Raw genomic sequence first — 72,089 nt, forward strand, 5'->3', positions numbered from 1 at the left:
TTCTTGATTTCTACCTCCGCAACCTTTAGCATTGCGAAGAGCTCGGGAATCGTCTTATCCATCCCTTGCATGTTATAGTTCATCACGAAGCTCTTGTAGCTTGGTGGCAGTGATTGAAGAATTATGTCAATAACACTATCATCCGGAAGATTAACTCCCAGTTGAATTAAGTGATTGTTATACCCAGACATTCTGAGTATATGCTCACTAATAGAACTGTTCTTCTCCATCTTGCAACTGTAGAACTTATTGGAGACTTCATATCTCTCAATCCAGGCATTTGCTTGAAATATTAACTTCAACTCCTGGAACATCTCATATGCTCCATGATGTTCAAAACATCGTTGAAGTCCCGGTTCTAAGCCGTAAAGCATGGCACACTGAACTATCGAGTAGTCATCAGCTTTGCTCTGCGAGACGTTCATAACATCTGGTGTTGCTCCTGCAGCAGGTTTGGCACCTAGCAGTGCTTCCAGGACGTAATTCTTCTGTGCGGCAATGAGGATAATCCTCAAGTTACGAACCCAGTCCATGTAATTGCTACCATCATCTTTCAACTTTGCTTTCTCAAGGAATGCATTAAAATTCAACGGAACAATAGCACGGGCTATCTATCTACAACAACATAGACAAGCAAAATACTATCACGTACTAAGTTCATGATAAATTTAAGTTCAGTTAATCATGTTACTTAAGAACTCCCACTTAAATAGACATCCCTCTAATCATCTAAGTGATCACGTGATCTAAATCAACTAAACCATAACCGATCATCATGTGAAATGGAGTAGTTTTCAATGGTGAACATCACTATGTTGATCATATCTACTATATGATTCACGCTCGACCTTTCGGTCTCAGTGTTCCGAGGCCATATCTGCATATGCTAGGCTCGTCAAGTTTAATCCGAGTATTCTGCGTGTGCAAAACTGGCTTGCACCCGTTGTAGATGAACGTTGAGCTTATCACACCCGATCATCGACACGACGAACTTTGGCAACAGTGCATACTCAGGGAGAACACTTTTACCTTGAAATTTAGTGAGAGATCATCTTATAATGCTACCGTCAATCAAAGCAAAAAAAGATGCATAAAGGATAAACATCACATGCAATCGATATAAGTGATATGATATGGCCATCATCATCTTGTGCTTGTGATCTCCATCTCCGAAGCACCGTCATGATCACCATCGTCACCGGCGCGACACCTTGATCTCCATCGTAGCATCGTTGTCGTCTCGCCAACTATTACTTCTACGACTATCGCTACCGCTTAGTGATAAAGTAAATCAATTACAGGGCGATTGCATTGCATACAATAAAGCGACAACCGTTCATGCCAGTTGCCGATAACTCGGTTACAAAACATGATTATCTCATACAATAAAATTTAGCATCATGTCTTGACCATATCACATCACAACATGCCCTACAAAAACAAGTTAGACGTCCTCTACTTTGTTTGTTGCAAGTTTTACGTGGCTGCTACGGGCTGAGTAAGAACCGTTCTTACCTACGCATCAAAAACACAACGATAGTTTGTCAAGTTAGTGCTGTTTTAACCTTCTCAAGGACCGGGCGTAGCCACACTTGATTCAACTAAAGTTGGAGAAACTGACACCCGCTAGTCACCTGTGTGCAAAGCACGGCGGTAAAACCAGTCTCGCGTAAGCGTACGCGTAATGTCGGTCCGGGCCGCTTCATCCAACAATACCTCTGAACGAAAGTGTGACATGCTGGTAAGCAGTATGACTTGTATCGCCCACAACTCACTTGTGTTCTGCTCGTGCATATAACATCTACGCATAAAACCTGGCTCGGATGCCAATGTTGGGGAACGTAGTAATTTCAAAATTTTCCTACGTACACACAGGATCATGGTGATGCATAGCAACGAGAGGGGAGAGTGTGTTCACGTACCCTCGTAGACCGAAAGCGGAAGCATTAGCACAACGTGGTTGATGTAGTCGTACGTCTTCACGATCCGACCGATCCAAGTACCGAACGCACGACACCTCCGAGTCCAGCACACGTTCAACTCGATGACGTCCCGCGAGCTTAGATCCAGCAGAGCTTCGCCGGAGAGTTTCGTCAGCATGACGGTGTGATGACGGTGATGATGATGCTACCGACGCAGGGCTTCGCCTAAGCACCGCTACGATATTATCGAGGTGGATTACGGTGGAGGGGGGCACTGCACACGGCTAAGAGATCAATGATCAATTGTTGTGTCTCCAAGGGGTTCCCCCTCCCCGTATATAAAGGAGTGGAGGAGGGGGAGGAGGCCGGCCTCCCTAGGCGCGCCCCCTGAGGAGTGATACGTCTCCAACGTATCTATAATTTTTGATTGCTCCATACTATATTATCTACTGTTTTGGACCATATTGGGCTTTATTTTCCACTTTTATATTATTTTTGGGACTAACCTATTAACCGGAGGCCCAACCCAGAATTGTTGTTTTTTGCCTATTTCAGAGTTTCGAAGAAACGAAATATCAAACGGAGTCCAAACGGAATGAAACCTTCGGGAACGTGATTTTCTCACCGAATATGACCCAGGAGACTTGGACCCTACGCCAAGGAAGCTTCGAGGTGGGCACGAGGTAGGGGGGCGCGCCCTCCCCCCTAAGCGCGCCCCACCCTCATGGGGCCCCCGAAGCTCCACCGACATACTTCTTCCTCCTATATATACCTACATACCCCCAAACGATCAGATACGGAGCCAAAAACCTAATTCCACCGCCGCAACCTTCTGTACCCACGGGATCCCATCTTGGGGCCTGTTCCGGAGCTCCGCCGGAGAGGGCATTCACCACGGAGGGCTTCTACATCATCATAGCCCCTCCGATGAAGTGTGAGTAGTTTACCTCAGACCTTCGGGTCCATAGTTAGTAGCTAGATGGCTTCTTCTCTCTTTTTGGATCTCAATACAATGTTCTCCCCCTCTCTCGTGGAGATCTATTCGATGTAATCTTCTTTTTGCGGTGTGTTTGTTGAGACCGATGAATTGTGGTTTATGATCAAGATTATCTATGAACAATATTTGAATCTTCTCTGAATTCTTTGATGTATGATTGGTTATCTTTGCAAGTCTCTTCGAATTATCAGTTTGGTTTGGCCTACTAGATTGGTTTTTCTTGCAATGGGAGAAGTGCTTAGCTTTGGGTTCAATCTTGCGGTGTCCTTTCCCAGTGACAGTAGGGGCAGCAAGACACGTATTGTATTATTGCCATTGAGGATAACAAGATGAGGTTTTTATCATATTGCATGAATTTATCCCTCTACATCATGTCATCTTCCTTAAGGCGTTACTCTGTTTTTAACTTAATACTCTAGATGCATGCTGGATAGCGGTCGATGAGTGGAGTAATAGTAGTAGATGCAGGCAGGAGTCGGTCTACTTGTCTCGGACGTGATGCCTATATACATGATCATACCTAGATATTCTCATAACTATGCTCCATTCTGTCAATTGCTCAACAGTAATTCGTTCACCCACCGTAAAATACTTATGCTCTTGAGAGAAGCCACTAGTGAAATCTATGGCCCCAGGGTCTATCTTCATCATATTAATCTTCCATCACTTTATTATTGCCTTTGCTTTTTTACTTTGCTTTTATTTTACTTTGCATCTTTATCCTAAAAATACAAAAAATATTATCTATCATCTCTATCAGATCTCACTCTCGTAAGTGACCGTGAAGGGATTGACAACCCCTTATCGCGTTGGTTGCGAGGAGTTATTTGCTTTGTGCAGGTACGAGGGACTCACGCGTAGCCTCCTACTGGATTGATATCTTGGTTCTCAAAAACTGAGGGAAATACTTATGCTACTTTGCCGCATCATCCTTTCCTCTTCAAGGAAATCCAACACAGTGTTCAAGAGGTAGCAAGGAGTCCTACTCCCACTGGGAGTAGGCCTCCCTTCCAAGTAGGAGTAGGAGAAGGGAAGGAAGAGAGAGGGGAAGAGAAGGAAAAAGGGGGGCGCCCCCCTCCTTGTCCAATTCGGACTAGAGGGGGAGGGGGCGCACGGCTGCCCTGGCCACCCCTCCTCTTCTCCCACTAGGGCCCATGAGGCCCAATTAACTCCCGGGGGGTTCCGGTAACCCCCCGGTACTCCGGTATATGCCCGAAACCTCTCGGAAACCTTCCGGTGTCCAAACATAGTCGTCCAATATATCGATTTTTACGTCTCGACCATTTCGAGACTCCTCGTTATGTCCGTGATCATATCTGGGACTCCGAACTACCTTCGGTACATCAAAACACTAAAACTCACAATACCGATCGTCACCGAACTTTAAGCGTGCGGACCCTACAGGTTCGAGAACAATGTAGACATGACCGAGACATGTCTCCGGTCAATAACCAATAGCGGAACCTGGATGCTCATATTGGCTCCTACATATTCTACGAAGATCTTTATCGGTCAAACCGCATAACAACATACGTTGTTCCCTTTGTCATCGGTATGTTACTTGCCCGAGATTCGATCGTCGGTATCTCAATACCTAGTTCAATCTCGTTACCGGCAAGTCTCTTTACTCGTTCCGTAATACATCATTCTACAACTAACTCATTAGTTACAATACTTGCAAGGCTTATAGTGATGTGTATTACCGAGTGGGCCCAGAGATACCTCTCCAATAATCAGAGTGACAAATCCTAATCTCGAAATACGCCAACCCAACAAGTACCTTCGGAGACACCTGTAGAACACCTTTATAATCACCTAGTTACGTTGTGACATTTGGTAGCACACAAAGTGTTCCTCCGGTAAACGGGAGTTGCATAATCTCATAGTCATAGGAACATGTATAAGTCATGAAGAAAGCAATAGCAACATACTAAACGATCAAGTGCTAAGCTAACCGAATGGGTCAAGTCAATCACATCATTCTCCTAATGATGTGATCCCGTTAATCAAATGACAACTCATGTCTATGGTTAGAAAACATAACCATCTTTAATTAACGAGCTAGTCAAGTAGAGGCATACTAGTGACACTCTGTTTGTCTATGTATTCACACATGTTTATGTTTCCGGTTAATACAATTCTAGCATGAATAATAAACATTTATCATGATATAAGGAAATAAATATTAACTTTATTATTGCCTCTAGGGCATATTTCCTTCACGCATCATATAGTCACGAACCGTAATGTCGCATCTCTCCGACATCGATGGGTAGCATTCAAGGGGAAGTGAACAAGTATGTCGGTTACTACTCACAAGTGACCGGACACCCTCAAAATGTGATGGGAGTGACAGCTCACATAAGCTACTTCATCTTGTCATCATTTGCGTATGCTTGTTTTTTTTCTGCATTCTCATGCTCATACATATTTCGTTTGCTAGACGGCGGTGGCAGCCACTATGTATCACAAAACAAAGAAGAAGTCATTTGCGTTTAGCTATTGTTGAATCATATTGAATGGCCGACTAAAATGGACACAACTTATGGGCGATCTCAAGGCCGACAAGAAGAGGAATGATGGCTCAAGCTCCCAGCAATCAAATGGGTTGGACGAACAAGAGGAATATATTTTCGTGGAGAATGGAAGAGCCACCGTGCCAAAGGATAACCAGCAAGTCATGGGGAACAATTGGGAGAAGGCAAGGGCCTCCCGTGACGCCGCGACTACAAAAATGTCGTCCATATGAATATGCATTTTTGCGGTGAGGGAGAACAACAAGAAGGAGAGGTACAAGCTCATGTTGAATACACAAAAGAAGTGGAAGGATGGGGATCGAGAGAGGACGGAGAAGAAGCTGAAAAGTGAGAGGGAGAAGATCCAGTTGGAGAAGCAAGAGACGGCAATCAAATGGGAGCTCAAGAAGGCCAAGACATTTGGATAGATTGAGCTCGAGAAAGAGAGGTTGCAAATCGCACGGGACGCGGAGGATGCGAATATTATATTGATGGGCGAAAGCCTCTTGGATAAGCATGCCAAGAAGTGGCTTGAGAAGAAGAAGAAAAAGATCAACGAGTATAGGGACTACGAGACGGCGAGGGCGACTATGGCAGCAACGGGGCATGCAACAAGGATGCAGGCGAAGAAAAGGATGCAGGCGCACCCGCGGCCGTATATTTGGCCTGATTTTCCAGATCTGTGAATGCTCTGACCATTCAATCACATATTAATTTACATAACCGTATCATTTTCCTATGAGCCTTTTCCTACCAGCCCTTATTTATCTTGTGGGTGCGACTGTATATGCCACTAGCAGAAGACCAAAAAGACAACAAAGAAAAGTTCATTAAACCTTTTTAGAAAGTAGCGTGAATACAAAATTTTAGGAAGAAAAATGGACAAAAGAAAAGGAAGCCAAGACAAAGCAAACATGGAAACCGTGCGCGGCATGGAAAAATGAGTTGGAGCTCCAACAGTATACAGCTGCCAATCCACATCACATCCCAAAGACAAATATACTCCTACTAAAAAATTGGAAGGAAAGAACGCATCGTTAGAAAATTTCCAGTCCTGCCCCTCCCCGGCGCCGGCGACGACCGCCGCAGCCGCCACCTCCCCCAGGAGCGCCGGCGTTGCCCGTCCGCACCCGGCGGCGGCGGAGGCAGCGATGGCGAGGCAGGAGGCGGCGGGGGCGGCCACGGGGGTGGACTTCCACCTGCCTGACGAGATCCTGGCCGTGATCCCCACCGACCCGTACGAGCAGCTGGACGTCGCGCGCAAGATCACCTCCATGGCCATCGCGTCCCGCGTCTCCCGCCTCGAGGCCGACGTCGCGCGCCTCCGCAGGGACCTCGCCGACCGCGACCGCGGCGAGGCCGACCTCCGCGCCCGCCTCGCCGACTCCGACGCCCGCCTCCTCGCCGCGCTCGACGAGAACGTGCGCTCCTGTCGCCGGACACGTTTGTCCCCCGTGAAATTCAGATTTGTGCTTAGCCTGTCGTGCTTGATTGCAGGCGAAGCTGGTGAAGGAGAGGGACACGCTCGCCCTGACGGCCAAGAAGCTGTCGAGGAACTTGGCAAAGGTGCGATTTCCCATTTTTTGTATATATCTTTTAGCTCCGATCTTGGTGGGATTTCTCTGATTTCTCACTAGGATTTTTCATTCTTAGAGTGTATTTGTTTGTGGAACCTGTTAATTTTGATTAGAAGCGTGGATTTTAGACTTGTAGTGTCTATTTAGTACAAACCTAGACTAAAGACGTGTCATGTTAGTTTAATTTGCCTGTTTATGGTTTGATGTGGCTTCCAATGCCCATGATTGTTGGCCATTGGCGAAGGTGGAGTCTGAACACTCAGCATCTCATGAAATTGGATGGAATTTGTCTTTCCACTGCTGACTGCACTTTCACAAATTTCTGTAAGTTTTAGTGTCACTCTGATGGAAGTTAAAGCTTTTGTTTGACTTATTATCAAGGTTGCATAATGGAAATTTCACAGCTTCAATCAGCTTAGGCTGGACTACGAAATCCTGATTGCAAGTCCTGTTAGTTTTGTCAATTTCAGTGTTGCAAACGATTCGGTACAGTTTTACTTGTATTGGGGCTTCAACTAAAAACAGGCCATTAAGCGATAAGGTGATGTGGCTGGCAGACTAACTTGACTTCGTTGTGCTCATAGTGAACCCTGTGATGGATAGATAATTTTGAAACAAAGAAATTTAGAAGACCGAGATACTAAACCAGATTTGTGGTGATTGGTTTGAAAGAAAGAAAACAAGATCCGTGACTGATGAATGCTTTACTGTCGGTTACACAAATCTGTAACTATTGTCTCCATTCATCTCAATGCTTGGTATGAGCTTACAAGGGAATGCTAATTACCGTTAACTTGATCATAACTCTAATTATCCAAATCAACATCAACATGAATTTTTTTTGCTTGCTAGTTGACGAATTACTGAAGAACTTTTGTTCTTCGCAGTTAGAGGCATTTAAGAAGCAGTTGATGAAATCTCTGAGTGAAGATAATTTACTGGTGAGTATTATCAACCAATATGGTCTTTCCCACTTACTCAGATATTTCTAGTTTCGGTTGTGCTGGTCTTGATTGGTGACAAGTAATGTTACCTGCAAAACTTCACAGCAATTGTCAGAAACAGGTGAAGATCGTGATGTAGATGCAGAAAATAGTGGGACCGCTCGGAGTCCTTCCTGGAAAGGTGCTGCTCAACCTCAAAAGTTCGAAAACTTCTGTTTAGACAAAGTTTGTGTCTTTCCCTTGATTTCATATTGAATATTTGAATGGACAGATGAAGTTTCAAGCAGTCACACCTCTTCAAATACTTCCAGCAGATCTACAATCACCGAATCAGCCCAAGGTGTCATTAGTTAACTCTTACTGTTGAACAACTAAATCATAACAAATATTACATTTTTTTTCCGACTGTCAGTTGCTTACTATGGAAGTATTTACAGGATACCAGTTCTCAATCACACCATATGTAGCCCCCCAAATAACTCCTGGTTCAACACCAATTATTTCATCCTCTAGTGGTTCCCCACTAGCATATTCAACTGGTCCATCCACTCCGAAGTTCTATTCTGGTCCAACATCGCCTACAAGATCACGTTCTGAAGACCAATCGGCATTTTCATCATGGAATGGATCAAGTCATCAGTATTCAGCCCCTGTCTCTCCTCAACGCCGCTCATTTACAGGTCTTACACAGTGGATTATCAATGGGGGTCTGCTATATTCATTTAGGATAGTTCCTTAACATGTTTGTTCTTTTATATTTCCAGGGCGACCTCGTATAGATGGAAAGGAATTCTTCCGACAAGCACGGTTGGTCACTATGCTGTCTACTCTCTTTAGTTTGTTCATACTATAACACTTGTGGGTACAAATACCAGGACACGACTATCTTATGAGCAATTTGGAGCATTCTTGGCAAATATTAAGGAATTTAATGCACAGAAACAATCGCGAGAGGTAGCACGGTTCACCAGTATTTATAACCTCTCAGTTCATTAGTATATCCACAAAAAACATGTAATGTGATGATTTCTACTTGATCAATTTCTACAGGACACCTTGTCAAAAGCAGAGGAGATTTTTGGAACAGAGCACAAAGACTTATACATTTCTTTCCAGAATATGCTTAACCGCAACCAATCGTGAACCTGTCATAGGCTGCCGTATTTCTTCTTTTGAACAAGCTGGTTTAGTTCATCGGCATGTCTCTTCCGTCTAAACGACGGTACCATTCTGCTGGGGTAATAATTCCTATGCCAGGTCATCTGTTTCCAAGAGAGCGTGTATCGTTGGAGTTCTCGATGATCACAAGATCATATTCTTAGAAATCTGTGCATAGGCCATTGTAGTTTTGGTGCGGCCATCCTCAATAACATGATGTAAATGGGTATGGTCATGCATGCATTTCAACAAGGAAAAGTTTCTTTTCTTTTTGCGAACAAGTGGAAGTTGAGACTTGTCAGATATATTGGTCTGTGTAATTGACTTGTGAATTGAAGCTCGTTTTCAGCACCTCCTGTCTTTCCTACTGCACACTCAGCCTGCAGATTCGTTAAGGCGTGCACATCATCATGACATTATAAAAGCCTAATACTATGTTAATCATGGATCCAAAGTTGAAAAGGTTCCTCCAGGTTGTGTTGCATTGCACGTCGAAAAAGTCGAAAGGTTTCCTCTGTACATTATGCAATCCGCATATTATTACGATGAATAGACCTTGTGGTTGGTCTATAAAGAGGACGAATAGACCTTGTTCTTCTCTCTTCATTCTCTGGTAGTTCGGCCATTTTGTATTTGTTAACTGATGCAGTCTTTTGCTTCTCAACTCTTGTTCTTCTCTCTTCATTCTCTGGTAGTTCGGCCATTTTGTATTTGTTACGTAGATTCCAGTAGTTCTCTTAGGTTGTTGACATGCAGCAAGTACCTTGGGAGTATCAGCTGGCCGTGGCCGATTACTGGAATGGGGGTCCGGCGGCCATGGAGCCAGCAGCTACTGCATGGGTTCCTGGCCTCCCTCTGGAGATGACAGTCGCTGCTCCTGCTGCTAGCCACGGTGATCTGGCCGTCAGCTCCAGCGGACGGCAGCACCAGCACCAGCTGGTCATGGTGGAGAGCACCACTGACAATCACCATGGCCGGTACGAATGGAGCGGTCCGGTGGAGGCGTTCGAGGAAGCAGCGCGGGCGTTCGAGGACAAGCTCGGCATGGCGGAGACGAAGATCCACCTGTTCCCGGCGAGCATGGTGGACCTCGCCGAGCGCTACGCCGCGCCCAGGACCGTCTCCATCGGCCCCTACCACCACGGCCTGAGCCCCGCCGTCCTGCAGATGGAGAGCACCAAGCACGTGGCCTCCTGGCACTTCGTCAGGGCCTCGGGCCGCTCCGTCGAGGAGGTGTACGCCGCGGTCTGCGCCGTCGCCGACGAGGCCCGCGGCTGCTACGACGAGGGCAGGGTGCGGGGTCTCGCTGACGACGACTTCAAGCCCATGATGTTCTTCGACGGCTGCTTCCTGCTGCAGTACCTGCTGTTCGCGTGCACGGACGGCGACGACGACGACGACGAGGAGGGGATGGCAGTAGACCCGGCGCTGAGGAGCGCCTTCAGCTCCGACTCCGACCGCATCTTCTCCGACGTCGTGCTGCTCGAGAACCAGCTCCCGTGGGTGGTGGTCGAGACGCTCATGAGCTTCGTGACCGCGCCCGGCCTGGACCTGCCGAAGCTCGTCGGACGCGTGAAAGGCTCCCTGCAGGCCCGGCAGGCCCTCGGCGAGAAACCTCCCGCGTGGGACAGCAGCTACACGCCGCCGCACCTCCTCGGCCTCCTGCGGCACTACATCGTCGGAACCGGCACCAAGCTCTCGTCCGACTCCTCCTCCCGCGGCCTATCCGAGAAGGCCGAGAAGGTGTCCATCTCCGTGAGCGCCGTGGAGCTCGCGGAGATGGGCATCCAGCTGACGGCCACCAAGACGGGGGCGGAGCTGAAGGAGATGGGCGTCAAGAAGGGGTTGCTCTCCGGCGAGCTCTTCCTGGCGCCGCTGTCCCTGGACGACGCGAACGCGGGGTTCCTCGTCAACATGGCGGCGCTGGAGCTGTGCACGACTCCGGACTTCTACGAGGCCGACGAGGAGCGGTCCACCGTGTGCTCGTACCTCTGCCTGCTGGGCATGGTGACGGACCGCGTGGAGGACGTGCAGGAGCTGCGCACGAATCACATCTTGCAGGGGGGAGCGGGGCTGACCAACGAGGACGCTCTCCGCCTCTTCATCAGCCTGGAGAAGCACCTGCGGCCCGGGAGATGCTACGTCCGCACCATGCTGGCCATCGAGAACTACAGGGTCCATAGGCCGGTGCGCACCATAGTGTACAGGTTTGGCTACAAGAACATGAAGACTATCGTCACCGTGCTGACCATCGTTGGCGCACTTGTCGGTTTACTCCAGGCAGTCAAGCCTAAAAGTAACTAAAGTAGTGATCTAAACGCTTTTATAAAAGTTTACAGAGGAAGTATTAAGTTGTAAGGGCATCACGGCCTAATTAAGTGATCATTAAATCAGACGCGCCTAAAATCTATCTGTTTGTGGAAATGCATGAGAATTCCAGCGCGCCCTGTGACGGAGGGAGTACTAGTTGTATGGTAGTTGTTGGTAAAATTTACCACACAATTAAGACGTTGTTTAAATAAATTACATAAATTGAGTAGTTTTAATCAAAACTTTTGTAAAACAGAACAGAATGTGCCAGCATTATGAGATGAAAGGAGTACATGGCTTAGGGCCCGTTCGGAAGCTCTCTCGCTTCCCGCTTCTTCGGAAGCTGGCCGAACGCTTCGGCTCCGCGGAGCCAGCTTCAAGAAGCGGAGGCGGCCTCCAGTGCAAATTTGAGAAGCTGCCCAAGCCCAGCTCCCAGCTTCCAGCAGAGGAGAAGTTCAGCTTAATTACTAGGAATGCCACCGCCAAGTCAAGAAAACGATTCGTTTTGCTGCCGCATGTGGAGAGCCAGCGAACCAGTGCCCTCGCAGGGTGGGGTCCCCTCCTCTCTGGTCCACGTTGACGGAAAAGAGAGTTGCCGCTGCTGCCGAACACTCATTTCTCTCCCGTGAGAAGCTGGCTGACCGAGAAGACCGAGAAGCTGGCCACTGGCGGAAGCGAGAGAGCTTCCGAACGGGCCCTTAGTCGTAGGTGTTCGTCATGAGTGGGAGCTAGCACTACAGCGGGGAGTGTGACAAGCAACCAAGGGGCGGCCGGTGTCAAACTAAAAGTGAAACATGTATGAAAACATATGCGACTCGCAACATAAATTGTCAATTCCACCAACCCTAAGCACCAGGAGCTGGTTGTTCTTGTTAAAAAAAAAGTACGAGTTTGTGATTGAAATCGGCATAGGTGTTGTTCGTCGCAACTTGTCGGATTAGAAGAACCGCAACGACAAAAAAGTAGCTAGTTCGCCTTCACTATTTTTTGCACGGCACTGGCATTGGCATGGGAGTGGGCCAAGAGGGAGTCGCTGGATGGCCCGTGCTGATGAAAGCTGACACCGATCTGGATTTGGGTGTAGCCGGAGGGAGATGGTAGGTGAGCAGGGCACGGTTCCTCCGGTGATGTTGCCGCCCCTTGCTTGCTTCCGCCATGTGGGGTGCGTGAGAGGAGGTCCGGTCTGTAGGGCGTGGAGGATTGGGGGTGCGGCCGTGTGAATATGGCACCTTCGAGGAGGCCGCGGTGGAGGTGAGCTTGCTGAGGTGGCTCCGCCATTGAGCACTACCAACAACCATGTGCTTATGTGCCAAAGCATATACATGAGGTCCTAAACTAACCGAGCAATGTTATGCTTGATGATGACCACAACTCATTGCATTTGAAAAAAAAATTAAACTAGACCGACGAGCAACGTGATCCACAACTTTGTTAATTAATTCCTCGATCATGGTGTGCTTTTAGTATTCGATCGAGCAGCAATGGATATATATACCTCGTATCCCTTTTTCAAACTTTCCAACAAAGCTGAACCTCCAGTGTGGCCTTAGACCCTTAGATATGTATCAAGATAAAAGCACCACCTTTATGCTCGACCGTGCCTTCTCTTTTCGATGTAAGTTGCGCGTGAAGGAATCTCTTTTCGTTAGTAATTGTGAACTCATAATGCAATCACACCCATTGCCCACTCCATCTCACGTTTGGACATGCATGTTGTCACGTTAATTGGGACAATCAGTCACTATCCCACACAATGTGCATCAAATTGACAATCTACTGGTAGTTGGATGTTTAGGAGTGTGGTTGCACTCGTAGCTCATCAATAATTAATCAAACCCTAGGTTTGCATCACACGCTGAACTGAACCGGTTGCTTAGTTGCGATGCTTACAAGAATGAAGTCCATAAGGTAAATGATGAGCTGAATGAATTGTTATACAAAAAAGAAATGCTATGCCTGCAGATGTCACGTATTACTTGGCTTCGTGAGGGTGATCACGATACGAAGTTCTTTCACAAAAAAGCTATGTAGTGGGCTAAGAAAAATAAAATCACCAAGCTCAAGGATGACAATGGTACGTGGGTTACATCTTCGACGGAACTAAAAGCCAGGGCAACCGGGCATTTTTAGGACCTTTTCACTTGTGATCCTATAGTCTCAACCCGGAAAAGATAGTGCAACTATCCGAGAAAAAAGTGACACTCAAGATGAATGAGGAATTATGTCGGGAGTTCTCTGAGAAGGAGATATCCGATGCTTTGTTTCAGATAGGGCTGCTCAAGGCACCAGGCACCGATGGTTTTCCGGCCAAATTTTATCAACGCAAGTGGGGATTATTGAAGGAGAAAGTGGTGCCCGTGGTGCATAATTTTTTTGCTACTGGTTGTATGCCGGCTAATGTTAATCACACTGCCATTGTCTTAATCCCCAATGTGGATCAACCGGCCACTCTCAAGGAATTCCTCCATATCAGTCTATGTATGTAGCTATATAAGGTGATTGCAAAATGCCTCGCAAACAGATTGAGGCCAATTCTGTGTGACATCATTTCAGTGAACCAAAGTGCATTTGTGTCTGGTAGCTTAATCACGGATAATGCACTTGTAGCATTTGAGTGCTTTCACTTTATTGAGCAGAATAATAATCCTGGGAAGAACTTTTGTGCTTATAAGATTGATTTGTCAAAGGCTTATGATCGCGTCGATTGGGGCATCTTGGATAAGGTGATGAAAGGCTTAGGTTTCACTCACTGGTGGATGGGTTGGATCATGTCGTGTGTATCCTCGGTGAGTTACTCAGTCAAATTAAATGGAACCTTGCTAGATTCGTTCACCTCGACGCGAGGGTTGCGTCAAGGCGACCCACTCTGTTCATTCATGTTCCTGTTTGTTGCTGATGGGCTCTCGACACTATTGCAAAAGGAAATAACCAACAATAATATCACCCCCCCTTAAGGTGTGTCGCGGAGCTCCGGGTATATCACACATGCTCTTCGCCGATGATACCCTACTTTTCTTCAAAGCAAACACAGTACAGGCTTCCCGGATGCAGCAGGTCATCAACACATATGCACAAGGTACGGGTAAGTTGATAAACTTTGACAAATGCTCACTCAAATCTTGCCCCATTGAGACCCATTATGAGGTAAAGGCTGTTTTGCAAGTCTCACAAGTTGAGTTTGAGCCCGAATATATACCTTGGACTCCCAACACCGAAGGGGAGAATGCACCGAGGCAAGTTCCAAGATGTGCAAGCAAAGATGCTCAAAAGACTTGTGCAATGGGGGGTGGGGGATTGCTCATCGGGAGGTAAGGAGGTGCTTGTGAAAGCGGTGGCCCAGGCTCTCCCAACTTATCTTATGGGTGCATTCAAGCTACCCGACGGCCTATGCGAGGACCTCAGGAAGATGATACGGGATTTCCTACTGGGTGCGAACCAAGGGCTTCAACATACACATTGGGTGGCCTGGGATATCATGCTGCAACCTAAATCTCATGGTGGTCTGGGGTTCAGAGACATGAAACTGTTTAACCAAGCTTTACTTTCTAAGCAGGCCTAGAGATTGATCGAGAATCCTCAGAGTCTATGCGCCCAGGTTCTTAAAGCGAAATATTTCCCTAATGGGTTCTGGGTGGACACGTTTTTTTTACAGGGAACGCCTCCTTGACATGGCAAGTAATTAAGTATGGATTGGAGTTGCTCAATAAAGGTGTTATTTGTCATATTGGCGATGTCTCGAAGGTGCGTATATGGAGGGATCCATGGATCCCACGGGATTAGTCGCACTCCTAATAACGCCAAAACGTCATTGCCGACTCAAGTGGGTCTCGGAGTACAAAAAAATTGCTGGAGCACAAAGAAGTACCTTTGAGATGCTTAGATTTCAAGGATATTTGAAGATAACTAATTTGAAAAAGATCTCGCTAAAAAGAGCAGGACCTTCTTCCGTTGTTTGGAATTCTTCTCCAAAAGAGTATAGAAAATATTGATATAGACCGATAAACAATTTAAATCGGTAACATAAAAACATTGTGAGAGTATTGTGTGTGTGTGACATACCTCAAAAAACTACACAACATCAGAATTGTAGTATCAAAAGGAACAAACATACCCCACCACCAACATTTAGCACAACTATTCACCGCACCACTACCCTGAACATTTGTAAAAATTTCTAATAATATTAATAATAAACACCAGTCTATCCCCATTGCCCTCATTTTCTTTTTTTTCTTCCTCATGGAGCTATGTGCCCTTTCCTTCTTACTATGACACATGCATGACAAATTAGAAGGGAAAAGGCTACACTAAATCTGCAAATTGAGAGCTCTTTGACACCATGATATGTGTCGAGGATGCGGAGATGTCATAGAAGCAACATGAACTCGACAGGAGGATGCGGAGATGTCACATACAAAAAGTTTTTATGCTAATTTGAATTACGATCGAATCTATGAAATCTAAACTTGTTAAATATCCAAGATTGGTCTTTTCCAAAGGTCCTATCGCTAGGAATTCAAATACATAAAAATATAAAAAAATGAAGTTTGATTAAAGAGGTAACAATCATCTAAACGCATGCCTTTTATATGGGTTTAACCACCCTGCACCGGTTCTTTTCCCTTTTGGGGACAACATTCGTCAATCTTTTTTTGGTGCTTTTCCATTTTAGAAACTTCTGGAAATCCATGTGTGACTTTCAGAAAATCATGACCCAACCCTTGGGATTTAAAATTTCAGAAAATTCAACAGAAAATTTGAGGATTTCAAACTTCCAAAAAATCCAGTACTTACTTTCAGGATTCAATCCTTAAGAATGTACTTTCGAAATTAAAAAACTGAAGTTCAATTTAAACTTTCAGAAAAAAAATGAAAACTCAAGTTTCAATTTTTCAAAAATAGAAAATAAACATTAAAAAAATTCAAGAACTTAGGGAAATTTTGAACTTCCATTTTTTGGGGAAACATCATGTAGAAAAATGCCACATAGGTGGGCTCTACACTACGTGTGTGTGTGAGAGAGAGAGCTTATGCCCCCCCCCCCCCCCCCCCCCCCCCCCAATGCTCCACGATAATGGCCCGCGCTCCTAGCATGCTCTCACACGTGGCCCGTCCTTGACGATGCTCGTGATTCGACGATAAGGAGTTAATAAGCTCTCTCACTGTAGCCAACACATGCTAACAAAAATGCACTCTATTCATGGGAGGCATTAATATTTGTATTTGCACTTGATATATATGAGAATGTACTGGAAAATGCCCATATTCATCACCTATCACAAAGGGTGCATGGAGAGCGTATTCCACTCGGTAGGTAGGGGAGTCATTAGAAAATCCTGGTTTGAACTGCCTTGCTACAATTTCATTTTATGATTAATTCCTACACAAATATCTTGTAAATAATGTGATAGATACATATTTTAAGTATTCGGTAGTTTCAGGTATTCATTTGCATCCAACTAAGTTTACATACTACAAAATTGATTCTTCCAATATATTGACCCCGTAAAATATTCACGAACAGCATCAAAAACCAATGAAAGCAAATCAAGTTTTTCCTCAAAAAAAAAAAAGCAAATCAAGTTCGTGCTCACCTTGCAAACGTCGAAACCACTTTTTATTCACCCCTTTTCCTTGAAATGCCCACTGTGAGAGAGCATATACAAGACATTAATTTTGAGCCAGTTTATGTTATTCCTTGATAATAGTTAATCCAATGATCCTAAAGAGTGTTAATGCTTGGGCAGGCACATGTGATGAAGCATTTGATACAAGCAGGTTGCCATCCTCAGAAGACAAGGGGTGGACTGACACCTCTTGAGAACGATGGTATTTATCTAAAAAAGCCACAGACGACTGGGGCTTTTGGCGAAGCAATTGTTCTTAATTGTAGGTTTTTTTTGAAAAGGAGGATAACCCCAGCATCCGCATCAATGCATACAACAATTTTTATTGTTATTCAACAGAGTCTAGCAACATGAATATATGAATCAACCCGAAGCCACCTATTTGGCAAACAAAGTCGCAACACCTACAATCTTAATAATGTGCCCGAACCGTATGAAAACACACTATCTAGTCCGATGGCCTCACTTAATTGCTCCGCGTCGGGCCGAGAGCACCACCCGGTCTGGCAGTCCTACAGAGTGCACCGCATGCGCACACTCTGGATCTACCGCCGCCATCTTCCACCGTCTCATCTTCAGGAGTGATCAACGCATTGACCTTGTCAGGCCCAACTGCCGTCGGCATCACCACGCCGTTAGACAGTGCCACCAGCCGGCGTGTGTCCATCAACCCGCATCCAACGTTGAGACTCCACCGCGCCACCTTGTCAAGACCCGCCGTCTTCGATGCGAGAGATACAACACGCTCCACCTATTGGCCCCTTCAGTCAGTTTCCTGCTCCAAAACAATGCCCCCAAGAGGGAGGTGGAATGACAGAATAATAGTTATGTCAATTGGTGCTCTAACAACGAACTATTGGAAGTCATGGCTAAAGAACACAGGTACCCGGAGAGGAAGATGGGTGAAGCCTGCTGAGGGATGCGTCAAGCTCAATGTTGACGCAACAATTTTGCTCAGAAGATCTTCAATGTGCCGTCACTGCAATTCTTGAGGATGACAAGGGTAGTTTTATTGCTGCTTCAAATGACTACATCGAGCATGTAGTGAATGCGACAATGGCAGATGCATATGCGCCCAGGAATGGACTTCTTCTAGCCCAACAGCTTGGGATCAGGAACCTGATTGTCAAATCAGATTGTATGGAGGTGATCAATACGATGCATGGGTGGGGGGGGGGGGGGGGGGGTTCTTCAACATGAGTTGCTGCTATCTATGCTAATTGCAATGTTTTATCGATACACTATACTTCAGTTTCTTTTGTCCACTGCCCAAGGGAGATGAATGTTGTCTCTCATGAACTAGCTAGGCTAGCGAGCTCTACACCACCGTCTACGTGGTTTGATGACCCGCCGACATCAATTGGAAGGTGGTCGGTGAATGATGTAACTGTGTTTTGATTTAATAAAGTTCCCAAAGTTTCAAAAATAATATCTTGAAGCCTTGAATAATAACAAATTGTGTATGCTCTCGCTGACACAAGATTGACAGAACACACCATTATATATATTGACTGATTGACTGCCTTAAAAAAATTTGGTATTGCATGGTAGAAATAGTTGTTTTTCAGATAATGTCCCAGATATACATTGATTCTCGTTAAAACCCGAGAGATGATTTGTGGTACGCAAGTGCGGGGGCACACATGTCCCTGGTCCCGCTTTTTATTTTGGCTTTAGATTTTCACAGTTATATCTTTTAAACGAAAATTCCAAATTAAATTCTGCTTTCATTATCGTGTTCCTCATGACCAGCGGTTTCAAATAAGATCCATTTTAAATATATTTTGATGACTTTAAAAAAATGTTAAGTTTCAATGTTGAAACTTAGTTCGAGCGACCGATAAAAATCAACTATTTTGTGTCTAAGACCGATAGAAAAAATGCTTGAAATTATATCTCTGAAATTGGTTAAACTTGGCAGTTTAAGATGCAAAAGCCGAAGTTTCATTGTTGAAACTTAAAACTTTTTGAGTGATATTCTTTTTCATTGTGCTCTCGTGCGGGATTAGACTATTGCGTGAATCACGAGACAAAACGAGCGGGCGGCAGGACTTGGCAGGAGTCTCGTGCCCCTAAGCATTTCCAGTTAAAACCTACTATACCAGTTCTTGTAGTGGCGAAAAAATCACTTCAACCCTTTCTTCTGCGGGCGATGCTTTTACTGAACAGTAGAGCAGTATCTGCGATTGACCGATTTGAAAAGGCCGGCGTTGCAACTTGCACTGCTGACTGCTTTTCGATTCACCAATAGTAAGTTGAAGGACCATAATTTGTGCTGGCTCAGTTCATGCACTTTACAACATGATGAGGAATGCACTCAGAGTACCTCTGTTCTTGTCTTGCGTCGTATGGGGTTTCCTGTGAGGCGCCATTGTTCTGTACAGTGTTGATGGATGGAATCCTGCTTGTCGAGTCGGGTTTGGACGCCGGGCGTCCATTGGTGAACTTACAAACCGAATCTGAGTCGGAGATATAGTATATGATAGTAGTTTTTTTTAAAGAAGATATATATGGTAGGTTGACTCGGGCAGGGACACGATCGAGACCTGGCAGATATATATGGTAGGTAGTCTGGCTTCTACTGCGACTTCTGCTTGCCACTCTCGTAACCGACGGAGACATACGATATGTCGACAACCGACGGAAGCGCCCAATCGTGGTCGTCGCCGCAGTGGTCCGACCTCCCGGACGACCTCCTCGGCATGGTCCGCCTCAGGCTTGCCTCCCCGCACGACCGCGTGCGCCTCGCCGCCGTCTGCAAGGTGTGGCGCGCCGCCATGTCGCGGCTCCCAGCGCCACCGCCCGTCCCGCTGCTGCTCCTGTCGCCGTGCAAGGCCCGGACGGGAACGCAACTCGTAGGGACGAAGCACCTGTGCGGCCCCGACGACAGCTGGGTCGTGCGCGTTCCAGGCAAGGCAGACGGCAAGTTGTTCGTCGGCTCACACGAAGGCGGCTGGGTCGCTGCGGTCGACTGGAGAACGCTCGTCATCGTGAATCTCTTCTCTGATGCGGAGGTGGTGGAGGCCTCCCCAATACGCTCGCCTAAACTAGAACACATCGCGCCAAACTGTCATCGAAAAATCATCTTCTCCGAAGACCCCACCTCTAGCAGCTGCATCCTTGCTGCCATCCCTCACTGGTTGTCCTACGTTGCAGTGTGCAAAGTTGGTGGCGATACGAGCGGATGGACCGTAGAAAAAATGGGGGAGAGGACGATTATGGACACCGCATTCTGCAACGGAGAGCTCTATGGTCTTATGTATCCCAATGAGGAGCTGGTTAAATTTGAAATTGACATCAAGGTAGACGGCACGCCGATCATCACATCCAACCACACGCTGGCCGTTGAAAGGCGCAACCGTTACCAGTCGTTCCCGGGCTACCTCATCGAGCTACACGGCAAGCCATCTATGGCGATACGACATTGTTGGTTGCCAACCGAGAGCCTTTCTTTAAGGTCTTCACACTTGTCGACACCGGAAACGATGAGGGCTACATGTACAAGTGGGCAGAAGTGATGAGTTTTGGTGACCACGCCTTGTTCTTCGGGCTGAATTCGTCTAAAGCGGTGCACGTGACAGACAAACATCATGGTGTGAAGAGAAATCATATCTACTACTCCACAAAAAAAGAATGTTGGCCAAAAAATGAGTTGCCTGATGATATATTGTACTCTGTAATAACAAACGACGACGAGCACATGTATTGCAGGGAAGATGAAAGCATTGGCGATGGTGTGGAGAGAACAGGATATTACATGGTGGGTTATAAGAATTCTCTCATGTGGCTTTACCCTCCATGCTTGTAGCGTATATATACATGTAAGACTGTTAGGTTATGTTGTCGTTTAATCTTTATGTGTAATTTATATCATAAAGGAGGTGATGGTACACGTACTATTGTCTGCCACAAATCTTCTCAAGCCATTGGATACCGTTAACATCATTTGGCTATCTATCAAGATGATTATATGTGTTAGAAGAGAGGGAGAGATTTGGTGGAATAGTTATTTTATTATATTGCTTGAACCTCGTGGGCATATATATAGGAGTACATGATCATCTTAGAGTACAAGGCAAGGTAGAATAATATCTTGCGCTATCCTAGCTTTCCTAATAATCATGATACTCAACATCCCCCCGCAGTCGACGGTGAGACTGGAGAAGAATCGAAGGCATGCCGACGGACCCCCCCCCCACCCCCACAATCGTAACGGTCGATGCATCGCGGAGGTCGTGGCTGGAGTGGAACCCGGCGAGGTTACTCATGCACGACGGTAGCCCTTTATGTCGTTTTCGAGGTAGACGAGAGCGTAGGGGTGGTGTAGCTGTGGTCGAGGTAGCCGTGCGAAGAATGTCGTGGTCGATGTCATGTCGGGGTGATCGGTGTCGAGGAAGTCGCCGTGGAGCCGCGGGCGCAAGGAGGCGCCGAGTTAGTCATGGGCGCAGTGGTGTCGAGGTAGTGATGCGCCGGAAAGGAGAACGGTGTTGACGAGGCATCGCGCCAGGTGTGCCAAACCCGGGGACACGTCGTAGACGAAGGCACGCGTCGGTGTTGCCAGCACCGGGCATGCGTAGACGAGGGACCTGCAGGAGCTGTACACCATGTCGACGAGTCGGAGGGCCAGTCAGAGAAGAAGGCTCGACGACGGTTGCGGCGTCAATCGGCGCGGGGCCGATGTGGCATGCGGTTGTCGGAGTAGACGAAGTGGTCGGGTAGATGACGGCGACGGGCTGGTACTGGACGAAGACGAATGAGGTGGACGGGCGGCTACGAGGGTAGCAGCGGCGGCAGCTAGGTTAGGAGCGCGGCGGCGATGCTCGAAATAGGCGAGGAACCCGACAACGTGACGAAGACCAGCGTGGACAGTGGCGTTCCTGCACCGAGGGAGATGGCGCGGCGCATACCACGGGAGGTCGACGCGCGGTGACGGCAGGAAGGCCTCGGGGCGGTGCCGGGAACCGCGGGCCGTGGCGCAACAACCCGAAGAGCCAGCGCAGCGGCGGAACGCGGGTCGGTGCAACCGCGGGGACGGCCTCGGGGCGGCGGCGGGGACCGTGTATTGCGACACTACGGCCCGAAGGGGCGACGTAGTGGTGACATGCGAGTCGATGCAGCCACGAGGAGAACCACGGGGCGGCGGCGCTGCGGCCCGACAGGGCGACGTAGCGGCAACCCGTTGCTCGATCCGTGGAGGGACGCTCTGAACTCGAGGACGATCTTCACGGGACCTGCAGAGGCGTGAGCAACCGACGGGCCAGGTCGGTCGCGGGGCTTAGATGAGGCGGATCGCGGCGGCGAGCGGGTGATCAAACCGATTGCGCGCGAGGTTGGGGACGCCGCTCGGTGGAGGTGGTGTGGCGGCAGAGTTCGAGATGAAGCCGATGGTGACGGACGGCGTGGGACGTCGTGCGAAGAAGCGCGTCAGCACCGGCACCCAGGTTGTCAAAGCAGCGCCAGCGCCCAGGCAGCAAGGCCCGAGCAACAAACGTAGTAGCGGCGCCCGATCTAAGGCAGTCGACGAGCCTGAAGCAGCCGACCCGACGCAGCAAGGGACGAGGCCGGCAAGGCAGACCGCAGGGACGCCATGCAGATACGGCGGTGGCAGGTGGCATGGATCGATGGGCGGGCCGACACGCGTACGGCGACTATGATGGGCCGCCGCATGGCACGAGGCCGACGGTCGGGGCGATGTAGGTGTCCCGGTCAGAGAGGGCGGTGACAGCCGGCGTCGATCGGCGAGCGGGCCGACACGCGGAGGACGGCCGTGAGGGGCCTCCGGTCGCACGAGGCCGCCGGGTCGGTGAAGAGCCTGCCGGTCACGCCGGTGTCGGAGTAGAAGCATATAGGGGTCGACGGCAGCGGCGGACGACGCAAACCAATCACGCATAGATTGGAAAACCAAAAATAAAACACCGATCAAAACGACCGGCGAGAGAGTGAAAAAACCCGAAGCAAGGGCTCGGGAAAAAGACTCTCTAGGGTAGCCGGTCAACACGACCGGCAGACGAACCCTAGGTACGGGCGGCGCGGCCCCCGGCGGCGGTCATGGAGGCCGAATGCACCAGGGGCGGTGCGTGGGTGCGGAAGCGGCGGCGGCTAAGGTTTAAAATCGAGGTAAGGCTGATACCATGTTCTTGCTTGAGCCACGTGGGCATATATATAGAAATACATAATCATCTTGAAGTACAAGGCAAGATAGACTAATATCCTACGCTATCGTAGTTTTCCTAATATTCACGATACTCAACAATATGCTAAGCTCTGCCCCGTACACTGTAGTGTTTATCATATATGTGTCATCGGTTATGTTTTAAGACTAAACTCCTCACTTCCTCCTTGTATCTACATCACACCGCCTTAGAGCATCTTCAACAGGACGCAACGCGCTAAATAATTTTTACAGCGTCGAAATAGCCTTCTTTTGCGTGCGGGAGGGCGCTTTCTCCAGCAGGCGCTGCAAAATAAGACACGGCGCCATAGATCCAGCAAGCGCTGCAAAATCCGGCGCGCGCGAGCAAGCGGTACTACGATGCAACACATACGAACAATACAAAACAACATATAGATAAAATTCAAATAGCATAGTTCAAGCCTAACACCACAAACTAGTCCATATGATACAAATAAAAATAGATAAAACGATACTACGATGCAAATATAGTAGAAACTACTCCTCATTGCTGTCCTCCTCCTTGATGGTGTAGTCCGACGACAGAAACACGTCATCCAAACGAGGATCATTGTCATAAAAGGTCGACGCATATCCCAGTTCGCACTGCGCTATCGCCAGTGCCTCCCGCGCATGCCTGTCCGCCAGATCCTCGGCTCGTTGCGCCCTCCTCTGCGCCCAGAAGTCATTGTCGGCGGCGACATCCTTCGGGAAGCGCTAGTGCCACTCCACCAAGGCGTACTGATACGTCTCCATCATATCTACTTTTTCAAACTCTTTTACCCTTATTTTGGAATGTAATTTGCATGATTTGAATGGAACTAACCCGGACTGACGTTGTTTTCAGCAGAATTGCCATGGTGTTATTTTTGTGCAGAAATAAAAGTTCTCGGATTGACCTAAAAATTTACGGAAAATATTTTTGGAATATATAAATAATACTGACGCAAGAATTAACCAGAGGGGGTCCACCCAGAGGCCACAAGTCCTCGGGGCGCGCCTCCTAGGCTTGTGGGGCCCCTGGACTGATGTCTACTACTCAACCTTCTTCTTGTAGACGTTGTTGGGCCTCCAAGTGCAGAGGTTTGTAGGACAGTAGCAAATTTCCCTCAAGTGGATGACCTAAGGTTTATCAATCCGTAGGAGGCGTAGGATGAAGATGGTCTCTCTCAAGCAACCCTGCAACCAAATAACAAAGAGTCTCTTGTGTCCCCAACACACCCAATACAATGGTAAATTGTATATGTGCACTAGTTCGGCGAAGAGATGGTGATACAAGTGCAATATGGATGGTAGATATACGTTTTTGTAAACTGAAAATATAAAAACAGCAAGGTAGCAAGCGGTAAAAGTGAGCGTAAACGGTATTGCAATGATAGGAAACAAGGCCTAGGGTTCATACTTTCACTAGTGCAAGTTATCTCAACAATAATAACATAATTGGATCATATAACTATCCCTCAACATGCAACAAAGAGTCACTCCAAAGCCACTAATAGCGGAGAACAAATGAAGAGATTATGGTAGGGTACGAAACCACCTCAAAGTTATTCTTTCCAATCAATTCGTTGGGCTATTCCTATAAGTGTCACAAACAACCCTAGAGTTCGTACTAGAATAACACCTTAAGACACAAATCAACCAAAACCCTAATGTCACCTAGATACTCCAATGTCACCTCAAGTATCCATGGGTATGATTATACGATATGCATCACACAATCTCAGATTCATCTATTCAATCCAACACAAAGTACTTCAAAGAGTGCCCAAAGTTTATACCGGAGAATCACGATGAAAACGTGTGCCAACCCCTATGCATAGGTTCATGGGCGGAACCCGCAAGTTGATCACCAAAACATACATCAAGTGGCACGTGATATCCCATTGTCACCACAGATACGCACGGCAAGACATACATCAAGTGTTCCGAAATCTTTAAAGACTCAATCCGATAAGATTACTTCAAAGGGAAAACTCAATCCATTACAAGAGAGTAGAGGGGGAGAAGAAACATAAGATCCAACTATAATAGCAAAGCTTGCGATACATCAAGATCGTGCCAAATCAAGAACACGAGAGAGAGATCAAACACATAGCTACTGGTACATACCCTCAGCCCCAAGGGTGAACTACTCCCTCCTCGTCATGGAGAGCGCCGAGATGATGAAGATGGCCACCGATGAGGGTTCCCCCCTCCGGCAGGATGCCGGAACAGGGTCCCGATTGACTTTTGGTGGCTACAGAGGCTTGCGGCGGCGGAACTCCCGATCTAATCTCCGTTCTGGAAGTTTTAGGATACGTGAGTATATATGGGTGCAGGAAGTACGTCGGTGGAGCTTCGGGGGCCCCACGAGGCAGGGGGCGCGCCCTAGGGGGGTGGGCGCGCCCCCACCCTCGTGAGCACCTCCCTTGGCTCCTGACATGGGGTCCAAGTCCATCCGGTAGCTTTCCTTCCAAAAATAACTTCTCCAGTTGATTTCGTTCCGTTTCGACTCCGTTTGATATTCCTTTTCTTCGAAACACTAAAATAGGCATAAAACAGCAAATCTGGGCTGGGCCTCCGGTTAATAGGTTAGTCCCAAAAATAATATAAAAGTGGATAATAAAGCTCAATATTGCCCAAAATAGTAGATAATATAGCATGGAGCAATCAAAAATTATAGATACGTTGGAGACGTATCAAGCATCCCAAGCTTAATTCCTGCTCGTCCTCGAGTAGGTAAATGATAAAAAAGATAATTTTTGATGTGGAATGCTAGTTGGCATAATTTTGATGTAATTCTTCTTAATTGTGATATGAATATTCAGATACGAAAGATTCAAGACAAAAGTTCATGTTGACATAAAAATAATAATATTTCAAGCATACTAACTAAGCAATTATGTCTTCTTAAAATAACATGGCCAAAGAAAGTTCATCCCTACAAAATCATATAGTTTAGTCATGCTCCATTTTCGTCACACAAGAATGCTCTCATCATGCACAACCCTGATGACAAGCCAAGCAATTGTTTCATTCTTTAATAATCTCAAACTTATAAACCTTCACGCAATACATGAGCGTGAGCCATGGATATAGCACTATGGGTGGAATAGAATATGATGATGGGGGTTATGTGGAGAAGACAAAAAAGGAGAAAGTCTCACATCAACGAGGCTAATCAATGGGCTATGGAGATGCCCATCGATTGATGTTAATGCGAGGAGTAGGGATTGCCATGCAACGGATGCACTAGAGCTATAAATGTATGAAAGCTCAACAAAAGAAACTAAGTGGGTGTGCATCCAACTTGCTTGCTCACGAAGACCTAGGGCACTTGAGGAGGCCCATCGTTGGAATATACAAGCCAAGTTCTATAATGAAAAGTTCCCACTAGTATATAAAAGTGACAAAACAAGAGACTCTCTATCATGAAGATCATGGTGCTACTTTGAAGCACAAATGTGAAAAAAAGGATAGTAGCATTGCCCCTTTTTATTTTATTTTTTTATTTTTTTTATCTTTTGGGCCTTCTTTTTTTTTCTTTTGGCCTTTCTCTTTTTTTTGGGAGAATGCTCTATTGAATGATGATCATCACACTTCTATTTATTTACAACTCAATGATTACAACTCGATACTAGAACATAATATGACTCTATATGAATGCCTCCGGCGGTGTACCGGGATATGCAATGAATCAAGAGTGACATGTATGAAAGAATTATGAACGGTGGCTTTGCCACGAATACGATGTCAACTACATGATCATGCTAAGCAATATGACAATGATGAATGTGTCATGATAAACGGAATGGTGGAAAGTTGCATGGCAATATATCTCGGAATGGCTATGGAAATGCCATAATAGGTAGGTATGGTGGCTGTTTTGAGGAAGATATAAGGAGGTTTATGTGTGAAAGAGCGTATTATATCACGGGGTTTGGATGCACCGACGAAGTTTGCACCAACTCTCAATGTGAGAAAGGGCAATGCACGATACCGAAGAGGCTAGCAATGATGGAAGGGTGAGAGTGCGTATAACCCATGGACTCAACATTAGTCATAAAGAACTCACATACTTATTGCAAAAATCTACAAGCCATCAAAAACCAAAGCACTACGCGCATGCTCCTAGGGGGATAGATTGGTAGGAAAAGACCATCGCTCGTCCCCGACCGCCACTCATAAGGAGGATAATCAAATAACACCTCATGTTTCAAATTTGTTACATAACGTTTACCATACGTGCATGCTACGGGACTTGCAAACTTCAACACAAGCATTTCTCAAATTCACAACTACTCAACTAGCACAAGTTTAATATCACTACCTCCATATCTCAAAACAATTATCAAGTATCAAACTTTTCTTAGTATTCAACACACTCATAAGAATTCTTACAAATCTTGTATGCTTAGCATATTAGGATTATTTAAGCAAATTACCATGCTATTTAAGACTCTCAAAATAATATAAGTGAAGCATGAGAGTTCATCTATTTCTTCAAAATAAAACTACCACCATGCTCTAAAAGATATAAGTGAAACACTAGAGCAAACAACAAACTACTCCGAAAGATATAAGTGAAGATCGATGAGTAGTTTAATAATTATGTAACTATGCGAAGACTCTCTAACATTTAATAATTTCAGATCTTGATACTTTATTCAAACAGCAAGCAAAGCTAAAGAAAATAAAATGACGCTCCAAGCAAAACACATATCATGTGGTGAATAAAAATATAGCTCTAAGTAAAGTTACCGATGAACGAAGACGAAAGAGGGGATGCCTTCCGGGGCATACCCAAGCTTAGACGCTTGGTTATCCATGAATATTACCTTGGGGTGCCTTGGTCATCCCCAAGCTTAGGCTCTTGCCACTCCTTATTCCATAGTCCATCGAATCTTTACCCAAAACTTGAAAACTTCACAACACAAAACTTAACAGAAAACTCGTGAGCTCCGTTAGCGAAAGAAAACAAAACACCACTTGAAGGTACTGTAATGAACTTATTATTTATTTATATTGGTGTTAAAACTACTGTATGCCCACTTCTCTATGGTTTATAAACTATTTTACTAGCCATAGATTCATCAAAATAAGCAAACAACACAATGAAAACAGAATCTGTCAAAAACAGAACAGTCTGTAGTAATCTGTAACTAACGCAAACTTCTAGAACTCCAAAAATTCTAAAATAAATTGGTGGACCTGAGGAATTTGTCTAGTAATCATCTGCAAAAAGAATCAACTAAATATAACTCTCCAGTAAAATTTTTTAGCTAATCTCGTGAGTGCTAAAGTTTCTGTTTTTTACAGCATGATCATAAAGACTTCACCCAAGTCTTCCCAAAGGTTCTACTTGGCACAAACACCAAATAAAACATAAAACCACATCTAAACAGAAGCTAGATGGATTATTTATTCCTAAACAGAACCAAAAAGCAAGAAAATAAAATAAAATTGGGTTGCCTCCCAACAAGCGCTAACTTTTAACGCCCCTAGCTAGGCATGATGATTTCAATGATGCTCACATAAAAGATAAGTATTGAAACATAAAGAGAGCATCATGAAGAATATGACTAGAACATTTAAGTCTAACCCACTTCCTATGCATAGGTATTTTGTGAGCAAACAACTTATGGGAACAATAATCAACTAGCATAGGAAAGCAAAACAAGCATAACTTCAAGATTTTAAGCACATAGCTAGAGAGGAAACTTGATATTATTGCAATTCCTACAAGCATATATTCCTCCCTCATAATAATTTTCAGTAGCATCATGAATGAATTCAACAATATAACCAGCACCTAAAGCATTCTTTTCATGATCTACTAGCATAGAAATTTTATTACTCACCACATAAGCAAAATTCTTCTCATCAATAGTAGTGGGAGCAAACTCAACGAAATAACTATCATATGATTGAGAATTAAGATCAAGATGACAAGTTTCATGGTTATCATTATTCTTTAAAGCATACGTGTCATCACAATAATCATCATAGTTAGGAGGCATGCTTTCATCATACTGAATTTGCTCATCAAAGCTGGGGGGACAAAAAATATCATCTTCGTCAAACATAGCTTCACCAAGCTTGTGGCTTTGCATATCATTAGCATCATCGATATTCAAGGAGTTCATACTAACAACATTGCAATCATGCTCATCATTCAAATATTTAGTGCCAAACAATTTAATGCATTCTTCTTCTAACACTTTGGCACAATTTTCCTTTCCATCATACTCACGAAAGATTTTAAAAAGGTGAAGCGTGTGAGACAAACTCAATTCCATTTTTTTGTAATTTTCTTTTATAGACTAAACTAGTGCTAAAACAAGAAACAAAAAGATTCGATTGCAAGATCTAAAGATATACCTTCAAGCTCTAACCTCCCTGGCAACGGCGCCAGAAAAGAGCTTGATGTCTACTACTCAACCTTCTTCCTGTAGACGTTGTTGGGCCTCCAAGTGCAGAGGTTTGTAGGACAGTAGCAAATTTCCCTCAAGTGGATGACCTAAGGTTTATCAATCCGTAGGAGGCGTAGGATGAAGATGGTCTCTCTCAAGCAACCCTGCAACCAAATAACAAAGAGTCTATTGTGTCCCCAACACACCCAATACAATGGTAAATTGTATAGGTGCACTAGTTCGGCGAAGAGATGGTGATACAAGTGCAATATGGATGGTAGATATAGGTTTTTGTAAACTAAAAATATAAAAAAAGCAAGGTAGCAAGAGGTAAAAGTGAGCGTAAACGGTATTGCAATGATAGGAAACAAGGCCTAGGGTTCATACTTTCACTAGTGCAAGTTCTCTCAACAATAATAACATAATTGGATCATATAACTATCCCTCAACATGCAACAAAGAGTCACTCCAAAGCCACTAATAGCGGAGAACAAATGAAGAGATTATGGTAGGGTACGAAACCACCTCAAAGTTATTCTTTCCAATCAATTCGTTGGGCTATTCCTATAAGTGTCACAAACAACCCTAGAGTTCGTACTAGAATAACACCTTAAGACACAAATAAACCAAAACCCTAATGTCACCTAGATACTCCAATGTCACCTCAAGTATCCATGGGTATGATTATACTATATGCATCACACAATCTCAGATTCATCTATTCAATCCAACACAAAGTACTTCAAAGAGTGCCCAAAGTTTCTACCAGAGAATCACGACAAAAACGTGTGCCAACCCCTATGCATAGGTTCATGGGCGGAACCCGCAAGTTGATCACCAAAACATACATCAAGTGGCACGTGATATCCCATTGTCACCACAGATACGCACGGCAAGCCATACATCAAGTGTTCTGAAATCTTTAAAGACTCAATCCGATAAGATTACCTCAAAGGGAAAACTCAATCCATTACAAGAGAGTAGAGGGGGAGAAGAAACATAAGATCCAACTATAATAGCAAAGCTTGCGATACATCAAGATCGTGCCAAATCAAGAACACGAGAGAGAGAGAGATCAAACACATAGCTACTGGTACATACCCTCAGCCCCAAGGGTGAAATACTCCCTCCTCGTCATGGAGAGCGCCGAGATGATGAAGATGGCCACCGGTGAGGGTCCCTCCTCCGGCAGGATGCCGGAACAGGGTCCCGATTGACTTTTGGTGGCTACAGAGGCTTGCGGCGGCGGAACTCCCGATCTAATCTCAGTTCTGGAAGTTTTAGGATACGTGAGTATATATGGGTGAAGGAAGTACGTCGGTGGAGCTTCGGGGGCCCCACGAGGCAAGGGGAGCGCCCTAGGGGGGTGGGCACCCCCCCACCCTCATGAGCACCTCCCTTGGCTCCTGACGTGGGGTCCAAGTCCATCCGGTAGCCTTCCTTCCAAAAATAACTTCTCCAGTTGATTTCGTTCCGTTTCGACTCCGTTTGATATTCCTTTTCTTCAAAACACTGAAATAGGCATAAAATAGCAAATCTGGGCTGGGCCTCCGGTTAATAGGTTAGTCCCAAAAATAATATAAAAGTGGATAATAAAGCCCAATATTGCCCAAAATAGTAGATAATATAGCATGGAGCAATCAAAAATTATAGATATGTTGGAGACGTATCATGGACCTCCTCCGACTTCAACTCCAACTTCATATAACCCTATCCGGGGAGAAAAAATTTAGAGAGAAGAGGTCATCGCGTTTTACGATACGGAGGTGCCGCCACCTCCTGTTCTTCACCGGGAGGGCAGATTTGGAGCTTGTTTTGGGCTCTGGAGAGGGGAAATCATCGCCATCATCATCATCATCAACCTTCCTCCATCGCCAATTCCATGATGCTCACCGCCGGGAGTGAGTAATTCATTTGTAGGCTTGCTAGACGGTGATGGGTTGGATGAGATTTATCATGTAATCGAGTTAGTTTTGTTAGGGCTTGATGCCTAGTATGCACTATGTTCTGAGATTGATGTTGCTATGACTTTGCTATGCTTAATGCTTGTCACTAGGGACCGAGTGCCATTATTTCAGATCTGAACCTATTATGTTTTCATGAATATATATGTGTTCTTGGTCCTATCTTGCAAGTTGTAGACACCTATTACGTGTTATTATCCGTATACCCCAAGGTGACACTAATTGGGATTCTTTCCGGTGATTACCATAGTTTGAGGAGTTCATGTATTCACTAAGTGCTAATGCTTTGTTCAGGTTCTATTAAAAGGAGGCCTTAATATCCCTTAGTTTCTTTATGGACCCCGCTGCCACGGGAGGGTAGGACAAAAGATGTCATGCAAGTTCTTTTCCTTAAGCATGTATGACTATATACGGAATACATGCCTACATTACATTGATGAATTGGAGCTAGCTGAGCGTCGCTCTAGGTTATAACTGCTACATGATGAATGCCATCTGACATGATTATCCATCACTGATCCAATGTCTACGAGCTTTTCACATATTGATCTTTGCTAAGTTACTTTGTCCTTGCCACTGTTACAATAGCTACAAAACTGCTATTGTTACTTTTATCACCATTACCATTACTTCCATACTACTTTTCTACTAAAAACTTTGTTGCAGATATTAAGCCTTTCAGGTGTGGTTGAATTGACAACTCAATTGCTAATACTCGTGAATATTCTTTGGCTCCCCTTGTGTCGAATCAATAAATTTGGGTTGAATATTCTACCCTCGAAAATTGTTGCGATCCCCTATACTTGTGGGTTATCAAGACCTTTTTCTGGCGCCCCCGGGGAGCATAGCTCTATTTGCTGAGTCACTTGGGATTTATATCTGTTGATTACTATGAAGAATTTGAAAGATACCAAAACCAAGATTTTTCCCTCTAAGACGAGGGGAGGTAAGGAACTGCCATCTAGCTCTGCACTTGATTCACCTTTTGTTTTGAGTAAGCTTGCGACACCGCCACCTGCTATTAATTCTGATAGGTCGCAAGTAATTGATGGTTCTACTTCTGCTATGAATGATACTTATGATGATGAACACTAGGAGAATTCTGATAGGTCGCAAGTACTTTGCTTGATAAGACCGTGCCACTAGGAGAATTGCTTGATGAACACCTTGCTAGACCTAGAGAAAATGAGATTTTTGCAACTGATGAAATTATTGAAACTGAAGATTATGATTCTCCTCCTAGATATGAATTGCCTGTTATACCTGATGGTTATGTTACAGATGGAGAGGCAGCTAGGGACTTTCTTCTTTGTAAGGACAGAGATGATCTTAAGAAATAATTATGCAAGTGGAAAGAAAATCTTTGAATGCTAGAATGCAATATGATCCTAAGCTTGCTACTTCACCTATCTTTGTTACTGATAAGGATTATGAATTCTCTGTCGATCCTGAGTTAATTACTTTGGTTGAATCTGATACTTTCCATGGTTATGAATATGAAACTATTGTAGCACATCGTACTAAACTGAATGATATAGCCACCCTATTTGCTCATGAGAATTTTTTTTCGCTACTACTATATTATTATGTTGTTTCCTTTCTCATTAAAGGGTGATGCTAAGACATGGTTTAATTCAATGATACAGTGAGGTGCTATACAAACGGTTTTTAACCCCTTTCCGCGACGGTGTTTTGAACTGTCGCCAAGTGAGTGACTGCGATAGGGGGGTCCTTCCCACACGACCTAGAAACCGTCGGGGATAGGGAGCCTTGATGCATACAGTTGTCCCTACTAAACTGTTTATGATATCTCTAATATTCGACATGCTCCATCCTTGCAACTCGTTTGTGCTCGCAATGCCATCGCAGTCGGTATTCCTTGGTGCTACGTTTGCAATGCGCGACCCATCACAAATAGTTCACGATTATAGAAGCAGACAATCACACACATTTACTTTTCCTCGACTGTATGCGATTCGATGTAAGAGCACACACAGTTGTCGCTATAAAACTTTATGTGAAGCTTGAATACATTCCACACGATTTATCCGTCGTACCCACGTCGGATGAAGACCTATCACACGCGTTCTTCTATGACCAAACATTTGCGATGTGCACAACATCACAAACAGTCCATAATTGCGAAGCGTGTGTGATAAGGTGACTATCGCAAACATTTAATAAGAAAGAACTATGTGCGATACTATTGTTAATCGCACACGTTTTCTCTTGGCTGGTCGTGTGTGCAGTAGAGATTGATCGCACACGTAGTGGATCCTAGAAACGTGTCTGATCTCCACGTCTATCGCAGCCGTTTCGCTTTCGCAAACCGTGTGCAGTGTAATCCCTAATTAATCCCTACCCTAATTTAAAAATCACATGTTTTGAATTTGAAAGTAGGCAATTACTTATTTCATATCCAACTATGTTTTTGACAAATAGAGGTTCAACCACGAATGTGTAATTCGATGCACATGTACATATACTGAAGAACTACAGAAGCACCAAGTAAAGAATGATGAACCACAATTGTACTAAAGACTATAAAGAGAGAGGCGAAAGACATTCTGGTTGCTGGAGAAGGTGAAGCGGAATGCCCATATTGTGCCCTCCTCCATGCGTAATGCGCGCACGACTCTAGGCCAACCCCTTGTGATGGTTTCCCGTCCATCCTTCACTGTCTTCATTAGGACTTCTCGATGCTCATTGTAGTCTGGATGAAATACTTTAACCTTCATTGTGTGTCCACCAATCATGTACTTTGCGAGGTAATCTTGAGTGAACTGCTTCCGGAACCACTACGAACGAAAAAGATTCAAACATTGTTGTCTAACAACTCATTATGGGCAGTAAAAAGAGAAGGCTGCAGAGTTTGTAGCTACCATCCTACAGCTCACTGTTGTGTTGGATAGATCATAAACAAATAATTTTCTTGCCACCGTTCGTATATTTTTGCTAATAATCCTCATCAGTTTCCTCACTTGATGCTTGTTCATGAATATCTCATTTCCCCATACACAAAAAGGGTCGATGCGTGGATCCTTGCCAAGGGAATATGTACCTACAAGAAACAAGTCAAATATTAGAAGCTAACAAGTGTTCAAGCCTAGATCTATATGCACTATATTATGGAACGACGAGGGGAGTACAAGCCGAGGGATGAAACTAACCTGAGCGGAAAATTGTGGCCACTCCCATCGTTGTCCTGCATAAGTAGTGGAAAGGCATGATAGTACATCAATCTTGACATTAAACAAATATAGCAAAGGTAAACAACATCATCTCCAAATGATAGCTTCAATGTGTTGGTTTCATCATGCTATTAAAGCAGATATAAAATGGAAGGCAATGTTACAGACAATAGGCTTAACATCCATCAAATATTGCAATTCAAACTGTTATTGTTGAAAATGAATAGAACGTAGGTAATTCTTAAACACCACACTGGATAAATGTGTAAAACTGCAATAAAGGGATGTGTTAACTACACCAGGCATAACTGGAACCAAATATAGCCGTTCAAACTGGTATTGATGCAATCGAGCGGCACAGTTCCAACTTGCACATAATGAACATCACATTGTGAATGACTGAAATAAACAAGGCATAAATGATCAGTATAACAACCAAATATAGCCATTGAAAACTGGAGAGAGTCTCACTTCAACCAACCTAAAGAAGCAAATATAGATAAACAGGGCATATGCTTGAAAACTGGGTAAATGCTCACTTCAACCAACCTAACAAGCAAATACAGATAAACACGACATCTGCTTGAAAACTGGACAAATGCTTACTGTAACCAACCTAACAAGCAAATACAGATAAACAAGGCATCTGCTTGATAATTAGACAAATGCTCACTGCAACCAACCTAAGAACCAAAACATATAAACAAGTCATCTGCTCGATAACTGGAAATATGTTCACTGCAACCAACCTAACAATCAAATACAGATAAACAAGGCATCTACTCACTATAAATAACCAAATATAGCCATTCATGAAACTGAAGTGGCCAACTCATACTTAAACATCACATAGCCCTATTGAACAATACATTTTTGCATAATTGAAATAATTAAACACGACACCGTTAAAACACCGCACGGTAAATGATACTACAACAAAGGGTACGGGTTGGCAAGCTAGAAAAGGTAACATTTGCTAATAGGATGTTGCCTCACATGTCATGGACGGGATCCTTCCAGTTGGAAGAGCACAGACCCATGGTGCGCTCTCTGATGTCACAAATGGGCTGTTTCACCTTGGAAGAACCTCTGTGGGTGCCCTCCTCGTGGTCGTGGTCAATGAGATCTGACTTGGCGATTGAGGATGCCAAGCCGCCGCCGTAGAAAGTGTCCTTCAGAAATGACAAAATGGGCTCGATGGCATACAAGGATCGCAAATCCTTGACCATGTGGCGGAGGAGATCAGAGGCAGGGCCGTCAAATAGATCGACGGCGGTTGAACTAGAGGGGTTGGGGATGGACAACTTAACCTATGACATGGCCCACGTGAAGTCGCCGTCGTCGATGAGCTTGATGTCGTAGCCAGCTTTCCCGAGATATAGTAATACACTAGCCCATTGACGTGAAGCTTTCGGCATGGCAATGTAGTCAACGTCTTCGCCGGCTTCCGCGGCGAGGTGTTGCCCCGGGATCGACAGGTCGGGGCGAATGGCGGCCACCTCGCCAACGTCCGCCGGAAAGGCCATGATAAACCTCTTCTTGGCCGAACGCTCGTCGGGCTCCCCGGGATACGTGGTCAAGCTTAGGCTGCGACATTCTGGAGCAGGGGATGTGGATCTGGAGGGGAGGAATACCACAGGCCTCATCTCGAAACTCGGGAGAGTGAGGCGACGGTATGGGAATCGCTGGGTAACCTGAACTTTAGTATCTAAGCTAGGAGGAACGGGCAGACCGGCAGGGGTTGGTGGCAACGGCGAGCTAGGGTTTGGGGTGGGAGAGGGGGCCGGGTGGGGGACTATGGAGGGGGGTGGTGTTTGAGGATACATAGCGGCTACTGAAAATTTTAGTAATGGTGGGTGGAGATGGTGGTGGACGAGGGAGGGCAACGGTTCAAATGCCTCGGCTACTGCAATTTTACTATAAGGTCGGTGCTGGAGGAGTGTGGGCGACGGTTGAAGTACGATGACTACTAAAATTTGGGTAAAGGAATTGATGCAGGGCGCGCGGGAGTACCAAAGATCGCGCACGGTCCAATAAGAATATGCGTGTATGATAATAAGGAGAAGTGGCGGAACTGCCAATTTTTGCAACGCTCAAGGTGGGTAGTTTGGTTTTAGATTTCTAGCTAGCTGGTCTATTGCACACGGTTCGTCCTAATTTTCAGACGCAGACATGGAATTCAATCTAAATAAACTACCCGCCTTTAGCTTGCGCAGGTGGTGATTTTACAGCGCACTTGCATCGCACACGGTTAAGCCAGTACCTCCACCTTTTCTCGCGCTTGCGCAGTCATGGTGATTTTACAGCGCACTAGCATCGCACACAGTTAATCCAGTACCTCCACCTTTGCTCGCGCTTGCGCAGTCATGGTGATTCACAGCGCACTTGCATCGGACACGGCTAAGACATTATACCCGTGTCCATTGAGCGTCATCAAAGTCTTTGCAGCAAAAAAACGTTAGAGAGGGTCAGAAGACAGCCACACCAGCATGTGGCCCAAATATATATGAGTGAAAAGGGTGGTCTCTGATGTTCAAAATTCCAATGAACAACTTTGACCGTGCGGGCCCATGGTTGGGTGCGTTGTCCAAGATCGATGAGAGGGGCCAGAAGTCAAGAACCACCTAGAAGTGGCAAATATATGTAGGAATATAGGGTGTGATGTTTAAAATTTTAAATACACAATGCACAACTTTGGTGGCACCTGCCTCACAAACCCGAAAGCACCCTTGGATATATCTATAGTGACATAATGTCCTAGCTAGCTAGGGTGTTGACCCACCTCCCACTTCGACTCAGCGGGGCGGATGCACGTAATGATACTTTGGTCATACATGCATGTCGCTATGACCTACCATAAGACGGACCCGTGAATCTATCATTTGGTCAAACAACAACTGTTGTTGTGGATAAACCGCTTGGGCCAATAGATTGAACCATCATAAAGAATCACACGAGAGGGACCACAAAACCAACACCTCTTGCATGTGGCCCAAAAGGATGTACGTTGGAAGGGGTGATGTGTGTTTTCAATATAGAATAATGTACAATTTAGATGTGGTGCCTGCCTCTCGATACAGACAACAACTATGAAAGTCAGGTAGTTAGGGACAAGATATGCAGGGTACGGTGTCAGTTGAACCCAGCAATCCGAGCATGTGGGAGGGAATCCTGACAACGCATGAGCTGGAGCTTTGGTTGAACGACATGTGACGGTGGCCGGCCCTAACACAAACTAGGAGGAATGCATTCTTGGCCAACACATACCCCTCGTTATCGGTCAAAGGGATCATATATATACACACTTGGGGAGCCCACAAATATGCGTGTCGTCACAAAAAACCGCACAAGGGAGTCATGGTCGATCAGAAGACCCCGTATACACTGCATGCGGCCCGAAAATATGTATGGGTACGGTGGTGTGTGATGTGTTTAAATCCCGAATGCACAACTTCGATGGGCCACCAACTACATTACAAACCAAACACCGTACCCGACCCCAAGCCTAGTTCAATACGTACGATGTCGGTTTCCCAACTTCGAGGCGGCGGCGGGGGGGGGGGGGTCGTCCAACGCATGCGCTCAAACTTTATTTGGTCTAACATGGCACACATAGCAATAGGAAACCATCATGGTCAAACCCTTCTCGTATGTTGGGTCAAAGGGATAGATTGTGTGGGCCCCCCTTGTTATCGGTCAAGGATAATATATATACCTCGGGGAGCCCACAGATATGTGCGGCGTCTATAAACCGCACAAGGGAGACATGCTCGATCTGAACACCCGCTCCCTATCCCCTCCATGCAACCCGAAAAAAATGTATGGGTCTGGTGTGTGATTTGTTCAAATCCCGAAAGCACAAGTTCGATGGGGCACCAACTACATCAGTAACATTACAAACTGAACATGGTACCCCAGCCCCCGCGACCAGGTTAAAGATGCATGATGTCGGGAGCACAACTTCGAGGCGGATCGGGGGGGCGGGGGTAGGGGTCGGGTGCTGTCCAACGCATGTGCTGAAACTTGATTTGCTCTAACATGGCACACAAAGTAAAGAGTTAACCCTTCTTGTGCGTTGAGTCAAAGGGATAATTTGTGTGGGCCTACAGATGTCGATCATTCTTTGATTTTTTAGAACAAAAAATAACCAAAAAAACATAGTCTAAAAATTAGCAGAACAAGGATCCCAAGGTTTATATAATTGCCATGACATGCCACTATAGAGTCGATCATTCTTTGATTTTTTGAGAAAAAAATAACCAATAAAAACGTAGTCTACAAATTAGCAAAACAAGGATCCCAAGGTTTATATAATCACCATGACAGGTCACTATAGAGACATTTATCTCTATAATGACCGTGTCATAGCGTTTAAATGAAGCTTGAGATATGCAACTTCCCACCGGGTCACCCATCCTTAGATTTTTTAGAACAAAAAATAACCAATAAAAACATAGTCTACAAATTAGCAAAACAAGGATCCCGAGGTTTAGATAACCATCATGACAGGTCACTATAGAGACATTTATCACTACAATGACCGTGTCATAGCGTTTAAATGAAGCTTGAGATATGCAACTTCCCACCTGGTCACCCATCCTTAGACTACTCCAGCACGAGCATGCTTAACTTCTGTGTTCTATTCGACTAGGCTAGCGGATGGGAAGCCGCCCCTTGGTGATAGGAATTGCCTCCTTGCCTTTAAGGCGTTTCACGCTGGTCACCCTATAGGACCTACTCCCTACTATCACACACGTTTGTGCTTTTAGAAAATGTGTGTGATATTTACATGGCCGGTGTGTCGCCGCCTAGCCTTCAATGAGAACTGACACTGGCAGTGGGAAAATGATGGGAGAAGAGGCGGGAAACCGATGAGAGGAGTGGTGGGAAACAGTAGCGTGTTTGGATATATAACAACATTAATATAGAAAACTTGGTAGAGAAGGAAGCGTGAGCTAGCACGACGCATGCGCACAGTGTTTACCCATATAAATAAAATCACAACCGGAACTGCATGTGCTATCGAAAGGGATGAGGATTGTCGTTCGATCTGGGAGCATCCAACGATGTAGACGTACTATCCATGGGGTTTGGGTTCTGGCCAACAGAACGCATGAATCAGATCACGTGCGCAGCAGGGGGCATCGGCCACGGTTTGGTAGGCACGCGACTTTTGTGAGTGAACTGTGTGCTATTTGAAAACATTTCATTAGAAGAATCTCGGTTTTTAAATCCCCGTAAATCCAAAACTCACCCGACAATCGTGAAACTTGGCATGGTGTTACGACATGGCACATATATGTCGAGGAATTTTTTGTCCATTTTAGCGCAAGTTTTATTTCAAGCCTCTTACAAATCAGAGCTTCTCTCAAGAAGCCTCATGGTTTCGACAGGGAAATGTGTCACCCTTGTGGGTGAAACGATAATCACTGCCTCTTTTCGCCTTGTATTTTGTTCTACGAGCAACATGGAACGATAGGATAACTGTGCTGAAATTTAAACTTATTCAGGGTTCGTTTGGCCTTTTTATACACTAATTGAGTTTCCTAGGCATTTAATGTCCATAATTCAAATCCGAACTACAAATACATGCTCCAGTTCACCAAAATGGCTAGAAAAATTATACATGTGTCCTTGGGTGCATGTTTAGATCCCATGCCAGGAACGGGAACGAATTACAACCGTACCGGCGTCGTGGCTCATCCTCAAACATTTGGAATCTCGGTTTTTAAATCCCCATAAATCCAAAACTCATCTGAAAGTCATGAAATTTGGCACGGTGTCACGTCATGGCACATATATGTCATGGTAAAATCATTGTCCAATTTGGGTCAAGCTTTATTACAAACCTCTTATAAACCTGAGCCTGTCGCAAGAACCCTCGTGCTTTCGATAGGGAAACGTGCCCCCTTGTGGGCGAAATGATAATCGCTCCCTCTTATAGCCTTGTATTTTCTTCTACACGCATTCAACATGGAACAACAGGAGATTCACGCTGAACTTTGTAATTATTCAGGGTTTGTTTGACCTTTTTATTCACTAATTGAGTTTTCTAGGCATTTAATGTCCATAATTCAAATCCGAACTACAAATACATGCTCCAATGCACCAAAATAGCTAGAAAAACTGTACATGTATCCTTGGGGTGCATGTTTAGGTCCCATGGAAGGAATAGGAATGAATTCAATCGTCTCGGAGTCCTGGCTCGGCCACAAACATTGCGAATCTTGGTTTTTAAATCTCTGTAAATCCAAAACTCACCACAAATGATGAAACTTGGCATGGTGTCACTACATGGCACATATGTGTCGTGGTAAAATAATTTTCCAATTTGGGCCAAGCGATATTACAAGCCTCTTACAAACCGAAGTTTCTCGCAACCCTCGTGGTTCTGGTAGGGAAACATGCCCCTCTTGGGGCGAAACGATAATTGCTGCCTCTTCTCGCCTTGAACTTTGTTTTCTACAAGCAACATAGAATAACGGGAGTGTCGTGCTGAAATTTGAAACTGTTCAAGGTTTGTTTGGCCATTTTATATATTAATTGAGTTCTCTAGGCATTTAATGTAGTCCATAATTCAAATTTGAACTACAAGCACATGCTCCAGTGAAGCAAAATGGGTGGAAAATCACACATGTGTCATTGGTTGCATGTTTAGGTCTCACTGAAGGAATGGGACGACCGAATTACAAACTTCTCGTCGTCCTAAAACATTGAGAATCTCGGTTTTTAAATCCCAGTAAATCGGAATCTCACCCAAAAAACATGAAACTTGGCATGGTTTCATGACATGGCACATATGCCTGGTACAAAAATCGTCTAGTTTGAGACAAGGCACACACATTAATAGCCAACGAAGTCGTTTTGAAACAAATAGCCGACACGTTAATATCGCAAATAGTTGTATTATATGAACCATGTGTTCCCGTAACCATTTAAGTGCGGCCACGCGTCCCTCTTTTCTTATGGGATAGTACTACCTTCGTCCTTGTTCATTGGTCATCTTTGTATTTTGTGCCAAAATTTTACCATACTCGGTGGCGTGCATGCATCTGTTTGATTAGACAGGACGAGCACGAGAAGTCCATCGTGTAGGCTCGAAGGGACGCGTGCGAGCAGTCCACCACGCAGGCTCGACGGGACGCGTGCATCATGTCCACCTCGCAGGCTCGACGGGACACGTGTGAGCAACAAGGCCGCACATGCTCATCGGGAAGCGAGCTCTTTGACCTCCATCCACCAGCCGCCCGCCTCACTCACCACTTCTCCATTAATGGCGGCCGAGCCGGTGTTTAACACGCGGGTAACTAAAGCACCTGGACAGAGGTGTTTGCTTGTGATCCCATGGCCCCACTCAACGTTAGCATTTGCTTTGTTCATGTTTTCAACTCGTATTTCGGCCTAATTTAAAATGCCATATAAGGCAACGGATAATACGACGACAAATAAAATGGCAACGGATAATACGACGACAAATTTACAATTGCACGGATAATAATTGTATTACATATTCTGGATAATTTAAAATGCCACATGCGGCAAAGACCGGAAGACACGAGGGCAAGAGAAGAAGGAAATCGCAGACAACGATCTGGGTTGCTACTGTCTCTACTCCTCGATGGATCGTCGGGCGGCGACATCCTCCAGCTCCATCTTCAATTCCTCACGACTTTGCTTGAAGGCAGCCACAGATTCCTCCACCTCCTGCTCACGCTCGATCCGGAGCTTCCTCAAGTCAACCATCAGTTCCTCGACGATCGCAGTCAGTGTCATCCCCGAGGCACTGCTCTGCTCATGCAGCATCTTCCAGCTGGCGACCTCCTCCTCCTTCTCAGCGAGCGCCTTGAGGAGCTTCGCATTGTCACCCATGAGTTGCTCGATGAGGCTGGTCGCCTTCTCAACAGAGGCATTGGTGATCTCGAGCAGCTTCATCAAGTCGTCGACCAGCTCCTGTTGCTTAATGACGCCAGCGAGAATGTCATCGTCGCTGGCCAAGGACTTTAGCAATGCCAGCTCATCGCGATCGCCAAGGCGGCGAGTGCGCTTGTGAGATCCCTCGCGTGCCGGTGAGAGCTCGTTGAAGGGCTCTGCGGCGCACCGGGACATCTCTATTGTGGCTGCCGCGTGGCGGCGGGACCTCTCTAGTCTTCCGCGGCCTTGGTCATTGCTCCCTGGTGATATGTCCACCCGAAACTCCTCCTATCGGTCATGGCAGAACGACTTGACAGGACAGACCATTTTTGTGGGTGATGAGGAGAGGAACTGTGAAGTAATTTTCGAGTGGGTAGTTTTTACAGCCTGGTGCTAAGTGTGAACACATATTGGTTTGATCGGTGTGAACAGATTTGCAATTACTTATTGTGTTCTAATCTGCAATGTGACGAGAAACAAGGTCAAAATTTATTGATGGTTCTGGGCCTATAATGCCCGTTTCTATTGTTCTGGCTCATCGCAAACAGTTCTTATGGATCAATCGTATGCCATGCATCGGAAGGCCGAAACGTGGGCCCGCGTTCTTGGATGTACGTGTATGTGTCTACCCACTATCACACACGGTCAAGGTATCACCATCATGTCTGATGGATGCGTTGTTGCGCCTCCCACGAGGTGCCAGAAGGTTGACCACGTGGTTGCTTGCCCTTGAGGCGGCTGCGGCACGCTCTTCTCGTGTCCGTCCGCGCGTTTTGCTCGCCATTTAGGCGGTCGCGACACACTCTGCTTGCCATTGAGGCAAATTGACAATGGAAATGGTTAATAATTGTCTTACATATTCAGGATAATTTAAAATGCCACATGCGGCAACGCCCAAAACACTCGCGGCCTTCCCACAACGGTCTCCTCGGACTCCATGATCAGCATAGCACCCTTGCGCCGTTCATTCCAAGTGTCCCAACCCGCCTCCGCCTACAGAGCTGCTGGCACTGGGAGGCTCTTGAGGCTGCTGGGCCTCTTCCAGAAGAGCTTGACAATGTGCAATTACGCGCATGATATCTCCATGGAACCGCTCCATTTCCATGTCTCTGGCCTGGTAGCAAATTCCGTCCATCACCTGTATCCTCAAGATATCACGTTGGCGATGTTCTACTTCGTTGGGGACGTCAACTCCACCAAGGATGCGCTCGAGCCTGGCCACTACATCGTTGGGATCAAGGTTGACATGGCCGCCGCGAGCAATGATGAAGCTGCAAGCTGGCTGTGTCTTGACTGAATCGCAGAGGTCCTCTGCCCATTCCTTGCGGGGCATCAGGCCCTCAATGAGCACTGGTGACGACGGATCTTCGGGTGAGTCGTCGATCATGCCGCCGAGCAGCTCTAGATCTTTTGCACGGTGGATGGCAAACTGCTCATCACACTTCCTCTGCAATGTGTTGATTGTGCGCCCAAGGACTGTCACACTGATATCGATGTCGATGGGCCATGGTACCTGCACCTGCCGATGAAGCTCTTGCTCCCCGACCTGCTCTGGCTCGTTCTCCTTGCCGAAGACATAACGAGGGTAGGGTTCGAAGCTTTGGTTGTTGCCTGGCATGCTTGGAATAACTAATGGTAGATGGGTGTGGACTAGAACCGCGCAGAGTGTCGCGGCAGTGCGTTGCCGCCTGGGTTATATGTAGCAAGCCATTAGCTAGTGGCGGGAAACCGATGAGGGAAGAGGCGTGGATTTTACAGTTCACCCATGTGGAGCGCAGGAAGACTAAGTGGAGACACACAACTCGAATACCGTATGTGGTGCCACATGTTATTTATCACACACGTGTTAACATAAGGAAACGTATGTGTAACTTACTAATCATCGCACATGAGTACTCGCAGATGCATCATGTGCGATACTTCTAGCCACCGCAAGCAACTAGATTCCAATTTTCAAAGTTTTTAGTACAAACAGAATCGCACACGAACTAACTATATTAACCATCTGTGTGGGCTGTTGATTCGAGTGGGCTGTTGATACGTCCATTTTGCATCATGTTTACCTACTGTTATTTATAATGTTTTATGCATAATAATGCTTTTTGGACTATTTCTAATGCCTTTTCTCTCATAATATGCAAGGTTTACACAAAGAGGGAGAATTCCGGCAGCTGGAAATCTGGACTTGAAATAGCTACGTCAGGCTACCTATTCTGCACAACTCCAAATGAGCTCAAACTTCACGAGGAATTTTTATGGAATATATAAGAAATATTGGAGTTAATAAGTACTAGAGGGGCCCCACGAGGTGGGCACAACCCACCTGGGCGCGCCAGGGAGCCCAGGCGCGCCCTGGTGGGTTGTGCCCTCCTCGGCCCACCTCCGGTGCCCATCTTCTGGTATATAAGTCATTTTGACCTAGAAAAAATAAAAAGAGGACTTTTGGGATGGAGCGCCGCCCTCTCGAGGCGGAACCTAGGCACGAGCACTTTTGCCCTTCGGCGGAGCGATTCCGCCAGGGGAACTTCCCTCCCGGAGGAGGAAATCATTGTCATCGTCATCACCAACAACTCTCCCATCTTGGGGAGGGCAATCTCCATCAACATATTCAACAACACCATCTCCTCTCAAACCCTAGTTCGTCTCTTGTGTTCAATCTTTGTGCCGAAACTATAGATTGTTGCTTGTGAGTGACTAGTAGTGTTGATTACATCTTGTAGTTGATTACTATATGGTTTATTTGGTGGAACATTTATATGTTTAAATCCAATATGCTATTTAATACCCCTATGATCTTGAGCATGATTATCATTTGTGAGTAGTTACTTTTGTTCTTGAGGTCACGAAAGAAATCTTGTTACAAGTAATCATGTGAACTTGATATGTGTTCGATATTTTGATGGTATGTATGTTGTGATTCCCTTAGAGGTGTCATGTGAACGTCGACTACATGACACTTCACCATATTTGTGCCTAAGGGAATGCATTGTGGAGTAGTTATTAGATGGTGGGTTGCGAGAGTGACAGAAGCTTAAACCCTAGTTTATGCGCTATTTTGGAAGGGGTTGATTTGGATCCAAAAGTTTAATGCTATGGTTAGAATTTATTCTTAATACTTTTCTCGTAGTTGCGGATGCTTGCGAGGGGGTTAATCGTAAGTAGGAGGTTTGTTCAAGTAAGAACAACACCTAAGCACCGGTCCACCCACATATCAAATTATCAAAGTAGCGAACACGAATCAAACCAACATGATGAAAGTGACTAGATGAAATTCCCGTGTACCCTCAAGAACACTTTGCTTATTATAAGAGACCGTTTTGGCCTGTCCTTTGCCTCAAAAGGATTGGGCTACATTGTTGCACTTTTGTTACTGCTATAGTTACTTGCTCGTTACAAATTACCTTGCTATCAAACTAATCGTTACTTACAATTTCAGTGCTTGCAGACATTACCTTGCTGAAAACCGCTTGTCATTTCCTTCTGCTCCTCGTTGGGTTCGACACTCTTACTTATCGAAAGGACTACGATTGATCCCCTATACTTGTGGGTCATCAGCTGTTTGATGCGTATCACACACATCTCCTTTACACGAATCATTTGTGTTCTTCTGGCTCATCGCAAACAGTTCATCTATGTGAACTGTATGTCGCATATCACACACATCTTGTTATGTTGAACCATTTATGTTCTCTTCCCTAATCAAAAATAGTTCGTCCGAGTGAACCATATGCCGTATATCACATACACCTTGATCTGGCTGACCGTTTCTGTTGCATTGCCTAATACCAAACAGTTCATCAGAGCGAACTATATGCCATATATCACACACACATTGATATGGCTGCCCATTTCTGTTGTTTGTCTAATCGCAAATAGTTTGTATAGATCAACCGTATGCCCCGCATCGCACACGTAACTAAAATCTGAACCGTGTTTGATGTCTCCGCCATCGCAAATGTTTTGCATATTTTGATGGTTTTTTACATCCTCGTTTGTGATTAATGCATCACACACAATTTCGTTGAAGGGTCTCTGATCATAGTGTCGCGTTAGCAGTATCCTACAGTAGTGATTCTCTTGCTCCTGGTTGTGTGCGTAGTACCTAGGATATGATTTATTACTTCTCTGAAAAATACGTTCCTACTCATAAGAAACAAGCTGCCTTACAAGAAAATATTTAACTTTGTGCAAATTGAAGAAGAGAGTCTCCCACAAGCTCGGGGGAGGCTTCTCCAATTACTTAATGCTTTGCCTGATCATTCTCTTAAGAAAAAGGAAATACTTGATATCTTTTATAATGGACTAACCCATGCTTCTATGGACCACCTAGATAGTTGTGCTGGTTGTGATTTCACGGTACGAACTGTTGAACAAGCTGAATTGCTATAGAATAATATATTGAGTAATGATAATGATTGGGCTCTTCCCGAACCACCTCCTAAGCCAACTCCAAAGAAGAGAGGTATTCTATTTCTCAGTCCTGAAGATATGCAAGAGGCAAAGAAATCTATGAAAGAAAAAGGTATTAAAGTTGAAGATGTTAAGAATTTACCACCTATTGAAGAAATACATGGTGTTGATAACCCAACACAGGTAGTAGAGGTAAATTCTCTCTATAGATTTTATGAAGGTGATATTCCTTTTAATAAATCTGCTAGTCAATGCTTGGATGAATTTGATAACTTTATTGTTAAACAAGAAAACTTCAATGCATATGTCAGTAGACGGTTGAAACAAAATGCTTATACGGTTGAACACTTGAGTGATTATATGCTTAGAACTGTTAATGATCTCAAGATTGTTAGTAAACATGCTTCCATGGTAAAAACTCAAGTAGAACAAGTTCTCAAAGCTCAGAATGATTTGTTGAATGAGATGAATAATAAAATGAATGATCATGTTGTTAGAGTTATGACTAGAGGTGGTAAAATGACTTAGGGACCCTTGTATCCTGAAGGCCACCCTAAGAGAATTGAGCAAGGTTCTCAAAGAATTAATACTGATGCTCCTAGTTCATCTAAGAGGAAAAAGAAAGATGATAGGACTTTGCCTGCTTCTAGTGAACCTACTATATACACACCTGAGAATCCAAATGATATTTCTATTTCTCATGCTGAGACACAATCTGGTGATGAACATGAGCCTAGTAGTAATGATAATGATGATGTTCATGTTGATGGTCAACCTAGTAATGATAATGATGTGGAGATAGAACTTGTTGTTGTTCTTCATAACCTACAACCCAAGAATAAGAGGTATGATAAGAGAGACTTCGTTGCTAGGAAACATGGTAATGAAAGAGAACCATGGATTCAGAAACCCATGCCCTTTCCTCCTAAACCATCCAAGAAAAAGGATGATCAGGAATTTGAGCGCTTTGTTGAAATGCTTAGACCTGTCTTTTTGCGCTTACGTATGACTGATATTTTGAAAATGTCTCCTTATGCTAAGTATATGAAAGAAATTGTTACAAATAAAAGAAAGATACGAGAAGCTGAAATTTCCGCCATGCTTGCTAATTACACTTTTAAGGGTGGAATACCTAAGAAACTTGGAGACCCTGGAATACCAACTATACCTTGCTCCATTAAAAGAAACTATGTTAGAACTGCTTTATGTGTTCTTGGAGCCGGTGTTAGTGTTATGCCTTTCTCTTTGTACCGAAGACTTGATTTGAATAAGTTGACACCAACTGAAATCTCTTTGCAAATGGCCGATAAATCAACAGCCATACCCATTGGTATTTGTGAGGATGTACCTGTCGTAGTTGCAGATGTTACTATTTTAACGAACTTTGTTATTCTTGATATACCCGAGGACAATAGCATGTTGATCATCCTTGGTAGACCCTTTTTGAATACTGCAGGGGCTGTAATTGATTGCAACAAGGGCAATGTCACTTTTCATGTTAATGGTAATGAGCATATGGTACACTTTCCGAAGGAACAACCTCAAGTGAATAGTATCAACTCTTTTGGAGAAATTCCAATAATTGCCATTGGAGGTTTTAAATTTCCTATTCCTACTGCCAAAAAGAAATATGATATTCTTATTGTTGGGGGCCGATGTCTGCTTGAACTACGTTGGTATTTGCCCAAAGAGGAAGGGATGATGCAGCACATCAATGGTAGGTATTTCCCTCAATGATGAGACCAAGGTTATCGAACCAGTAGGAGAACCACGCAACACCACGTAAACAACTCCTGCACACAAAGAACAAATACTTGCAACCCGACGTAAGAGAGGGGTTGTCAATCCCTCACGAGTAAGAGGATAGGTAAAATTGTAGTAGATTGGATAAATAGATCTCACGGGAACGCGAGATAAAATAAATAATAATAAATTGCAGCAAGGTATTTTTGGGGTTTTGGATTAATAGATCTGAAAATAAAAGTGAATAAAAATAGATCTCGAAGGCAAATATAATAAAGAAGAAACTCATGGGCCGTAGATTTCACTAGTGGCTTCTGTCAAGAAAAATAGCATATGGTGGGTAAATAAATTACTCTTGGGCAATTGATAGAACTTCAAATAATCATGATGATATCCAGGCAATGATCGTTATACAGGAATCACGTCCAAGATTAGTAGACCTACTCCTACCTGCATCTACTACTATTACTCCACACATCGACCGCTATCCAGCATGCATCTAGTGTATTAAGTTCATGGAGAGATGGAGTAATGCAATAAGAACGATGCCATGATGTAGACAAGATTTATTTTTGTAAAAATATACCCCATCTTGTTGTCCTTAATAGCAACGATACATACGTATCAGTTCCCCTTCTTTCACTGGGATCAAGCACCGTAAGATCGAACCCATCACAAAGCACCTCTTCCCATGGCAAGAAAAATCGATCTAGTTGGCCTAACTAACCAAAGATTCAAAGAAGAAATACGAGGCTATAAGTAATCATGCATATAATCAAGAGACTCAAATAACTTCCATGGATAAAAACATAAATCTGATTATAAACTCAAAGTTCATCGAATCCCAACAAACACACCCCAAAAAGAGTTACATCAAATAGATCTCCAAGAGACCATTGTATTGAGAATCAAATGAGAGAGAGGAAGCCATCTAGCTACTAACTACGGACCCGTAGGTCTACAATGAACTACTCACGCATCATCGGAGAGGCACCAATGAGGATGATGAACCCCTCCGTGATGGTGTCTAGATTGGATCTAGTGGTTCTAGAACTTGCGGCGTCTGGAATTGATTTTCGTCGACTCCCCTAAGGTTTCTGGAATATTGGGGTATTTATAGAGCAAAGAGGCGGTGCGGGAGGCCCCCGACGTGGGCACAACCCACCAGGGCGCACCTGGGCCCCCAGGCGCACCCAGGTGGGTTGTGCTCCCCTCGGAGCCCCCCCTCTGGTACTTCTTTGGCCCATCGTGTGTCTTCTGGTCCAGAAAAAATCTCCAAAAAGTTTCGCTGCGTTTGGACTCCTTTTGGTATTGATTTTATGCGAAGTAAAAAACAAGCAAAAATTAGCAACTCCCACTGGGTACTATGTCAATAGGTTAGTCCCAAAAAATGATATAAAGTTGCTATAAAATGATTATAAAACATCCAAGAATGATAATATAACAGCATGGGAACAATAAAAAATTATAGATACGTTGGAGATGTATCAGGGACATGCATATCCTCGTTGAGGTAACCTAGTGTTATACAAAAATTCTCGTGTTTCATGTCATTCAGAAGAAGTTTGTTAATAAGACTTGATCAACCTTGTTAACGGATTCCTTTTGACGGGCATGAGATGGATGAATTTACTAAACACAAGTTTCTGTACCTACTTTTTACCTTCTGTTATTTAGATTAAATAAAGTAGAATTGCTAATATTTTTCTGTTTTCTGAATTATCTGTGCAATAAAAAATGTCCTGAAAATAAAAGTTCTCCAAATGCCCTGAAAATTTAGTATGATTTTTCCGCAATATTTAAGAATTTTTGGCACTGAAAACACCTCATGGGGGTGCACCAGTGGCCCAGAAGTCCACAGGGTGCGCCCACCCCCTGGGCGCGCCTACAGGGCTTGTGGGTCCCACGTGGGTCTCCCTCACTTATGCCAGCACCCATTCACTTCGTCTTGCTCCAGAAAAAATCCCACCATTGATCAAACCCGTGTTCTTGCTCATCTTGCTGTCATTTTCGATCTCCTTGCTCGTAGCTCCGTTTGCAAAATTGTTTTGGGGGATTGATCATCGGTATGTGACTCCTCCAATGGTCCAATTAGTTTTTGTTCTAGTGCTTTATATATTGCAAAACATTTCTGCTATGGTGACCTTGTTTTTGAGTTTGCATGTCAAATTTATATGGTCCAAAGTAGTTCTGTTGCATGATTTAGCTTCTAGACACTTATGGGAATAGTTGCTATTAGTTTTGTTGAGTTTCTTTCACTTTTATTTTGAGTCACTAAAATTTGTAGAAATTTTTCAGAGGAAGAAATGTTTAGGAAAATATACCAAGGAGGTTCCTCGAAGAAGAAACCCGCAAGGCCCGCTATACGGGAGCCAGACTTTGAACCACCGCGGGAAGCTCTAGTACGACCCTGCGAATGGCCGTCGGATCATTTCATGACTCGTGCAGGATTTAAGGAAGAGTTTGATATGTACGTGAACAGCACAGGCTTAACGGACTTCGTCTCAGATCAGTGCCTACAATATTACAACCTCATTGATTCTTTTGTGCGAAGAATTGAGTATTCAAACCGTCGAGGTACGCAATCTGTTTTGTTTGATCTTTATGATAAGTCTTATAAAGTGGACCTGGAGGAATTTAATGAGGCATGTAAAATTCCGCATTGGGGCATTTATACTGAACCTAGTAAATCTTCTTGCCAAGAATTCCTTGCTAATATTACTGTGGGAGAAACTAGAAATGTAACACAGGCTGCCTTAGGGAGCATTCACTTTCCTGCTATACACTATTTTGCTCTCTTTATAGGTAGATGTATTAATGGTGAACATGACCATAGCCACCTTTGTGATTCTGATCTTAGTGTCCTCAAGAGTGCGGTGTTGGGTGATAAACAATTTAATTTAAGGGCTATTGTTGCACGTTGATTACATAATAATGCTAAAGATGGAGATTTCTTTGGTGGAATTTACGCCACTCGCTTAGCAAATCATCTTGGTGTTACCATAAGAGAAAAAGATATGCAAGTGCCACCCACTTTTCTTGATTATGATGCTATGGTGCGTTACCAGTTCCTGGATAGGGGAGAACAACCCTTCCAGTACAGACTAATTTTTGACAGGGAGCGCGTCTTCTATATTACGCTTACCGCTCCTGCCTTCTTTGACTTTCAGGTAAAACGAAGATACTTTATAACCAAAGAGGAGGCGGACGATTATGAGAGAGCAAGGGAGGCCGCTCGCCTCGACGAGGTGGCCCTCCAAGCGGTAGCTGCCGCAGCTCAACACAACCCCAACTATGATTTTGGATATCCGCCAGGCCAGCCGTTGCCCTAGACCAACTTAGGCAAAAATCCTAAGCTTGGGAGAGTACGTATTTCCCATCGACATTACATTCATGTTCACACATTCATTCCGGTTGTCGGTGTTCATAATTTTCATTGCATTATCCATGTTAGTTTATTTTTCCTGCTTTCTTCTTGTGTGTTTGAATTTTTTTGAGAAAATAAAAAATAGTTCTCGCTTCTTTTTAGTTTTTCTTTCCAGTTTAATTATTAATAGTAGTATTAATAGAAAACCCAAAAAGATTACTCGTTCTTCTTTTGCTTGTTGGGAGCTTCCCTGTGTAAATAGTTTTTCTCGTTTTTATTTTTGCTTCTTCAGAAAAACAAAAACTCCAAAAATATTTTAGTGTGTTTCTTTGAAATTCTTTTCTTTTCTTTGTGTCGGAAGGAGAAGACCATGATGAAAATGTTGAGTGGCTGTCATATGCATTATTGTTGATCTAACAAGGAGCCCATATTACCTTGTCTTCTCCTTTTAATAAATGTTTGCATATTCCAGCTTAGTCCAATGTACGTGCACTCTTATTATTATTATTCACATCGTACGATCATGCAAGTGAAAGGCAATAATGACGATAATTGATGAAATGATTGAGATGAAGAAAAGCTGGTATGAACTCGACCTATTTTGTTTTGTAAATATGATTAGCTCATCGTTCCTGATTTAGCCTATTATGAATGAAACATGTTTGCAATGACAATTAGGGATTATAGTTGCTCATGCCATGCTTAATTAGCTAGGAGTGTATAATGGTTTATCTTGAGTCCCAACATGCATTTTAAAATGGTTATGATGTAGTATGATAGGATGGTATCCTCTTCTGAATGATTTAAGTGGCTTGGCTTGGCATATGTTCACGCATGTAGTTGAAACAAAAACAACATAGCCTCCATGATAATTATGTTCATGGTGATTTATATCCTACTCATGCTTGCACTAAATGTTGATTAATCTCAATGCATGTTTATGACCGTTGTCGCTCTCTAGTTGGTCGCTCCTCAATCTTTTTCTAGCCTTCACTTGTACTAAGCGGGAATACTGCTTGTGCATCCACTTCCTTAAACCCAAAGTTGTTCCATATGATTCCACCATACCTACCTATATGCGGTATTTACCTGTCGTTCCAAGTAAATTTGCATGTGCCAAACTCTAAACCTTCAAATAATAATATGTTTTGTATGCTCGAATCACTCATGTAGCGACTGAGGGCTGTTAGTATATTCCATGCTAGGTGGGTTATTCTCACGATGAGTGTTTATTCACTTTTCATTCACGAGAAAGTGGCTGGTATTCGGGATGCTCAGTCCTATGATGAAAAGATCAAAATCAAAATTTCAAATAATTAAACAAAACTCCCCCAGGATTGTTGTTGGTCTGGACGGCACCTGTGGATTCAGCTAGCCGTGGAGTGTGATCGTTGGTGGACGGGGAGTAAAAACTTTACCATTCTATTTGGGAACCACCTATAATGTGTCTAGCATGGAAGATAGTGAGATCTCTTGGTTGTTATGTTGACAATAAAAGCATACCGCTCAAAATTATATTCATCTCTGTTTCAAAAGCTTCAAGCTCTGGCACCTCTGCAAATTCCTGCTTCCCTCTACGAAGGGCCAATATATTTATTTTTATTGTTGAGTCATCATCCTCTTATAAAAAGCACTAGTTGGAGAGCACCATTGTCATTTATATGATTTATTATTAATTGATGTTGAGTATGACTGTGACTGGATCTCTTTTGACATGAATTACAATGTCCAGTCAGTCCTTGATCTTCAGGCCTGCTCTGCATTTATGTTTTGCAGCCTCAGAAAGGGCTAGCGAGATACCATTTTGTCATATTATATCATGATTGTTTTGAAAAAATGTTGTCATCCGAGATTCATTATTATTGCTCGTAGTTGATTATGCTATTGATATGAGTAAATGTGAGACCTAAATGTTAATGTGAATATGGTTAGTTCATAATCTTTGCTGAAAACCTGAATATTGGCTAGACATATTTACAACAGCAAGATCAAACATAGTTTGTAAAAGTATTTCTTTATCACTTTCAGTTTGTCAACTGAATTGCTTGAGGACAAGCAATGGGTTAAGCTTGGGGGAGTTGATACGTTTCCATCGTATCTACTTTTCCATACTCTTTTGCCCTTGTTTTGGACTCTAATTTGCATGATTTGAATGGAACTAACCCGGATTAACATTCTTTTCAGCAGAATTACATGGTGTTATTTTTGTGCAGAAATAAAAGTTCTCGGATTGACCTGAAAGTTTACGGAGAATATTTGGAATATATACAAATACCGGTGCAAGAATTAACCAGAGGGGGTCTACCTAGAGGCCACAAGCCCTGGGGGTGCGCCCACCCCCGTAGGGCGTGCCTCCTAGGCTTGTGGGGGCCCTGGACCTCCTCCGACCTCAACTCCAACTCCATATAACCCTATTCGGGGAGAAAAAAAAATCACAGAGCAGAGTTCATCATGTTTTACGATACGGAGCCGCCGCCACCTCCTGTTCTTCACTGGGAGGGCAGATCTGGAGCCTGTTTTGGGCGCCGAAGAGGGGAAATCGTTGCCATCATCATCATAAACCTTCCTCCATCGCCAATAGCATGATGCTCACCGCCGGAGTGAGTAATTCCTTTGTAGGCTTGCTGGACAGTGATGGGTAGGATGAGATTTATCATGTAATCGAATTAGTTTTGTTAGGGCTTGATGCCTAGTATCCACTATGTTCCGACATTGATGTTGCTATGACTTTGCTATGCTTAATGCTTGTCACTAGGGCCCGAGTGCCATGATTTCAGATATGAACCTATTACATTTTCATGAATATATATGTGTTCTTGATCCAATCTTGCAAGTTGTACACACCTATTACGTGTTATGATCCGCATACCCCAAGGTGACAATAACTGGGATTCTTTCCGGTGATTACCATAGTGTGATGAGTTCATATATTCACTAAGTGCTAATGATTTGTTCCGGTTCTCTATTAAAAGGAGGCCTTAATATCCCTTAGTTTCCTTATGGACTCCGCTGCCACGGGAGGGTAGGACAAAAGATGTCATGCAAGTTCTTTTCCATAAGCACGTATGACTATATACGGAATACATGCCTACATTACATTGATGAATTGGAGCTAGTTAAGCATTGCTCTAGGTTATAACTGCTACATGATGAGTGCCATCGGACATAATTATCCATCATTGATCCAATGCTACGAGCTTTTCACATATTGATCTTTGCTAAGTTACTTTGTCATTGCCACTGTTACAATCGCTACAAAACTACTACTATTACTTTTATCACCATCACCGTTACTTCCATACTAATTTGGTACTAAAAACTTTGCTGCAGATATTAAGTCTTTCAGGTGTGGTTGAATTGACAACTCAACTGCTAATAGTCTGAATATTCTTTGGCTCCCCATATGTCGAATCAATAAATTTGGATTGAATACTCTACCCTAAAAAACGGTTGCGATCCCCTATACTAGTGGGTTATCATGTACTCGTCCACCTCGGCGATGAGGAGGTGGCGCTCCCGCCTATGCTAGATGCGGCGGTCCTCGTTGGTGATTAGCCGCGGTGGAGGTGTGAGGTCCTGCACCTGCTGGCGTGTTCGCGTGTCCGAGAAATTCATCTGCGAACCTAGCCTCAAGAGGCGGCACACCACCGTGTCGTACACTTAGGCGGCCTCGTGGGCAGTCTTGAACGTCCCCAGACTAATACGTCTATTACCAAAGCGGATTTCCGCGTAATACACGCCGGTGGGGCGGGCGGGGACGCCGCGGTAGCCGGAACTGCTCCGGGCGCGCGGCAACATGTCGGCGGCGAGGGAGAAGGCGCGGCGGCGTGGAGAGAAGGGTGCGGTGGGGAAGAACAAGGCTATGGAGTGACGGTTGGCAGGCTCGCGTGCGCGGGTTTTATAGGGCATGCCCGACGCCGCGTGATGTCTACTACACAACCTTCTCCTTGTAGACGTTGTTGGGCCTCCAAGTGCAGAGGTTTGTAGGACAGTAGCAAATTTCCCTCAAGTGGATGACCTAAGGTTTATCAATCCGTGGGAGGCGTAGGATGAAGATGGTTTCTCTCAAGCAACCCTGCAACCAAATAACAAAGAGTCTCTTGTGTCCCCAACACACCCAATACAATGGTAAATTGTATAGGTGCACTAGTTCGGCGAAGAGATGCTGATACAAGTGCAATATGGATGGTAGATATAGGTTTTTGTAAACTGAAAATATAAAAACAGCAAGGTAGCGAACGGTAAAAGTGAGCGTAAACGGTATTGCAATGATAGGAAACAAGGCCTAGGGTTCATACTTTCACTAGTGCAAGTTATCTCAACAATAATAACATAATTGGATCATGTAACTATCCCTCAACATGCAACAAAGAGTCACTCCAAAGACTCTAATAGTGGAGAACAAACGAAGAGATTATGGTAGGGTACGAAACCACCTCAAAGTTATTCTTTCCAATCAATCCGTTGGGCTATTCCTATAAGTGTCACAAACAGCCCTAGAGTTCATACTAGAATAACACCTTAAGATACAAATCAAACAAAACCCTAATGTCACCTAGATACTCCAATGTCACCTCAAGTATCCGTGGGTATGATTATACGATATGCATCACACAATCTCAGATTCATCTATTCAATCCAACACAAAGTACTTCAAAGAGTGCCCAAAGTTTCTACCGGAGAATCCCGACGAAAACGTGTGCCAACCCCTACGCATAGGTTCATGGGCGGAACCCGCAAGTTGATCACCGAAACATACATCAAGTGAATCACATGATATCCCATTGTCACCACAGATACGCATGGCAAGACATACATCAAGTGTTCTCAAATCTTTAAAGACTCAATCCGATAAGATTAGTTCAAGGGGAAAACTCATTTCATTACAAGAGAGAAGAGGGGGAGAAGAAACATAAGATCCAACTATAATAGCAAAGCTCGCGATACATCAGGATCGTGCCAAATCAAGAACATGAGAGAGAGATCAAACACATAGCTACTGGTACATACCCTCAGCCCCGAGGGTGAACTACTCCCTCCTCGTCATGGAGATCGCCGGGATGATGAAGATGGCCACCGGTGAGGGTTCCCCCCCTCTGGCAGGGTGCTGGAACAGGGTCCCGAGAGGTTTTTGGTGGCTACAGAGGCTTGCGGCGGCGGAACTCCCGATCTAATCTCTGTTCCAGCACCCTGCCAAACACATTTCATCGAACACCTGGCATGCACTGTTTCTGTCTGAATCCAGAAAAGTTCAGAGATTCAGTGTCTGGGTTCAGTCGACAGTGTCGTTTTGTCAGAACCCATCGACAATCTCGCCAGTAGCCTCCTTGGATCAATGCTCACTGCTCCCCCTTCTTATCCAGTGCGCCGCACACTCGCTTGGCCGGGCGCGGGCGTCGGTGGCGACGTGGCTCGCCAGCTCCGGTGTCTTCTGCGGTGGCAGAGCCACCCGTGGCGGCCAACAGAGGCCGGCCCTGCCTTTCGGCGCCGTTCGGCACCACCCCAGCCACCAGAGGCCTCCGCGTGTCCACCCCCTCCTCTGTGCACGACTGCGGCACCGTCGCCTTGGCCTGGCAAGCACAGGGCGTGCTCTCTGCTGCCGACGGGCGCGCGAGGCGCCGTTCCATCGAAACCGCGGAGCAGGCCAAATCCAACCTTGGTTAGCGTTTGAGTGGAGCCAGTGGATCATCACAAAGCTGCCCAATCCCCTAAATGGCTCGTTCAACCTCTGCACCGCCGTAACCATCGCCGGAGTGATCCCGTTGTCGGGCACCACCTCGGGCCGGCTATAAAAGGGAGCCTCGAGCTAGATCTCGACCAGGCATCACCCCTCCACCTCTCCAGAGCCACGCCCAGCCACTAGGAGGACCTCGAGGAGGTCTTCTTCTCCGTCTCCGGCCGCTCCGATCCGCTTCGGGCTCCGGCGCGATTCGCTCTGGTGAGACCACCCCCGCCTCCCAGACAGTGCCAGTCGTCTCCTACCTCACCCAATGCTCTAACCCGAACCCCAATTTGAAGCTTGCAACTCTCCTCGACGAGAACCAACCTCGCCCGAACCACTGTCGGCCGGAGTTGGGGCCGCCGCCGACGTGGTGCTCGCCGCCGCTCAAGTCCACCACCCACAGGTGCGGAAGAACACGGTGAACACGTTGGTACCCTCCGATCCCCCTGCCTCGCCGTGGATCGCCGCCGGCGACCACCGCGGCCCTCGGGCGCCAGTGCCCCGTTTTGGTTTTCAAACCCGACGGGTGGGACCTCCCGTCAGCTTTTTCTCTTTTTCGAAACATTTTCTGAAAACACCTTCGGGCAAAATACGTCTCCCCTCTGGACTTGTGTATTTATAACTGAAACGTTTTCTGTTTTTATAAAATGAACCCTGGAAACTTTCTGTTTCATTACAGAAAGGTCCCTGGACTAAAACCCCTATAACTTTTAAACAAAAGATGATTTTTACTTGAATCTTTTTCTGTCATCTTTATTTTTCTGTCTAGTTTTTTGTCATATTTATTTGAAAAATATTTGGGATACTTTTTGTGCACGCACGGTATTTATGTAGTATCCAATTTTCTTTTAATACGTAGATACCGGAGGAGGTAAAGGAGACGCGAACTTCGCCGAGCTAGACTCCGACTTCTCCGAACCAGGCAAGCATGTTTGAAACTTTGATATGATGAGTGTTTTGCGTGTTTTCTAGAGTAGTTTTTCTCATGGCATGTTTATATAAGCATTTGTGAATGTTATGTGCATGCAAGACAAGCTACAGGTGAGCTTCGAAGTTTGATGTGTTCTTATGATGATAAGATAACACGATCATGTGGTGACATGATGGGTTGCAAGCTGGTATTGTTGAAGCATGCCAGTTTTATGTCAACCGTTAACTCCAGTTCTAACGTGGGTCAAGTCTCGATCCCGTTCGTTTCCCCTTCGTGTTGCCACATGTTTTCTGCAAAGAGTGCGGTTTAGTAAGTTGCAAACGTCTTTCCTTGTACACACCAAAAAGAGGGACCGCGATGAGGGTTCCATGGCCCTGGATTAAAGCCCGTCATCCGGTCAGGGGGCATGGGTGTTTTCGGTTGGGACCGAGAGGGGGGCACCCCTTAGAGCGCGCGATATAAATTTGATCCCATGCTATTCGAGGTTGTGGCCTCCCCGTCTTAAGGTTTTTCTTGAACGTTGCCGAGGGTGATTCCTGGCAACGGAATGTGGAATGGGTGTGTACTGGTTAGACGTGTTTCTTCTAAAACACCGTAAACGGAACTAGTCCTCGTGACTACTGAAATCCGTTGGCTGTGGTTAAAGAGTACAAACTCTGCAGAGTCAAAACCATTCGAGTATCCATGTCCACGAGCAAGGACTTGGACATCATCTCAGTGTCAGTGTCAGTCTCAGTGTCAAATCTCAGTGTCAACCCCGGTGACAGCCTCCGGAGAGTGAACATAAAACCGAGAGTGGTAAACTCGGCTGAAGGTTATTCATGTGAATGGACTAACTAGTTCATTATTATATGCTGAGTATTTCCTGGTGATGATTTAAATTCATGAGCTATTTAAATTCGAATGATAAACTATAAGCCCTTTATGTGATGTCGCTCAGACGTCCGACTGTGGCATTATTGTTATTTACTTTTGATATAAGCCCTTTATGTGATGTCGCTCAGACGTCCGACTGTGGCATTATTGTTACTTACTTTTGATATAAGCCCTTTATGTGATGTCGCTCAGACGTCCGACTGTGGCATTATTGTTATTTACTTTTAATATAAGCCCTTTATGTGATGTCGCCCAGACGTCCGACTGTGGCATCATTGTTATTTATTTTCATTATAAGCCCTTTTCGAGATGTCGCTTAGACGTCCGACTGTGGCACGTTCTGTTATTTACTTTTCAATATAAGCCCTTTATGTGGTGTCGCCTCGACGCCCGACTGCGGCATGTTAATTTGTTTCTACCTTTCGAGGCGTCGCTTCAGACACCCGATCGGTCTTCAATTACTTTTATAGGGATTTCGGGAGGACTACCGCCTGATTCCCTTTTATTTATCGTGCAATGCAAATCTATTATTTGATTGTGCATACTAATCTGCTCATGTGCATCATGTTTACATTTGTTATATCTTATGTCCGAACTGTCTTGCGAGTACATTCAAAGTACTCACTTGGCTTGTTGATTTGGCAAGATGTTGACGAAGGCGATCTTATGGATGAAGAGTTTGATAGCGAGTCCGACGCTTAGAGGAGTCCCAGTCAGTCACGTGCGACCCTAGAGTTGTTCACTTGTATTATATACGCTTCCGCTACCAAAATAATATCGTCAAGCCTCACTCCGGCGCTTGATGAGCTGTAAGATTTCAGAGTCATGTCACCCACTTCACTATGACATATCCACCACCACCTTTATTACGAGTCAGTAGTTATGCCACCATACTCTTGTGTCATATCCGCCTTTATGTATAATATAGGCGTGCTTGTAATATATTGCCGAGCATCCTCAGCTCAACCATGTATAATATTTAGTACTGCTGGATTTCTGTATCAAGGTTTTGTCTGCCAGTAAGAAGAATTCTTCTGTACTGGTCAATACAAAGGTCGGCTTTTCAATAAATGTTTTATTGGAAAGGCGGTCCTGACAGCTACCTGGGACGCAGCAGACGGGGACTAGGGAGCCACGGGAATGGGAGGAGTGGCGCGACCCGGGAGGACGAGTCGCAGCGACCCGGGACTGCAGAGGGAGCCGCGAGCTACGAACCGACCGTAGACGGGGGAGAGAGCCGCGACCCACGAGCAAGTCGACCGGAGACGGGGACGAGGCCACGACCTAGGGGAGGACCTAATCGGAGATGGGAATGGAGCCGCGACCTAGGAGGAGGACGGAGGATGGTGGCGCGACCTAGGAGATGCAGCGGACGAGGATGGACCAGGGGGGATGCGGCGGCGCCGGAGCTTGCCGCAGTAGGAGGGGGCCGGAGAGGGAACGGACCTGAGCACCGCCACCAGCCCTGTCGATGCCGCCGCCCTCTTGTTCCTCTCTCCTTATCTGTTTGGCAGGGGGGCGGGGGGAAGAGGCTTAAGCGGTATGTTTTTGCGGGAGGAGCCATTTCAGAGCAATTCACAGCGGGAGGCCTCCGTGTTGTGGGCGGGTACTTTGGGTGGAAGCGATTTCGCCCTGAATTTGGTTTCATTACGGAGTGCCAATTCGATGTCCAACCAAACATGTGAATTGGAAGTTTACCAATACGAATTCAGATTCCACCCTTCCAATGGAGACATCCAAACGCAGTGTTAACAGAAAACTCGTGAGTTCCGTTAGCGAAAGAAAACAAAACACCACTTCAAGGTACTGTAATGAACTTATTCTTTATTTATATTTGTGTTAAACCCACTGTATTCCAACTTCTCTATGGTTTATAAACTATTTTACTAGCCATAGAGTCATCAAAATAAGCAAACAACACACGAAAAACATAATCTGTCAAAAATAGAACAGTCTGTAGTAATATGTGACTAACGCAAACTTCTGAAACTCCAAAAATTCTAAAATAAATTGGTGGACCTGAGGAATTTGTCTAGTAATCATCTGCAAAAGGAATCAACTAAATAGCACTCTCTAGTAAAAATTTGAAGCTAATCTCGTGAGCGCTAAAGTTTCTGTTTTGTACAACATGATCATAAAGACTTCACCCGAGTCTTCCCAAAGGTTCTACTTGGCACAAACACTAATTAAAACACAAAACCACATCTAAACAGAAGCTAGATGTATTATTTATTACTAAACAGAACCGAAAAGCAAGAAACTAAATAAAGTTGGGTTGCCTCCCAACAAGCGCTATCGTTTAACGCCCCTAGCTAGGCATGATGATTTCAATGATGCTCACACAAAAGATAGGAATTGAAACATAAAGAGAGCATCATGAAGAATATGACTAGCACATTTAAGTCTAACCCACTTCCTATGCATAGGTATTTTGTGAGCAAACAACTTATGGGAGTAATAATCAACTAGCATAGGAAGGCAAAACAAGCATAACTTCAAAACTTTAAGCACATAGAGAGGAAACTTGATATTATTGCAATTCCTACAAGCATATATTCCTCCCTCATAATAATTTTCAGTAGCATCATGAGTGAATTCAACAATATAGCCAACACCTAAAGCATTCTTTTCATGATCTACAAGCATAGAAATTTTATTACTCTCCACATAAGCAAATTTATTCTCATCAATAGTGGTGGGAGCAAACTCAACAAAATAACTATCATACGATTGAAAATTAAGATCAAGATGACAGGTTTCATGGTTATCATTATTCTTTAAAGCATACGTGTCATCACAATAATCATCATAGATAGGAGGCATGCTTTCATCATAGTAAATTTGCTCATCAAAGCTTGGGGGACAAAAAATATCATCTTCATCAAACATAGCTTCCCCAAGCTTGTGGCTTTGCATATCATTAGCATCATGGATATTCAAGGAATTCATACTAACAACATTGCAATCATGCTCATCATTCAAAGATTTAGTGCCAAACATTTTAATGCATTCTTCTTCTAACACTTTGGCATAATTTTCCTTCCCATCATACTCACGAAAGATATTAAAAAGATGAAGCGTATGAGGTAAACTCAATTCCATTTTTTGTAGTTTTCTTTTATAAACTAAAATAGTGCTAAAACAGGAAACAAAAAGATTCGATTGCAAGATCTAAAGATATACCTTCAAGCACTAACCTCCCCGGCAATGGCACCAGAAAAGAGCTTGATGTCTACTACACAACCTTCTCCTTGTAGACGTTGTTGGGCCTCCAAGTGCAGAAGTTTGTAGGACAGTAGCAAATTTCCCTCAAGTGGATGACCTAAGGTTTATCAATCCGTGGGAGGCGTAGGATGAAGATGGTTTCTCTCAAGCAACCCTGCAACCAAATAACAAAGAGTCTCTTGTGTCCCCAACACACCCAATACAATGGTAAATTGTATAGGTGCACTAGTTCGGCGAAGAGATGGTGATACAAGTGCAATATGGATGGTAGATATAGGTTTTTGTAAACTGAAAATATAAAAACAGCAAGGTAGCAAACGGTAAAAGTGAGCATAAACGGTATTGCAATGATAGGAAACAAGGCCTAGGGTTCATACTTTCACTAGTGCAAGTTCTCTCAACAATAATAACATAATTGGATCATATAACTATCCCTCAACATGCAACAAAGAGTCACTCCAAAGACACTAATAGCGGAGAACAAACGAAGAGATTATGGTAGGGTACGAAACCACCTCAAAGTTATTCTTTCCAATCAATCCGTTGGGCTATTCCTATAAGTGTCACAAGCAGCCCTAGAGTTCATACTAGAATAACACCTTAAGATACAAATCAACCAAAACCCTAATGTCACCTAGATACTCCAATGTCACCTCAAGTATCCGTGGGTATGATTATACGATATGCATCACACAATCTCAGATTCATCTATTCAATCCAACACAAAGTACTTCAAAGAGTGCCCAAAGTTTCTACCGGAGAATCACGACGAAAACGTGTGCCAACCCCTATGCATAGGTTCATGGGCGGAACCCGCAAGTTGATCACCAAAACATACATCAAGTGAATCACATGATATCCCATTGTCACCACAGATACGCATGGCAAGACATACATCAAGTGTTCTCAAATCTTTAAAGACTCAATCCGATAAGATTAGTTCAAGGGGAAAACTCATTTCATTACAAGAGAGAAGAGGGGGAGAAGAAACATAAGATCCAACTATAATAGCAAAGCTCGCGATACATCAAGATCGTGCCAATTCAAGAACACGAGAGAGAGATCAAACACATAGCTACTGGTACATACCCTCAGCCCCGAGGGTGAACTACTCCCTCCTCGTCATGGAGATCGCCGGGATGATGAAGATGGCCACCGGTGAGGGTTCCCCCCCCTCCGGCAGGGTGCCGGAACAGGGTCCCGAGAGGTTTTGGTGGCTACAGAGGCTTGCGGCGGCGGAACTCCCGATCTAATCTCTGTTCTGGAAGTTTTAGGGTACGTAGGTATATATGGGTGCAGGAAGTACGTCGGTGGAGCTTCGGGGGCATTCCTTTTCCTCGAAACACTGAAATAGGCAAAAACAACAATTCTGGGCTGCGCCTCCGGTTAATAGGTTAGTCCCAAAAATAATATAAAAGTGGATAATAAAGCCCAATATTGTCTAAAACAGTAGATAATATAGCATGGAGCAATCAAAAATTATAGATACGTTGGAGACGTATCACCGTGTGCCAAAACTGTCGCGCGTGTTGCCGCTTTTTCGCATGCACACAGTTCTTTTTCCGACGCCGGATTTTTCCGTGCTTGTTGGAGCACGCCAAACCGGTCCGCGCGCGCTAAAAATAACATTTTCCCCGCACGTGTCATATCTAGCACGCCTGTTGGAGATATTCTTATATTCCTACAGTCATGAATTGGACCACCATGATTCTTTGTTATCATATTGTTTATCCCACGAAGACTGCCTATATATTTTTCGTAATACTGCTACTGTCATAGATTTTTTCCTTCAAAGGTCACTACTACATGCGCAGATAGCATTGATCGGCCAAAATATTTCAAAACTGACGCACGAGGAGCACATCATTGCCTTGGGGTTATTGATGATTTCATCGTCAACAACGGTCCACCTGGTCCGTCCGTCATGAGTGTCATCACAGACCGACCGACCCATCAGTGATGTCTATGTGCAGAAGGCTGAAATGGAGCTTTCACTGAAGGTGTGTTAAGCTTGGCACATCAGTGGCGGCCCAATAACACAGACAGTAATACCAGTCAGTGCTGATATGTGGTGTGAGACTGTTGATTAGTATAGTAGCGACTACCATCCTGTAAAGGCCAGTTAATGATTATCCAGCTCTTGTATCTAGTAACAAAATATCATTCTATTACTCCCAACCCTATATAGGCCCGACGGTGAGTTTGCACGATTCCGAGAAGCCCACCTAGAAAAAAAATTGTGCATGGTCCACCCTAGCCAAAAAAGAAAAGAGCACCACCCACCCCGATCCCCATCCACCACTCCCCGATGCGCCGCCATCGAGCATTCCCACCGGCGCGAGCACCGCCACAACCGCTCCCAACGCGCCTCCCCGCTGTCGGGCAGGGGAGCCTCCCCGTGCACCTCCCCACGGCCTAATGTCGGAGCTTCCCTGCGCGCCTTCCCGCCGTTGGGCGCCGACCCATTGAAAGAATCGATATGGTAAACTAGAGGCGGGGAAAGAGGGGGTGAATAGGCGAATACCAATTTTTAGCTCTTTTAATCAAAATAGAGTTGATAATAAAGTAGGTTGTCTAGATATGCAACTAGGTGGACAGCCTGTATGATAAGCACAACAACAAGCACACAAGCAAGCACAAGATACAAACACAATATAGCTTGCATAGAGTAAATGATAGAAATAACCACAAGTAGATTCAGGATACGAGGATGTGTTACCGAAGTTCCCTCCCTTTAGGGGGAGGTACGTCTCAGTTGAAGCGGTGTGGAGGCACAATGCTCCCCAAGAAGCCACTAGGGCCACCGTATTCTCGTCACGCCCTCGCACAATGCAAGATATCGTGATTCCACTAGTGGTACCCTTGAAGGCGGCGACTGAACCTTTACAAACAAGGCACTTGTTTGGTGTTGCAATAGTACTAGAAAAATATAGGGAATTTTACATACCAAAAGTTTACATTCACAATTAAATGATTTTCCATACGAAACCTATACACCATGGTGGTCATTGCATGCAAAGAGTCTCACTTTATAATTTTGATGATTAATAATGATCGACCTACTTTTCATATTTTCAAACAGTGTGCACACTATATCCAAAACGAGTACTCAACGTACTTAAATCGCTAAAACTATTTTGAAAAGTCGGTCATGAATTTTTGGAAAGCCCTCACACTATTTCTAAAAGTGTTCACACCATTCACGAAAAGCATTTACAGAAAGTTAACATGGATACACACACTTTTTCTACATAAAGTACCATGCATTTATACATCAACACACCACTATGTTCAATGTAAATAAGTAATACAATACACACGACATCTTTGACCAACTATAATCATAGTTATAACATATGTTTGCTCAATCTAAATTAACATACTATTAGTTGAATGTACACATCCAACTTCTAGCAATTCACCACCCGTTGCTTCCCTTCTGACGCTTCTAGCCGCTCTAAGATCCCTCGTCTTTGTTCTTACGAGGGCGCAAAACCGTTCCCTCGATGGTGGTTGGAGAAGGTTACGTAGCCCATCTTCATGATTAGTATCCTACTGTACAACTCATAGCTAACATACCCCTCTTTTTTGCTGCGTACTCGAGGTGCAGCGGGGAAAGTGTCTTCCGCTCCCAGAACTGGTGCTTGTTCTTTGGGAATGGTTTCTTCATGTTCTTGTACGAGGGGTCGATGATGGCCGGTGCAAGGTCACCCTTGGAGTCCCTCTCTCCACAACCTTTGATACTGTGATGCCCCCATTCAATCGTACACTAATCATACACGCAAACGTGTACGGTCAAGATCAGGGAATCACGGGAATATATCACAACACAACTCTAAACACAAATAAAAGTCATACAATCTTCATATTACAAGCCAGGGGCTTCAAGGGCTTGAATACCTAGCTCGATGCACAAGCGAGTCAGCAGAAGAAACAATATCTGAGTACAAACATAAGTTAAACAAGGATGCCTTAAGAAGGCAAGCACAAAAGCATCAACGATCGAAGAGGCAAGGCCTCCTGCCTGGGACCTCTTAACTACTCCTGGTCATCGGCAGTCTCCACGTAGCAGTAGGCTTTGTCGGGGGTAGTAACAGTAGTCGATGGGGGTGGTAGCATCTGGCTCCTGGGATCCAACACCTGATCGCAGCAACTAGGTATAGGGGAAAAAGAGGTAGAAAAGCAACCATGAGTACTCATCCAAAGTACTCACAAGCATCAGATCTATAATATGTATGCATTGGTATCAAAGGAAGGGATGTATCTGTCGACTATACTACAAAATGCCAGAATAGAGTGGAAGGCCTAGCCTATCGAAGACTAGTATCTTCAAGCAGCTCCAAGCATTTTACAGCATTCGGAAGAGTACATAATAACATTTTATAATTAACAAACATGTTGTAGAATTAACGCCCAGAGATCCTTTCTCGACTCCCTGCGAGAAAGCAATCCTGGAGCCACATATCCATCACATGTATCAAGTATCCATTTCTAGTTGTAATATATCAGGATACCACTCTAAGCGTCCGATACCGTGGACACGGCTATTCGAATAGATAAACTTCCCTGTAGGGGTGCACCACATTTCCCAACATGCTTGATTACTCTAGCCGGACACACTTTTCTAGGCCATGCCTGACCTCAAAAGATTAACACGTTGTAGCCCTACCTAGGCTCCACAGAGAGGTCCCCGCCGGTCTACATCCTAAGCGCTTTGGGGTCTTGGGCTCATCGTCCATTGCACACCGGGTCGTTGCGCGTAGGGTGAATACCAACATCACCTCGGTCCTGAATGGCGTGATTCGACCATGTCGCGATGCTGAACTGGACGTCCGACGGAGCTTTCAGCTGATACCATGACGCCGAGTGCCCATATCTATTCCCGCGTGGTGGTTAGTGCATAAAGGCTAGAGGCCAACTTAGATCACATACCAAAACCTGTTAGTGCATTATTAAAAGAAGTGATGGCTGTCGAGACAAGTCTGGAGCTACCACCCCCTCCTGGGTGATACCGCTAAACAGCTAGCCGCCACCGTAACATCTCGCAGGTGCTCTCCGGGCCCGCCCGACTTTCACAGGTATCTGATACGTCTCCAACGTATCTACTTTTCCAAACACTTTTGCCCTTGTTTTGGACTCTAACTTGCAAGATTTGAATGGAACTAACCCGGACTGACGCTATTTTCAGCAGAATTGCCATGGTGTTATTTTTGTGCAGAAATAGAAGTTCTCGGAATGACCTGAAAATCCACGGAGACACGTTTTGGAATTAAAGAAAAATATTGGCGAAAGAATCATCATCAGGGGGGCCACACCCTGTCCACGAGGGTGCAGGGCGCCCCCCCTAGGGCACGCCCCTGCCTCGTGGGCCCCCTGGGACTCCCCGACCTCAACCCTGACTCCATATATTCACTTTCGGGGAGAAAAAAATCAGAGAGAAGGATTCATTGCGTTTTATGATACGGAGCCGCCGCCAAGCCCTAATCTTGCTCAGGAGGGCTGATCTGGAGTCCGTTCGGGGCTCCGGAGAGGGGAATCCGTCACTGTCGTCATCATCAACCATCCCCCATCACCAATTTCATGATGCTCACCGCCGTGCGTGAGTAATCCCATCGTAGGCTTGCTGGACGGTGATGGGTTGGATGAGATTTACCATGTAATTGAGTTAGTTTTGTTAGGGTTTGATCCCTAGTCTGTACTCCTAATGGAGCAGTTGGTAGTCTCGCTTCCAGGTTTTTTCTCGACCCACCTCCCATGGTTTTTTTGGTACCTCCTCCCACCTTCGCTGGTATTTTTTCGTCCCCTCGCCCCACTTCATCGGTTTATTTTCACGTCACCCTCTCACACAATGAAAGAAATTTGAACAGATCAGAACTTTCCATACTGGCGCAAGTTATTTAGTAATGTAGAATCAATCACGAACAATCTCTAAAGATCAAATCTCTACTCCTAATGGAGCAGTTGGTAGTCTCGCTTCCAGGTTTTTTTTGCCCCACCTCCCATGGTTTTTTGGTACCTCCTCCCACCTTCGCTGGTTTTTTTTCATAGATTTTTTTCTTTCCCTCCCCCCACTTCATCTGTTTATTTTCGCGTCACCCTCTCACACAACGAAAGAAATCTGAACAGATCAGAACTTTCCATACCGGCACAAGTTATTTAGTAATGTAGAATCAATCAAGAGCAATCTCTAAAGATCAAATCTAAATTAATTAACCTTACCTTAAATCACTCAATCACATTAATTAGAAAACAAATAATTGATTTTTAGAAAAATCGCTCAATCACATTAACCTTACCTTAACTCACGGATGGTAATCAATCTCCAGAAAAGGAAACAAGACATCGAGGGAGCAGTAAATAAACTCCCTTTCTTATGACATGTATATGATCTTCCCTTCCCTCTCCGTTGTCGAGCGTTCTTGATTCTCGAGGCCGATGCTTGGGCTGCGTCACTGGGTCGCGACGGTGCCTGAGGACGAGGATGGCGAGGCCGGGTGCCGCGGCACCGCGTTGGCCGCGGCCGGTGAAGGGGGCGAAGAAGGGCGGCTTCCCTGGCCCTGGCCGTGGCCCTGGGAGTTGGTGCGGTGGAAGCGGCACTTTAAGGACCCGACGTGGGTGGCCGGCGCGCAGACACACTTGGAAGCGGGCCCGTGGCCCGTGCCGGACGGCGCCGACGCCGACCCGGGCCACCTCCTCCGCGTATTCTTGGAACTGTGGTTGGCCGATTTATATGAAATTAATTCCCTCAGTTGTGGTGGCAAATATAATACACATAATCCATACTATTATGCACTAGCGTGTGTGTGTGTGAAATAGATGGATTATGGTCCCGTACCCAATAAGATGGATATGTGTGTGTGTGTGTTAGAGAGAGAGAGGGAGAGGGGGAGAGAGAGTGAGGAAGAGGGAAGGAGAGAGAGTGTGTATGAGGATTTGATGGTAAAAAAGGTCGCCAATGTCACTTGATATGTATGAGAATATTAATATTGAACTCTTAAAGTTAATGTGGCCCCGTTGCAACGCACGGGCGTTCTTCTAGTATCCATTATGTTCTAAGATTGATGTTGCTATGACTTTTGTATGCTTAATGCTTGTCACTAGAGTCCGAGTGCCATGAATTCAGATCTGAACCTATTATGTTTTCATGAATATATGTGAGTTCTTGATCCTATCTTGCATGTCAATAGTCACCTATTATGTGTTATGATCCGGCAACCCCGAAGTGACAATAATCGGGACCACTCCCGGTGATGACCGTAGTTTGAGGAGTTCATGTATTCACTAAGTGTTAATGCTTTGGTCCAGTACTCTATTAAAAGGAGTCCTTAATATCCCTTAGTTTCCAATAGGACCCCGTTGCCACGGGAGGGTAGGACAAAAGATGTCATGCAAGTTCTTTTCCATAGGCACGTATGACTATATTCGGAATACATGCCTACATTACATTGATGAACTGGAGCTAGTTTTGTGTTACCCTACGTTATAACTGTTGCATGAGGAATCGCATCCGACATAATTATCCATCATTGATCCATTACCTACGAGATTTTCACATATTGATCCTTGCTTAGTTACTTTTCCGTTGCCACTGTTATGATTACTATAAAAACTGCTACTGTTACTTTTGCCACCGTTACCGTTACTTCCATACTACTATGCTACTAAATGTTTTGCTGCAGATATTAAGTCTTTCAGGTGTGGTTGAATTGACAACTCAGCTGCTAATACTTGAGAATATTCTTTGGCTCCCCTTGTGTTGAATCAATAAATTTGGGTTGAATACTCTACCCTCGAAAACTGTTGCGATCCCCTATACTTGTGGGTTATCAAGATTATTTTATGGCGCCATTGCCAGGGAGCATAGCTCTATTCTTTGAGTCACTTGGGATTTATATCTGTTGATCACTATGAGGAACTTGAAAGACGAAAGAACCAAGATTTATCCCTCAACTACGAGGGGAGGTAAGGAACTGCCACCTTGCTCTGCACTTGATTCACCTTCTGTTTTGAGTAAACTTGCGATACCTACTTCTGCTATTGATTCTAATATGTCGCATGTTATTGATGATGCCACTTCTGCTATGCATGATGCTTATGATGAAACTACTTCTATACTTGATAATACTGTGCCATTAGGTGAATTTCTTGATGAACAACTTGCTAGGGTTAGAGAGAATGAAATTATTGAAACAGATAATAATGATGAAAGTGATGATGAAGATTCTCCCCCTAGATATGAATAGCCTGATGTGCCTGAGGGTTATGTTATGGATGAAGAAACTGCTAGAGACCTTTTTGCTTGCAAAGATAGGTATGATCTTAAGAAACTGTTAGCTAAGCTGAAAGAAAAGTCTTTTAATGCTAGAATGAAATATGACCCTGCTTTTGCTACTTCACCTATTTGTATTTCTGACAAGGATTATGATTTTTCTGTCGATCCTGAGTTAATTACTTTGGTTGAATCTGATCCTTTTTATGGCTATGAATCTGAAACTATTGTGGCACATCTTACTAAATTGAATGATATAGCCACCATGTTCACTCATGAGGAAAAAATTCGTTACTACTTGGGATTTATATCTGTTGATCCTTAAGTTATTCCCGTTCTCATTAAAGAGTGATGCTAAAACATGGTTTAATTCTCTTGCTCCTGGTTGTGTGTGTAGTCCCCAGGATATGATTTATTACTTCTCTGCATGCTAAATATTTCCCCGCTCATAAGAAACAAGCTGCCTTCAGGGAAATATATAATTTTGTGCAAATTGAAGAAGAGAGTCTCCCACAAGTTTGGGGGAGGCTTCTCCGATTACTTAATGCTTTGCCCGATCATCCTCTTAAGAAAAATGAAATACTTGATATCTTTTATAATGGACTAACTGATGCTTCCAGAGACCACCTGGATAGTTGTGCTGGTTGTGTTTTTGGGGAAACAACTATTGAGCAAGCTGAATTGCTATTGAATAATATATTGAGTAATAATAATGATTGGACACTTCCTGAACCAACTCCTAAGCCAACTCCGAAGAAAAGGGGTATTCTATTTCTCAGTCCTGAAGATGTGCAAGAAGCAAATAAATCTATGAAAGAAAAGGGTATTAAAGCTGAAGATGTTAAGAATTTACCACCTATTG

The 72,089-nt window shown here is 44.7% G+C and overlaps 2 protein-coding genes across 2 annotated transcripts; both read left to right on the top strand.

The window, feature by feature from the left end:
- Positions 1-6,409: 6,409 nt before the first annotated feature.
- LOC125539458 (uncharacterized protein At4g15545) lies at positions 6,410-9,383 on the top strand. The gene is made up of 9 exons (XM_048702913.1): positions 6,410-6,856; positions 6,933-7,001; positions 7,900-7,953; positions 8,062-8,137; positions 8,228-8,296; positions 8,394-8,636; positions 8,721-8,763; positions 8,832-8,910; positions 9,007-9,383. The coding sequence occupies exons 1-9, from the start codon at positions 6,587-6,589 to the stop codon at positions 9,097-9,099; spliced, it is 996 nt and encodes a 331-aa protein (XP_048558870.1). The 5' UTR covers positions 6,410-6,586; the 3' UTR covers positions 9,100-9,383.
- A 196-nt stretch (positions 9,384-9,579) lies between these two features.
- Positions 9,580-11,507, top strand: LOC125539457 (UPF0481 protein At3g47200-like). Its single transcript, XM_048702912.1, has one exon. It carries the CDS (start codon positions 9,865-9,867, stop codon positions 11,416-11,418), a length of 1,554 nt encoding a protein of 517 aa, XP_048558869.1. The 5' UTR covers positions 9,580-9,864; the 3' UTR covers positions 11,419-11,507.
- The last annotated feature ends 60,582 nt before the right edge of the window (positions 11,508-72,089 follow it).

This window comes from Triticum urartu, chromosome 2 (genome assembly GCF_003073215.2).
Source record: "Triticum urartu cultivar G1812 chromosome 2, Tu2.1, whole genome shotgun sequence".
Taxonomy (NCBI): Eukaryota; Viridiplantae; Streptophyta; class Magnoliopsida; order Poales; family Poaceae; genus Triticum; species Triticum urartu.

Bases quoted from the DNA above. Each gene is read 5' to 3' on its own strand.
- LOC125539458 (XM_048702913.1), top strand. From the start codon at position 6,587: ATGGCGAGGCAGGAGGCGGCGGGGGCGGCCACGGGGGTGGACTTCCAC. The intron at 7,954-8,061 runs GTGAGTATTATC...AAAACTTCACAG, and splicing joins TGAGTGAAGATAATTTACTG to CAATTGTCAGAAACAGGTGA. The intron at 8,138-8,227 runs GTGCTGCTCAAC...TTGAATGGACAG, and splicing joins TCGGAGTCCTTCCTGGAAAG to ATGAAGTTTCAAGCAGTCAC.
- LOC125539457 (XM_048702912.1), top strand. From the start codon at position 9,865: ATGCAGCAAGTACCTTGGGAGTATCAGCTGGCCGTGGCCGATTACTGG.